Source organism: Triturus cristatus, chromosome 1_2 (genome assembly GCF_964204655.1).
Source record: "Triturus cristatus chromosome 1_2, aTriCri1.1, whole genome shotgun sequence".
NCBI lineage: Eukaryota > Metazoa > Chordata > Amphibia > Caudata > Salamandridae > Triturus > Triturus cristatus.
The window spans coordinates 983,344,569-983,416,657 of record NC_140580.1 but is presented as its reverse complement, the minus strand read 5'-3'; the positions used below and the strand labels follow the sequence as shown (position 1 = coordinate 983,416,657).

The following is a 72,089-nucleotide window of genomic DNA, read 5'->3' as shown; positions in this document are numbered from 1 at the left end:
GCTGTGTTTGACAAGTTTGTACGCTGGGTGAATTTACCCCATAAGCAATTGAGACAGAGCTTGGCTAACTGGCGTCTGGCGTTGTTGACCTCTTAGAACTCTGGTCTCTAGTTTATACCATTGTGAGCGAGGTAATCATTGATGTGCTTAGAGGCCTCATTATTGCACCATTCTGGATATCAGAAGGCCTCCTGCTTGTCTCTGAGGAATAAGTTAATACACTCAGAAAGTATCTGGGGTGTTGTCATTTCAAAGTGCCAAATTTCCAATATTTTACCAAGTCTATATCGTTTCTCTAGGGATGCTTGTACCTCGATGCTACACCAGGTCCCAGCCAGCCCCCTTCGAGTTTTAGTGTGTCTGCACTAGCTAGTCTCTTTACTTTCAGCACATGTTTTACATAGTGGGAACATCAGCTTACCATCAACTCAGTAGGGTAGCATGTGGAAGTAAAGCCTACAGGGTCGATAGATTAGGCATTTAACGAGCCCAAAGTATTCAACTATTGGATTAAAGTCCCTATATATGATGGTAGGATGGCCTAAGGGCTATATCTTCAGTTTGTTCACAAACTGATACAAACTCATGTAATCAAATTGTGTATCTTCTCACCCTCGTCCACGTCCCTGGACAGTTGTATAGCATTTGCAAGACCACCAAATTAGGCGCTGCAGGGCTTCAAAGGTTGGGGTAACTCACAGCTCTTAGGGAAAAAACTGAGTTCAGCATCAGTTGTTAGCATTTCAATCTAATCCTGCTCCCAAAGGGAGAGCAGAACAGAGCCACGTTTTTTTACCATATTGAGACTTCACCAGAGTAAGCACGTGTAAGTGTTCAAACTTGGCATCCAAGAGCCTGTTAAACTCATGGGGTTTGTAACAACGTGGACAACCGTGGTAAAAGCACCAGTTGTATTAAAAGGCCATTGGCACGCCGTTAATTATGGCGTACCCTTCTAGGTAATAGGCCCCAAAAGGTACTCACCACCCTGCAAGGCGTGTTGAATGAAGATGATATTGTTGTCACAGAAGTATATGAGCCATTGGATAGAGGGTGTTGAATAACACTTCTGTTTACCGTTATAGCGGTCAGGTGGTACTAGAGGTATGCTTTCAGATTTTAAAAATATGTGCTTGAGGATAGACATACACATGGAAGCCAGTGTAACATGTTGGTAAAGGGTCTATGTATTCTATGGCTTTTCTCATCTTGGGTGTGTTGGGTTTCAATACCTTCTCTTGTTTTGTCATCTCTACCACAATATCTCTAAAGAGATTTCAGGCATTTCGCAAGATCATTACATCAGCTTGACAGTACGCTTATAGCTCTGTTTGAAAATGGAACTCATTTTCATGGTTTTCACCATACAATTGTAGGAATCTCTCTTTCTTTGCCGACAACATATACTCAACACTGTTGCTGTCGGGCGATGGCATGGGGCCCCCATAAATCTGATTCGCCCAGGTGTTACAAAAGTGGGAAAATAACCTTTACACTCAGGAAAACCAAATGCCTTTGTAACTTTCTCAATTTAATGGGCAGAAAATCAAGGTATCTATGAACCTTATTTGGAAAGGTCCAGTTGTTAACAGCATCCATTTGGAACCCTGGGTGATAAGTTCTATGGGCATCTTTGCACAAATCATGTTTTGCAAAAGAAAGAGTGAGTTATAAGCTTTTGAGTTATGAGCCATGAAGGTATACCCTTTTAATTTTGGCTTAATGAAAGTGCGGAGGAAATCATTCAGGCATGAGCAGCCTTCATACTCCCAGTTGTCCTCGGAAGTTAGATGATGAGTGTAAATATAGTTAGGTTGGTGTACACCTGTCTCTTGTGTACGTTCTATATTAAACACTATGTACTCTTCTGTTTTGGTCTGCGGCCAACCTTTAACCATGTAACACATGTGTTCTGTCCCAGACTGAAAAGATGCCTTACACCTGGGACTTTTCATGCCTTTGCATTTGTGATGTTCGGCCATGTAGTGCCCGCACCCTGCACAATCTTTTTTTAAGAATGCATTGGGCCACCCTGTTGTGTATGCTCAAGCGGTTTTGCGAACGACAAAACAGATTACAGGTGTGACAGCTCACCTTCTGATCAGTGACTATGACACAGCCGTACCTTTGACACATTTTACAGTGCATTTCACAACAGTGATTTGACTGCGTGTTGTAGATGAGGTCGCAATGGGCACACACATACTTGGCTCCTAAAAAACTCTTTAGGTTCAAGATGCCAGAAAATGATTTTCATGATGAAGAACATAAATGGTCTTGTTTCTCACATAGGCTCCGGTTGTGAATTACTTCCAGGAACCATTGTGGTAAAGAACCTTCACCGTAACAGCAAAATATGTATCAAACAGTCCTAAGTCCCCAAAGCCTTCCAATCTGTTGTGCGGTATTTCAAGTGCCGCATGGGCTTCAGCCACTCTAGACATAATGACAGCATTGGGATGCTGCGATCCAACAGTAACCTGGCAATGCTATCCACCAAACTCGTGTTGGATGTTCCGGTGTTACAGTTGAGCAACCAACGCTGTTTCTTTCCAATGATTTTACTGTACATGATACTCTTTAAAGGTCTGGAAACACCCCCCCGCACAACCTGAACAACGAGTACTATACCACTGAAGGTCCCATATGCTACTTTTTCAGCCTTACTCTAGAACAGACTAGTGAGGTTTTCCAGAAATTCCACAGCGTCAAAGGCATCGTGGAGTGTCATTCTGGTGAACAAGGGACTGTCAATGCCCTACCCGTAGAAGCGTAGTTGTAGTTGGAAGGAATCATTAGGCCCCACATCGTGTAATAACCATTCTATGAGCATTTGTATAGCCTGGTGGATAGCTAAAACCCCTTGATGAGAGAGGTTTATGCGATCTAGGTTTACAAACCTGAATTCTTCGTAATGCTCTGTAGCGTTAAATCTCTGTACAGTACGCCTCTACCTTCTAACGCTCCCTTATAAACACAGGCTCTGAATCCTGAGATTGGGGATTGGTGTTGGATGAGGAGCTCTCATGTGAATCATTTTGGGATGGCTGTTTATGGTTTTGACCAGGTGTATTTTAAGCTATTTAGGCCTCCGTGTAGCACATATTCTGGGTTTCTGTAATTTACTTTTTAAAAGCCTGCCCTACTTAGGGCTTTTATTCCACTTTTGTTTCTTTTAAACCCACCTGTTTTTGGGCAAACTCCCGCAGCCTTTTTGAACGGACACAGTTGCAGTTGCAAGGGATGTCCTCGCTGCTTCCCCGACTACAGACCCATCAGCTGGTACTTCTGAGTGTTCAGTGTACTGGAGTCTCCCAACTTTACCCTGTGAGCTTCTCAAACGTATGGAGCTCGTGAGGATCTCTCCTAAATTTATGTTTTGAGGCCTAATTTTGGAACTTTGTGGCCTTGGTTGTGGGATTCTAGCTGCCTTTCCTTCTTGAGAACTCACAAGAACTGAAGGGCTTTAGTAAGTATACCTTGGACCTTCTTTTTATATTTTGACTTCTAGACAACCTTATTAATAAATGTGGAACCGTCACTGTTTAGTGAGCACTGTAGGCCTAGTCATGCTGGTATAACCCCTATGTCTACAGCAGCTGATTCACACGCTCGTAATACCTCTCTTCTACACCTTTTCACCCTCTGAATTATCTCCCTCTGGGCATCCGTCATGGGTCTGTTCTCGCTTTCCGCCTTCCCCAGTTTAAAGGTCTTAGAGTTCAGCTTGGATTTTAGCTGACAGCCTGTTGTATGCCTTTGATATATGTTCCCACTACAGTTTTTTGGTCCAAAACATCATATTTGGGGGCCTTAGCGGAGGCCGTTGGGGTGGGGTGTATATTACCATGAAGCACACCTGGTACTGTCCTCTGATTACCTCCGCTAACACCTTTCTGAAGGTCAGGAATTGGGGGGATAAAAAAAACAGGGTTCCAATGCGAGCACCTAGGTGCTCTGAAGGACGATTCCCCACTAGATGTTGATTCAAAACTTTGATGTTGACACCCACTCCATCCTGGTCTAATATCAGGGAATGTTGTGGTGCAGTGTTTTGTGTGTTGGTGCGGGTGATGGTATATTTGCACTTGAACAGAGGACATGGACTATGAAGAATTTAAATGCTGGTTGTAATAGCTCAGGGCTGCAGATGTGTAGGAAGCTCCAGGCCTGGAAAGAGGTGATTCCTGTACAGTTGATTGCAGCTCCTTGAGGTCTACACCGAAGGAACACTGTGAGCTGCTTTGGCTGGTGCTTCAGAACTCTCCACCACCCCTGTCAGTGCCCTGAGAAGGCCTATGTACACAGAATAAGGGTCCTCTATGGGGGGATTGTTTTCAAGCCTTGAGCCTCAAAGACTATGCGGATAGTTATAGAAAGTTTTGAGGATGGGCCTCTGAGGAGCACATCTTCATTAGACATCTCAGACGTTAGGCATTTGGAGGTCTGCTGATTATGGGGACATGTCTGAGGTGTAACGTATTTATTAAAGGCAGGTCTAAAGGAACTGTTTGTATCTCAGAGACTGCTGGCTTCTTTTTCTAATTATTTAAGGAAATTCGATTCACTTTTGCTTTTTCGCATAGCTCCCGAGCCCCTTCAATGGTTTTAAACAGCCCTTGCTGTAGTGTGTTGGCGGCTGGGAGTACACACCCTTTGGGGCTCTCCAGCCCTAGGCAGAAATGGAGTTCCTATAGATGTGTTCAATGCATTGTAGGCTTCACTTGTAAAGCAGTGTGTGGGTTAAATTCAGTACCTGATCTATGACAGTTCTTTGCAGATCCATTGCATGGTTTGTCCTGACTCACAATGTAGCTCTCACCAGTTGTTCACATCTGGATGTTTTGGAGTCTTTGTTATATCCTTCAGTGGTGTTGATGTCCGCTTGCCTTATGGGGAATTGCTTCAAAGATCTTTTGTACTGGCTCTACGATGTAAACATAAAAATATATTAGAAAATAAAACACAGCCTTTACAACTGTTTATAATCCACCCCAAAGCATGCCCCCACTCATGTCTAACATCTATAGCACATTTTATACCTCTTACAATATGTTTGAGGAACAAGGTGCTTGAGAAAACAGGACATTAGGGTTATTTTGACTATATTTTGTTAAGAAACACATCTAATATGTTCCTTTGTTGCGTACCTTTCTTTGTAGCAGGACCGTCTTTCGAAGCTGAAGTCTTTCTTTTTTGAAAAAACCTTTTTGGATAGCTGTTCTACCTTTTGTGGTGGTATGCTGTCCTTGCACAGCTCAATTGGAACGGTAAAGAAAAAAAGAGAAATAAATATCATATTTACAGTATAATACAAGGCTTCGGCCCGCTCTCTGAGGAACCCCTCCCACAAGACTGCTATGGGGTTTGTGTACTATCAGGGACTAATGATTACACAGCGTTTTACACCAGGGCCCTTTTTATTTACCTGTATTATGTTGTACGCTATTGTACGCTGCGCGTTGCATCTTGAACCTCTAGAATTTGCTGTATTGCGTTGACAGCCATTTGAACCTCTATGTCATAACCTGTAAAAACACACATACATAGGGATACAATTAGAAAAACTGAGGTGTTGAGACACTACTGCTAGCAATGGGTTCAGGACTATAGAATACAAACTATCTATACCTTGCTGAAAGGCAAGGGGTTTCCTTATGACAATGTTATTTCTGGGAGATCCTGTGGTGGGTAGAACAGACAGGTTTGCTTTATAGTCAGCTCTAATAAATAACACATTAGCAATTGTTACATTTTCCAGCAGAAAATACTAATGCACTTTAGCGTAGCTCACTGTCTACAAACACATTAACAGTTTGCAAATAATTGCGCCCTGGGGTACTACATGAGAGACACGGGTACAACCATCCCAGGTATCAAGATAATATCCGTAATACAACTACGCCATATAAAACCATGCAAAATAAAAATGCTTTGTGCAAACTGAACCCTTTTTACAACCTTAGGATAATGAAAGATGAAGGACTGCTTTAAACAGAGCAGATGCCTTGATAACTGAAAAGCGGGTACCTTCTGAACTTGGACTGGCAGTGGCTCTCACAGTAATCAATCAGTGGTTCCCCTGCTCTAAATGCAGCAGGGAAACCACAAGTTTTCTGGGGCATCAGAATTGCTGAATTTCTTTTCGTGAGTGTGTTGCTTTGAGTGTAACACTTTCAGTGACTGATTCATGAAGTTGGTGGAGTCACAAAGGAATCAAATTGGTAACTTGGGAATTGCATGTGTGTCCAGGGTTACAGGTGTTTTTACTAAAATATTTCATATAGGCCAGATGATCCATGTTGCTATTCTCATGAAAACTGATTCTTTGTTATTAATTACTCTTCATACATGTCGGTATGTATTTATTCTGGGTATTACATGCTGGTATTTCACATTCTATTCATATCTGATTTTTGAAGATTAGTCACCATAGTTTACTGATGAAATTATATTGGACGCACTTTAGATGGCATGGCAAGGTTCTAGTTGCAAAAGAGGATCAGTGGCTAAAACAGAAGAAGAATATTTAATCACTGTTAGGTTTACAAAAAGTAACATAATAGCACCACAATTCAACAGCACACCCAATGTGGGTAAAGTCAAGGTTCAAAACCCTCTGCCTGCTTTTCTCAGGTGCTTCTTGCAGGTGTGTAGCTAACAACATGCAGCAAGTGCAGTAGCATGGTGGCACGAGGTCTAATGGGGTCACAAATCCACAAATTAGGTCATTCTTTACCATCAAACAGGCAGCTGTGGTCTCATTTTCCTTGTTTCCATTAGAACCCAAGGCACTCTGCTTATACCACTAGCTTTCAGTACTTACGGAAGCCCTCCGCCCCCACCTAAGTAGAAGTACTTGTTAATACGAGACGCAGAATAGGTAAATTATAGTGAAGTTCAAATACAATCTTGAGCTCAGACGGGGCTCAAGCTTCAGCTCCTTATGTCTGAACACACAATGCACCAGGAGGAGCCTCCTGCACCAGAACCAGGAAGTAACCTACAACCAGCAATAAAGTCTTCTGTACTTTTGTTGTTTTCCAATGTATGCTCTTCCACCTCCTCTTATCTCACAGTGTTGGTATCTGATTGATGGGCCAGGTAAAGGTGTCAACACAAGTTAAACGTCTTGCTCTCTTTATTACATCAGAAGTGGATTATCAGTAGAGATTAGCTGGCCAACCCCACTTGAACATCATATGCCTCCCAGAACATCACATGACGGTTTGTGTGCCAATACCTGAAATTACATCTTTTAAGGCCAAGAGCCATGCCCTGAACCAGACTTTGAACAAGGGAAGGTCTGTTCCCCTTCCAGCAGCTGGCAGTTACCAGATATGGCTAAGAAGAGTTGGATTACAAAGGAGACACCATGACATGAGATAGTCACTGCTTCCTTGTTTCTGGCCCATCCATTAGTGTTTTTTTTTCTTTTTTATGACATTCATTAAAAAAATGTGCGGCCCTGACTTTTTTGATGCTCAGCTGTACAAAGATACCTACCAAAGTCCCTAAAGGCATACCCACATCCACTAAATTCATCTACAAATTTGCAGCATTTTGTGTTTCACTTCTGCTGAACTATGGTTGATCACCCTAAGAATAGAAAAGTCAAGGTAGCGCTCCCTCAAGAGCAGAAAACGTGTTTAGGAATCATTTTGGCCCAACCTCTAAACCTTTAGGGCCAGATGTAATAAAAGACTGGTTGCAAAAAGTGGTAGCAAACTGTAAGTCAACCTTTTCTGAGGAGTCTTTAAATTTGTGAAGGTTATTATTTGCAAACTCTGTGATTGGCTACAAACACTGGGATGGTGGCCTGCAAGGAATAGCTGACACCATCTCTGTATTTTAATTCCCAAATGGGAAATCTTTTTTTCAAAAAGCAGAGGGTGTTCCGTAAAGAAACGGGTCCTGTTTTTTTTTAAAAAAGACAAACATTTTGTTTGGGAACAAATTTTGGGAGCAGTGGGCCAGTTTGTTCTCCGCAGGATTCACCCAACATGAATCCAAAGTTGAAGCAGTCCAACGGTAACAGCTTCCGTTTATAAATGTGCTAGACCCTTTGTTGAGGTGTCAATAACTGTTCAATGGTTTGCAACCACAGAATGCAATGCATTTTGCATTGCATACCAAATCACCATTAGAAGGGAGGAAGTCTTACACGCCCTTTCCTCATTTTGTTTCAAAATTGGTTGGTAAAATCATTTTGCGAGTCTGAAATGCTTTTTCAACATGAACAATGTTACTGAAACATACCAAAAAGCAATTTTGTAATTGAGAAAATGGCTTTGAACATGTGCCCTTGGTTCCAACTATCATAAAAATGTTGCACTGCCTTTTAGGACAGTTATGTAATAAGTCCATAAGGCAATGATAGTTAGACCAGGGACATGTAATGTTGGTCCATAAAGTCTGAAGCCAGGGCAGAGTTTTAGGAAATACAATATGCAATCAATTTCCTGACATTGAATCTAAAAAGCAATCCTTTAAATAGTCTACAGTTTATTTGGAAATCTAGCACTGTTCGGGTCATTGTACCCCTGTGCTTGACATACTTGCCCTACTCAAGTGGCACACCTGCTCAGTGAATGAACAGCTGCGGAGTAGAAGGCTATGTAGTATCACCTAATGAGGGTAAAGCTGTGTAGGATCACATCATGATGTGAAAGCTGTGATGAGTCACCTGATGAGGGATCGGCAGACTGTCCATGGGGCTCCCTATTTTGCTGAAGGGAGGCTTGTGTGGAACCTCACACTGATCATAAGAGTCATGGATGGGCACCACACGTTTATGGTCAGTGTTGTCGGATCGCTGACTGTTGGGGTAAAATTGTGTTGATTCTGAAGGGATGATTTCATAACAGTTTTTGTAGAGGAGCAATATAGGAATATAGTTTGTTGGATATAGTTTAATAGCACAGACTAATGAAGTATGGTGTAAATGCACTACCTGTGAGATGGATGCAAGAACTCACTTAGGGAAGGTATGACTGATAACTGTGAGGAAATGTGCCTAGACCTGCAAACTTCTGCAGCGAGAATTGGTAAGGTGCAGGATGATCGTTGGATAAAGTGTCAGATTGATGACTATAGGGAAAGGAGTACGAATGCTACTGAGAAATGTTGATGTGAATAAAAGCACAGGAGGGCTGACTTTAGAGAATGTGTGCAAGTACAGAAATTGTAGGAGGTTAGAGTTGTTTCAGTGTGCAAGGGAATGTACCTGTTGTGACCATTTCCAGTTTTTTACCTGGCATCTGGGGGCTTGTTTGCTGTTAATGAGCATCTGGCAACACAAAGGGGTTTTAATGCAGCATGGCGGTTAGCTGTTCACTGGAAGGTGCTGTTGAGGTCCTGTAGGTGGGTCTGGACATCTGTGATGAGGTTGATGAGTTAGCTAGGCCTATTAAGTATTTGTGGAGGGTTATTTTGAAATTAATTGAAGGACATGCACATTGTTTTGGTCATATTTTGTTGGCCACAATAAGCTGATGAGGTTATGATAGGTTGATGGTAGTGTGATTGATTCAATGTTTGCAGTGACAGAATGAGAGCCCTTCAAAGCTTTAATCAGGTGGCGATGCATGGCGCTATCCATTGGGGTGAGGCACACGCTACTCATAGATGCTATTCACAGACGTAGAACGGGCTAACCGAGCACTGCGAGAGGTGAAACTTCACCGCCCGAACCACCCAGAACTCCACCAAGAGTTGCTTGAGAAGAAGGAAGAAGTGGTCCTGCAAGAGGAAAGGTTGAGGTGCTTTGATTATAAGACCTACATGGATAGGACACATGCAGAGCGGGATAGGGCCAGAAGACTTCTGGCGTGGCTGGCTAGCCCAACCCGCAGGGGGAATACCATCATAGAGCTCGCGGACTCTGAGGGGCACTCCCTATATCAACAAGATGCCATTAACAATAGGTTCCGCGGCTATTATGAACAGCTCTACAAGAGCTTGGGACCTTGGGGAGAAGTGGAAATAGAGGTCTACTCTGGCGGACCTCCCTCTGCCTACCCTGGCGGTGGAGGATGCGGACCAGTTGGGAGCTGCGATCACTGAAAGCGAAGTAAGAGTGGCCATTAAGGCACTGGCCAGAGGGAAGTCCCCGGGCACAGATGGATCCCCCAAATAATTCTACGTGGATGAACTAACCCCCAAACTTGTGGATATGTATGCAGAGGCAGGAGAGAGGGGGCACTTGCCAGACACCACTAGTGAGGCAGTGGTGATTCCGCTACTGAAGCCCGACAGGTCCCCCGTGGAGTGCGCCGCGTATCTGCCCTTGTCGATGTTGAATCTTGAATTTAAGATTATAAGTAATATGCTGGCATTACGGTTACTACCGCATATAACCTCCTTGGTGCAGCAGGATCAGGAGGGATTTATTCCCCGCAGGAATACGACCCTGAATATACGCCGCCTGCTATCGGTACTGAGCTTGGGGCACTGGGCGATCAGGCAGGAGCAGTGTTTACCATCGACATAGAAAAGGCCTTTGATACCCTTCAGTGGGGGTTCTTGTATGTAGTTTTGAATTTGATCATGATGGGCCTTGGGCCAGGGTTCCTGTGCTGGGTGCAGTTGCTGTATGTGGATCTAGTGGCGAGGGTCGCACAGGGCGCACGATATCAGAGCGGTGGAGAGGGGCACGCGTCAGGAGTATCCTCCCTCCCCCCTGTTGTTCGCCCCGGCTGTGGAGCCATTGGCATGTGTGGCGCGGTCTGACAGGGCTTACTGTGGACTACAGCTGGGGGGGCAGAGGCATAATATAGCATTGTACGCAGATGACCTACTACTGTTCCTACAGCGCACAGGGGAGGATCTATCGGGGGCACGGAGGATAATGGACGAGTTTGGTTCCCTCTCGGGCCTCGGAGTAAATTGGCAGGAGTCTAGTTTGTTCCCCCTTGTAGCAGACATGCCGCCACCTGAGGACCTCGGTGATTTGCGCTGGGAGCCCAAGATGGCTGTCAAAACTTCAACCAGGAAGTGTTGGCAGCCATCTTGGGACTCGACTTGAAGCAGAGTGCCTAAAAAAAGTTTAGAAAAAGAAACGGGGGCAGGGTAGGAATGCCCTGGCTCCCCAGATATGTTGGGGGGTCCCTGAGGGATCCTGTCAGGGCTAAAAAGTTTTTTTTTGTAAATGATGCCAGGGATCCGCGAATCTGCAGCAAAATAAAAAAAAGAAGCATGTGCGGGTTCCCACGCTTGCTTTAAAATAATCCCCAGGCCAGGTCCCGCAGCATATGATACACTTAGGAGGGGGAGCCGGGGGTCCCCCTCCTATGGTTTATCAAAGCCCCAGGGGACCACCACCTCCCCAGTGCACTTCTGATTATGAACCTCCCTGGGGCTACTTTCAACAATAACGGGGGGACTTGCAGACTCCCCTTCCCCGGTGACCACCACCTCCCTTGGGCTACTTTCAATAATAACATGGGGTCTTGCACAGTTTTGTTTTTGATTTAAAGAGGGGGCGTAGGTTCTCCCCCGATGCCCGGGGGACCCCACCTCCTTGGGGCACATACTTTAATAAAAAAAGCGGGGGAGGCCCTATGCCATTCCTCACAGCCCTGGACACCGCCGCCTCTCTGGGGCTCAAATCCTATAACTAATGCGGTCCATTGTGGACCCCCGGGGCCACCACCTCCCCAGAACAAATGTGAACAAAGGATGGGGGCTGTGTGCCCCCCCTCCAGGAGCCCTGCATGGCCCTGGGAACCACCACCCTCCAGGGCTGGCTATAGTAATGTCCCAGGGTGCCCACCCCCAGGATATTGAAGTATGCTATGGCATGGTGGGACCAAACAGTGTTCTCCGCTTTGAGTAGGCCTATGGGTGACTGACAGTGTGAGAGGCTCTATGGGTGTATGAGTGAATATATCAGGGGCTGTATTAGTGAGTGAGATGGTGTATGAGTGGATGTATGGGTGACTGAGTGGATGTGTGTGTACACCTATGAATCAGTAGGTGTGTAAGTACTGGTGTGGGTGTGTCAATGGTAGTTTGAAAGTTGGAGTGTGTGTCTGAAATGTTATATTGGGGTGTGAGTGGGTGTGTCAGAGATCCTGTGAATGATGTCATCAGTGATGTCATTTGAGATGTCATCAGTGATGTCACTGACCATGTAATATGTGAATTCATAAGCAGTGCATTGCGGGGGGGCGAATTGTAGTTAGCGCAGATAACTATAACTGCTGAACTTCTCTGGTTCTGTAAGAGTGATACTGGAGCCCAACTATAACATTTCTGCAAACAAATGCCCTGGAGCTTCGGGAGGGCATCAGCAGCAATCCAGCCATGTGGCTTTCATTCTTGACTCTCCTCTGCAAAACAAAAAAGAAAATTTGTAGCCTGACGCGTTTCGATGCAGAAAGCATCTTCCTCATAGGCTTGCAAAAATTACCACAGGAAAGGCTCTCTTTTATGTTTATTTACGCATGTCTCATCATTTGTTTTCCTTAATAGGCTTTGCATAGTGCAGTTTAGTGGCATGCTGGGACCAGTAGTTCCATCACGAGCAAAAGTCTCCCCCAAGTGGACTCCTGTCGGTAATTAATATTAAAATGCATGTCTTTTCCTTGGTAGGACTTTGAATGCAGGGAAACGTTTCTATGTTTTCCGGATCACTGCGTTGCACAGTCAAGGAATGGTTTCCCATCACAGCCTCTCTGTTGCCTTTATTTGAGCTGGTGCACCTCCCCACGACCGGACCGCCATGTGGATAATTTTGTTCAAACAAATGTCCTGGAGCTTCGGGAGGGCACTCAGCAGCAATCCAGCCATCCGGATTTCATTCTTGACTCTCCTCTGCAAAACAAAAAAGAAAATTTGAAGCCTGATGCGTTTCGATGCAGAAAGCATCTTCCTCATAGGCTTGCATAACTTACCACAGGAAAGGCTTTCTTTTATGTTTATTTACGCATGTCTAATCATTTGTTTTCCTTAATAGGCTTTGCATAGTGCAGTTTAGTGGCATGCTCGGACAAGTAGTTCCAATGGTAGTTTGAAAGTTGGAGTGGGTGTATGAAATGGTATATTGGGGTGTGAGTGGGTGTGTCAGAGATCCTGTGAATGATGTCATCAGTGATGTCATTTGAGATGTCATCAGTAATGTCACTGACCATGTAATATGTGAATTCATAAGCAGTGCATTGCGGGGGGGGGCGAATTATAGTTAGCGCAGATAACTATAACTGCTGAACTTCTCTGGTTCTGTAAGAGTGATACTGGAGCCCAACTATAACATTTCTGCAAACAAATGTCCTGGAGCTTCGGGAGGGCATCAGCAGCAATCCAGCCATGTGGCTTTCATTCTTGACTCTCCTCTGCAAAACAAAAAAGAAAATTTGAAGCCTGACACGTTTCGATGCAGAAAGCATCTTCCTCATAGGCTTGCATAACTTACCACAGGAAAGGCTTTCTTTTATGTTTATTTACGCATGTCTAATCATTTGTTTTCCTTAATAGGCTTTGCATAGTGCAGTTTAGTGGCATGCTCGGACAAGTAGTTCCAATGGTAGTTTGAAAGTTGGAGTGGGTGTATGAAATGTTATATTGGGGTGTGAATGGGTGTGTCAGAGATCCTGTGAAAGATGTCATCAGTGATGTCATTTGAGATGTCATCAGTTATGTCACTGACCATGTAATATGTGAATTCATAAGCAGTGCATTGCGGGGGGGGCGAGTTATAGTTAGCTCAGATAACTATAACTGCTGAACTTCTCTGGTTCTGCAAGAGTGAAACTGGAGCCTAACTATAACATTTCTGTAACCTTTGTTTTGTTCAGTGAACATATATATATATATATATATACAACACACTTCCTTATGGAATTATATGAAAGACACACTCGCAGGTTTCTTCGTTCCCCAAGCTTTATAATGTACAGTTCACATCAGGGTAGAGGAGACAACCGACACGTTTCGCTATACACGATAGCCTGATCACGGAAGTTGAACCGTGATCAAGCTATCGTGTATAGCGAAACGTGTCGGTTGTCTCCTCTACCCTGATGTAAACTGTATATTATAAAGCTTGGGGAACGAAGAAACCTGTGAGTGCGTCTTTCATATAATTCCATAAGGAAGTGTGTTGTATAAAATTACGGCGTGGCTCTGCCAAGAATCTCGCACCGGAATGAGAAGCGCCTGGGGTCCGAGTGACGGTTGAGCCAAACTGTGTGGCTATATATATATATATATATATATATATATTACCTACTGGCGGTCGCCAGTAGGTAGTTATAGTTAGGACCCCTTTTCCATAGGAAATCCGCAACATTCTATTTTGAATAACTTTGGCGCCGGTCGACGAATTCTCGCAAATTTCTCAAAATAGGTGGGGCGCTACGCTCCGCTCCTACCCTGAAAGTCTCGGGGGGATTCGTCAAGCGGGGGCTGAGATAAAAGGGGGGTCCCAAAACGCGTTTTTCCCATGCATTTTTCCATAGGACCTTTAGACAGGGCTACAGCCCGAACGGCTGAACAGAATTACTAGAAATTTGGCAGAGAGGTAGTCCTCAGGTCAAGGAAGTGCCTTTTGTAGGTTTGGTGTAAATCTGTTCAGTAGATTCTGAGAAAATAGCCTTTAAATCAATATATATATCTGAGCCAGCTTACGGTACGCTTACCGTAAGCTTACCATACGCATACGGTGGCGTGCGCGAGCGCGATTCTGATTGGCTCTTAGATCTTAGTAAACATTCGAAACAGCCGAAACCAGGAAGCGGCGGCCGCCATTTTCTCTCTCGCACTGAGAGCTAGGTTGTTAAATACAACCAATAAACATGTAAAGGGGCTGTTTAGACAGCTCCCACACACATAGCCATGTTGAGGGAGTCCCCAAAGACCCCCCAAGGCCAAAAAGGCAATTTTTATTTTTTCGCTAATTTCGCCGATTACGCTTACCGTACGCGTACGGTAAAAAATGTAAAAAAAAAACACTATCCACACTCTCCCCACCCCCTGTGCTTTTGCTGGCCGTAGGCCACCAAATGTGCAGGGCTCATTACTGTTGTTGAAAAACCACAATATTTTAAACCAAAATAATAAAAGAAAAAATTAACAACACTCTCTCCACCCCGTGTGCAAATGGTGCCCGAAGGGCACCATTTGTGCATGGCTTATAAAAATTACGAAAAATTAAAATATTACCTTTCAAAACGAAGTGCATCATATGTCCTCCATGTGCGCACGGTGCGCGAAGCGCATCGTGCGTACATGGCCCATCCTGCGTAAAGTGGGCGCGCGGTGCGCGAAGCGCACCGCGTGCTTACTGTGCGCGCACGGTGCGCGAAGCGCACCGTGCGCGCACGGAACGAACTGCGTTAAGTGGGCGCGCACGCCACGAATGGCGTAAAGTAACTTAGCATTTAAAAAACCGTACAAATTCCCTGAAAAAACCATAGGTTTCACACACGTTATAGTTAGGAATTAGCATTTAAAAAACCTTGCAAATTCACTGAAAAAACCATAGGTTTCACACATGTTATAGTTAGCGGAAATTTTACTGATAAAAAACCAGTGAAATTCCCCCGTTATAGTTAGTGCAGGCAACTATAACTCACGCGACCGCAATCTTCTGCTGATGACATATGTGTCTTTATGAAAAAAAAATATTTGAAATATATGTATAGCTAAAAATGTATGGAAGAAGACATGGGCAAATAAGTGTCTAAATACAGTATTAGCATCAGCAGAGGATTGCGGTCGCGTGAGTTATAGTTGCCTGCACTAACTATAACGGGGGAATTTCACTGGTTTTTTATCAGTAAAATTTCCGCTAACTATAACATGTGTGAAACCTATGGTTTTTTCAGTGAATATATATATATATATATACTTCCACAATGTTTGCAAACAGCCACCGCACTCCTAATCAGCGGGTGCGTCGTCGAGCAGACCTCGCAAACTGGGTCCGTAATATAAATGAACACTCCTCGCTCAGAAAAGGAATGACGACGCCACGTCTTGACAATCTATATCAGATTTTATTCTTCAGCAGTGTCGGACGCGTTTCGCCTGAACCAGCAGGCTTGTTCACCAACAAAGTTTTGTCAAAAACACCATTTTAAAGCTGTGCACATGACAAGTCACATGATAAACTACAAATAAAGTGCAATGAAAAACAGACTCGTAGTTCATTTAAGATTCACCATCAAAGCAAGAACAAGCATAGCGGAATTGGTGTGAGTTAAACTCAAAATAGTGCATATACTTTTCCTGCGTGAATACGCAATGAATGCTCAACTCCTTATTATTTAACACACCAAACCGTAAATGTTGCCCTAGTGGGCATGCACAATGGTTCTTGCTACCGTCTGTCAAATTAAGCCAATGAGAGAGGACAAATCTACACGTTCGCCAAGAAATTTGAAAATGTCCGCAGGCAAAAACTGAATCCTGAACTCGGATTGACAGGCGAAATGCAATCAGGCATTAGTAGTCTTCTACGTTCAGAGGTGGAAACATCAGCAGATGAAGGGGCAAGCAGTAGTATGGGCAATAAAATACCTTCCGTTATAGAAGAGTTTGGTTTTTTACAAGACGAACGGAGGTTCAACCTCCGACCAAGAACCATGACGAATTACGGAGGACCAAGAAGGGGAAGAGGGAGAGGAAACAGAGGCGGAAAGGGGCCAAACAACGTCAGTATAGATGGGAAGAACAAGATAAAATTATTGATGAATCACAAAGTATGAATCAATTAGCAGTGATCAACTTAACGCCTATCCCCCTATCTGAGAAAGAAAAAAAGATTTTACAATTGGGATAGTCTTTTTGCCCACCACAAGAATTTGATTATGTGTCAACAAGAATTGACACATTTAAATATACACGACTGTTAAAGTTAAAAAAATATTTTGCGTCAGACCCTGGGAGATATAAAACAACAGGTGTACACAGAAGTGTGGCTGAGCAAGGAGAACTGTGCAATTTACAAGTACATGATATGGATTTGATGTGTGACTTGGAACAAATGGGATCCAGTAGTACCAACGACGAAATCATGCCATCAGATGATGGGCATTTAACCACAGAAGAAATTGCCAATGAACAAGGGATCAATATTGGTGCAAGTGAGGCCACGCACTTTCGACCACGTTCAAAATTCATTCCCATGTCTGCAAGAGACTTGATAGACGTCTTTAATGAATTGGTAGTGAATGATTTGAAAAACTTGGAGAAATGTACTGGCGCAAGATATAAAAAATGGTCACAACAGCAGAAAGAGTGTATGGATTTGATTAAAAAACTGTCCACGAATGATAATTGTATTGTGCAAAATGCTGATAAAGGTGGGAATATAGTCCTGTGGGGTAGACAGAAATACCTGGACGAAGCATATAAACAACTGAACAACAAAGTTAATTATGTTAGAGTCCCCTCCAATATCATGTTAGAGAGGCATCAGCTGTACAATACACAATTGCAACAATGGTTTGATCAAAATTTGTTAACACGTGAAGAGTTTTTGTATTTAAAGATCAACAATCCAATAGTACCAGTTTTTTATCTTATACCCAAGGTGCATAAAGATCTCAATAATCCGCCGGGGAGGCCAATTATTTCGGCCATTGGAAGTGCCTTGGAAAATACCTCCAAATTCATTGACTCCTTTCTATGCCCAATGGTAAAATTGTTACCCTCTTTTATACAAGACACAGGCGATTTTCTGAAAAGCATTTATGATTTACCATGGGAAAAAGATATGCTTTTATTAACTATCGATGTCACAACACTGTATACAAGTATCAGGCATGAAGATGGCCTGAATGCCATTAAACATTTTTTAGGCACACAGCAAATTTCTTTATGGGCACACACACAAATGCTGATTTCCATGCTAGGTACCTGTTTAAAGAATATTTTTTTTCTTTTCAATGGGGAACGATTTCACCAGTTGTGTGGGACTGCAATGGGCACCTGCTTCGCCCCCAGCTATGCGAATCTGCATATGGGCTGGTGGGAGGAGCAGGTGATCCGGCAAGAGTACCAGGAGGTATGGCACAACAACATACTACATTGGAGTCGGTATATAGACGACTTATTTGTCGTCTGGAAAGGTTCTGAATCATCAGCCAGGCAATTTGTGAAACAGCTGCAAATTAATAATCTAAATCTGAAATTCACAAGTACTATCAGTGATACAGAAGTCAATTTCCTTGATCTTACAGTATATGTAAAAGATGCCAAGCTACATACCAAAATCTATCGGAAACTGACGGCAGGAAACACGTTGCTTCATGCAACTAGTTTTCATCAGCACAATTTGATCAGAAGCATCCCCTATGGGGAATGCTTGAGAACTATGCGGAATTGTAGTGAGCACGAAGTCAGGGAGACTGAATTGACAAATCTTTATTCCCGCTTCAAATTTCGAGGCTATGGGGATGAATGTATTCAAGCTGCTGTCCATAAAGTTAAGGATAAAACAAGGGAAGATATTCTATTTAAAAAAACAGGGTCTAGCAAGAAAGCCAAGAGCAGGGAAGATGGATCAAATGAGTGTAGAATGATAACAACCTATAATAAACAACATGGTCAAGTAAGAAATATTCTGGCAAGACATTGGCATTTGATCCGTAATGACCCTGTGTTAAACAAGTTAGTTTCAGCCAGACCTTTAATAACTTTCCGAAGAGCTAGATCCTTTAAACAAATGCTTGTGAGCAACATGGCACCCAAACCCATAGTTACACGCCCCAAAGCTTCTTGGTTGCAACGTAAGAATGGTTTTATCAAATGCACTAAGTGAAAAGCGTGTCATTATGGTAAAAATACCTCAAAATATGTAACGGGTTGCTCTAAAATTGAAAAGAACATCAAAGGGCAATATGATTGCAAAACTGATTTTGCTGTATATGTACTGAACTGTCCATGCAATCTATCATATGTGGGCAGTACCATTCTACCAGTCCATAAAAGAATCCTGCAGCATCTTTGAGCTATTAAAAATGGGGATAAGACGTACCCTGTTGCTCGTCATTTTGCAAAATACCATGGGAATAATGTTCTAGGTCTCACATATTTTGTCATTGATGCAATTGCTCCCAATATTAGAGGGGGTGATAGGGAAAAAGATCTAAGAAAACTGGAATCCCGCTATATTTTAGAACTAAACAGCAGAGCCCCGTCAGGCCTTAACATGAAAGAGGACCTGTATACACATCTATAAGGGCTTGAGATAGGTTTCCAATTAGGCCATTAGTATTATGCCATTGCTGCTATCTTTCCGTAATCTCTTTTTTAAACATGTTTGTGTAATTGTAATGTTTTGTTAGTTTTACACTGGGTAGCACTGTATTATATAGAATAAGACAAATCCATATTTGCAGAATCATGTGTAGTGCTTGCCCACTAGGGCTTAATTTGACAGACGGTAGCAAGAACCATTGTGCATGCCCACTAGGGCAACATTTACGGTTTGGTGTGTTAAATAATAAGGAGTGGAGCATTCATTGCGTATTCACGCAGGAAAAGTATAAGCACTATTTTGAGTTTAACTCACACCAATTCCGCTATGCTTTTTCTTGCTTTGATGGTGAATCTTAAATGAACTACGAGTCTGTTTTTCATTGCACTTTATTTGTAGTTTATCATGTGACTTGTCATGTGCACAGCTTTAAAATGGTGGTTTTTTTTACAAAACTTTGTTGGTGAACAAGCCTGCTGGTTCAGGCGAAACGCGTCCGACACTGCTGAAGATTAAAATCTGATGTAGATTGTCAAGACGTGGCGTCGTCATTCCTTTTCTGAGCGAGGAGTGAGTGAGTTGTCCCTTTGGGACAGGAGCCTGCAATTTAGTAAATGGACCCACCTCCATTTTAACCGCACCCGTCCTCAAGAGTGCAGCAGTCGCCAAAGGTGGATTTGGAGCGTCGTGTAACACACAAGCGCATTGCACCGCCACGAGGGATTTGGGCACCGAAACCGACGCATGTCGACAGTTATCTACAGCTGTTGGTGACATGGTTATTCAACCGGCTCCTGCTTCGAGTGCTGCATAACCAAAGTGGTTGGACGAGAGGCCTCTGTAATCAGGCACTTCAACAGCGCATTTCACAGAAGGGGACGGTAAATATTTACCATGCAGCAGAATGAACTGTGTATCCTTGGAGCATGCCAATTAAGAGTGCTAATTGGGAAAATGATGAAGCCATACAGGCTGGAGAACTAAGATTACATGCTCTTAAGAAAATAAATGAATTACGAATTTTCGCAGTCCTCTGTCTGTGTTAATGCTGAACATCCAATCAGATGGAAGTTACCTGTTTAAAACATCAACACGACAGGTAACACTGTTCACTGTTCAATTTATAAAGCAAGCAAGAAGAAGGCTAAGCGCCGAAACGCGTCCTTGCAGTAAATATGGTTTGAATACAGAAGCCTCGTGAGTGAGTTGTCCCTTTGGGACAGGAGCCTGCAATTTAGTAAATGGACCCACCTCCATTTTAACCGCACCCGTCCTCAAGAGTGCAGCAGTCGCCAAAGGTGGATTTGGAGCGTCGTGTAACACACAAGCGCATTGCACCGCCACGAGGGATTTGGGCACCGAAACCGACGCATGTCGACAGTTATCTACAGCTGTTGGTGACACGGTTATTCAACCGGCTCCTGCTTCGAGTGCTGCATAACCAAAGTGGTTGGACGAGAGGCCTCTGTAATCAGGCACTTTAACAGCGCATTTCACAGAAGGGGACGGTAAATATTTACCATGCAGCAGAATGAACTGTGTATCCTTGGAGCATGCCAATTAAGAGTGCTAATTGGGAAAATGATGAAGCCATACAGGCTGGAGAACTAAGATTACATGCTCTTAAGAAAATAAATGAATTACGAATTTTCGCAGTCCTCTGTCTGTGTTAATGCTGAACATCCAATCAGATGGAAGTTACCTGTTTAAAACATCAACACGACAGGTAACACTGTTCACTGTTCAATTTATAAAGCAAGCAAGAAGAAGGCTAAGCGCCGAAACGCGTCCTTGCAGTAAATATGGTTTGAATACAGAAGCCTCGTGAGTGAGTTGTCCCTTTGGGACAGGAGCCTGCAATTTAGTAAATGGACCCACCTCCATTTTAACCGCACCCGTCCTCAAGAGTGCAGCAGTCGCCAAAGGTGGATTTGGAGCGTCGTGTAACACACAAGCGCATTGCACCGCCACAAGGGATTTGGGCACCGAAACCGACGCATGTCGACAGTTATCTACAGCTGTTGGTGACACGGTTATTCAACCGGCTCCTGCTTCGAGTGCTGCATAACCAAAGTGGTTGGACGAGAGGCCTCTGTAATCAGGCACTTCAACAGCGCATTTCACAGAAGGGGACGGTAAATATTTACCATGCAGCAGAATGAACTGTGTATCCTTGGAGCATGCCAATTAAGAGTGCTAATTGGGAAAATGATGAAGCCATACAGGCTGGAGAACTAAGATTACATGCTCTTAAGAAAATAAATGAATTACGAATTTTCGCAGTCCTCTGTCTGTGTTAATGCTGAACATCCAATCAGATGGAAGTTACCTGTTTAAAACATCAACACGACAGGTAACACTGTTCACTGTTCAATTTATAAAGCAAGCAAGAAGAAGGCTAAGCGCCGAAACGCGTCCTTGCAGTAAATATGGTTTGAATACAGAAGCCTCGTGAGTGAGTTGTCCCTTTGGGACAGGAGCCTGCAATTTAGTAAATGGACCCACCTCCATTTTAACCGCACCCGTCCTCAAGAGTGCAGCAGTCGCCAAAGGTGGATTTGGAGCGTCGTGTAACACACAAGCGCATTGCACCGCCACGAGGGATTTGGGCACCGAAACCGACGCATGTCGACAGTTATCTACAGCTGTTGGTGACACGGTTATTCAACCGGCTCCTGCTTCGAGTGCTGCATAACCAAAGTGGTTGGACGAGAGGCCTCTGTAATCAGGCACTTCAACAGCGCATTTCACAGAAGGGGACGGTAAATATTTACCATGCAGCAGAATGAACTGTGTATCCTTGGAGCATGCCAATTAAGAGTGCTAATTGGGAAAATGATGAAGCCATACAGGCTGGAGAACTAAGATTACATGCTCTTAAGAAAATAAATGAATTACGAATTTTCGCAGTCCTCTGTCTGTGTTAATGCTGAACATCCAATCAGATGGAAGTTACCTGTTTAAAACATCAACACGACAGGTAACACTGTTCACTGTTCAATTTATAAAGCAAGCAAGAAGAAGGCTAAGCGCCGAAACGCGTCCTTGCAGTAAATATGGTTTGAATACAGAAGCCTCGTGAGTGAGTTGTCCCTTTGGGACAGGAGCCTGCAATTTAGTAAATGGACCCACCTCCATTTTAACCGCACCCGTCCTCAAGAGTGCAGCAGTCGCCAAAGGTGGATTTGGAGCGTCGTGTAACACACAAGCGCATTGCACCGCCACGAGGGATTTGGGCACCGAAACCGACGCATGTCGACAGTTATCTACAGCTGTTGGTGACACGGTTATTCAACCGGCTCCTGCTTCGAGTGCTGCATAACCAAAGTGGTTGGACGAGAGGCCTCTGTAATCAGGCACTTCAACAGCGCATTTCACAGAAGGGGACGGTAAATATTTACCATGCAGCAGAATGAACTGTGTATCCTTGGAGCATGCCAATTAAGAGTGCTAATTGGGAAAATGATGAAGCCATACAGGCTGGAGAACTAAGATTACATGCTCTTAAGAAAATAAATGAATTACGAATTTTCGCAGTCCTCTGTCTGTGTTAATGCTGAACATCCAATCAGATGGAAGTTACCTGTTTAAAACATCAACACGACAGGTAACACTGTTCACTGTTCAATTTATAAAGCAAGCAAGAAGAAGGCTAAGCGCCGAAACGCGTCCTTGCAGTAAATATGGTTTGAATACAGAAGCCTCGTGAGTGAGTTGTCCCTTTGGGACAGGAGCCTGCAATTTAGTAAATGGACCCACCTCCATTTTAACCGCACCCGTCCTCAAGAGTGCAGCAGTCGCCAAAGGTGGATTTGGAGCGTCGTGTAACACACAAGCGCATTGCACCGCCACGAGGGATTTGGGCACCGAAACCGACGCATGTCGACAGTTATCTACAGCTGTTGGTGACACGGTTATTCAACCGGCTCCTGCTTCGAGTGCTGCATAACCAAAGTGGTTGGACGAGAGGCCTCTGTAATCAGGCACTTCAACAGCGCATTTCACAGAAGGGGACGGTAAATATTTACCATGCAGCAGAATGAACTGTGTATCCTTGGAGCATGCCAATTAAGAGTGCTAATTGGGAAAATGATGAAGCCATACAGGCTGGAGAACTAAGATTACATGCTCTTAAGAAAATAAATGAATTACGAATTTTCGCAGTCCTCTGTCTGTGTTAATGCTGAACATCCAATCAGATGGAAGTTACCTGTTTAAAACATCAACACGACAGGTAACACTGTTCACTGTTCAATTTATAAAGCAAGCAAGAAGAAGGCTAAGCGCCGAAACGCGTCCTTGCAGTAAATATGGTTTGAATACAGAAGCCTCGTGAGTGAGTTGTCCCTTTGGGACAGGAGCCTGCAATATATATATATATATATAAGTACCTAGCGCATTCTTCCACTTCCAGGCAGGCGAGGAGGAAAGCACACGGACACCAGTCGTGCTTCACGAGGATTTATTTAGAAGTCAGCATCGGCATGACATGTCATTACGCGTTTCGGCCACCAGGTGGCCTTGATCACATAGGGTAACAACCATACTGAACATCCTTATATACACAGCACTTTGTGATCACGTGATAATTGGTGATGAACGACATAAAAGAAATATAGATGGTCATGGCCAATCTATAGCAAAAATTTCTGCTTTGAGTTAAAATATTTCTTTCTGCTTGTCATAATACATTATTGTGAAGGCGTGCAAATACATGAACATTAATCTTTATAAAGTGCAGATGTTTGTTGTGCAAAAAGCGCAAATTGAAGTGCAAATTGCAATAGTACTGTTGTACAAAATACGCAATAAGGTGCAAAATACAGATATTCACACGGGGTATGTACACAAGGTAGCCATGTATAGGTGCAAAATACATTTGATAAAACCATGTCATGGTTGCCTGAAGGGCAATTAACGATGTAAAATACATATATATATATATATATATATATATATATATATATATATATATCATGCTCCAAGTTGCCCAAAGGTCGGGGATGCACTCAGGCGACAATTAACATCCTGCCCTCCATTACACTTGGACTGCCTTGCCGACGCGTTTCGGAAATGTGTTCCTTCTTCATAGGCTTTCGGCACAAAGTTTGCTGCTGTACATCACGGCTTTATTTAAATCAAGCCTTCTGATAGGCTGTCGTGATCTGTCTCTTGCCTCCTGATAGGCTCTGCCTCCTGATAGGCTAGTGATCTGTCTCTTGCCTCCTGATAGGCACTTTCAAAAGAGTCATAGGCATATTGCCTGCTGGGAAATGTATTTTCCTTTTTGCTGCCATCTCTAAAACTTTATTTGTCCTCCAATGGACTCCAAGGCAAGGAGAGTAACTATCCTCGGTGTTGTGGCCTCACGGCGTCCGTGCTCGCTGTGATTGCGATGGTGCACTCCCCACGGCGTAGGCTGAAGTTAAATATCATGCTCCAAGTTGCCCAAAGGTCGGGGATGCACTCAGGTGACAATTAACATCCTGCCCTCCATTACACTTGGACTGCCTTGCCGACGCGTTTCGGAAATGTGTTCCTTCTTCATAGGCTTTCGGCACAAAGTTTGCTGCTGTACATCACGGCTTTATTTAAATCAAGCCTTCTGATAGGCTGTCGTGATCTGTCTCTTGCCTCCTGATAGGCTCTGCCTCCTGATCGGCTAGTGATCTGTCTCTTGCCTCCTGATAGGCACATTCAAAAGAGTCATAGGCATATTGCCTGCTGGGAAATGTATTTTCCTTTTTGCAGCCATCTCTAAAACTTTATTTGTCCTCCAATGGACTCCAAGGCAAGGAGAGTAACAATCCTCGGTGTTGTGGCCTCACGGCGTCCGTGCTCGCTGTGATTGCGATGGTGCACTCCCCACGGCATAGGCTGCCGTTAAATATCATACTCCAAGTTGCCCAAAGGTCGGGGATGCACTCAGGCGACAATTAACATCATGCCCTCCATTACACTTGGACTGCCTTGCCGACGCGTTTCGGAAATGTGTTCCTTCTTCATAGGCTTTCGGCACAAAGTTTGCTGCTGTACATCACGGCTTTATTTAAATCAAGCCTTCTGATAGGCTGTCGTGATCTGTCTCTTGCCTCCTGATAGGCTCTGCCTCCTGATAGGCTAGTGATCTGTCTCTTGCCTCCTGATAGGCACTTTCAAAAGAGTCATAGGCATATTGCCTGCTGGGAAATGTATTTTCCTTTTTGCAGCCATCTCTAAAACTTTATTTGTCCTCCAATGGACTCCAAGGCAAGGAGAGTAACAATCCTCGGTGTTGTGGCCTCACGGCGTCCGTGCTCGATGTGATTGCGATGGTGCACTGCCCACGGCGTAGGCTGCCGTTAAATATCATGCTCCAAGTTGCCCAAAGGTCGGGGATGCACTCAGGCGACTATTAACATCCTGCCCTTCATTACACTTGGACTGCCTTGCCGACGCGTTTCGGAAATGTGTTCCTTCTTCATAGGCTTTCGGCACAAAGTTTGCTGCTGTACATCACGGCTTTCTTTAAATCAAGCCTTCTGATAGGCTGTCGTGATCTGTCTCTTGCCTCCTGATAGGCTCTGCCTCCTGATAGGCTAGTGATCTGTCTCTTGCTTCCTGATAGGCACTTTCAAAAGAGTCATAGGCATATTGCCTGCTGGGAAATGTATTTTCCTTTTTGCAGCCATCTCTAAAACTTTATTTATCCTCCAATGGACTCCAAGGCAAGGAGAGTAACAATCCTCGGTGTTGTGACCTCACGGCGTCCGTGCTCGCTGTGATTGCGATGGTGCACTCCCCACGGCATAGGCTGCCGTTAAATATCATGCTCCAAGTTGCCCAAAGGTCGGGGATGCACTCAGGCGACAATTAACATCCTGCCCTCCATTACACTTGGACTGCCTTGCCGACGCGTTTCGGAAATGTGTTCCTTCTTCATAGGCTTTCGGCACAAAGTTTGCTGCTGTACATCACGGCTTTATTTAAATCAAGCCTTCTGATAGGCTGTCGTGATCTGTCTCTTGCCTCCTGATAGGCTCTGCCTCCTGATAGGCTAGTGATCTGTCTCTTGCCTCCTGATAGGCACTTTCAAAAGAGTCATAGGCATATTGCCTGCTGCGAAATGTATTTTCCTTTTTGCAGCCATCTCTAAAACTTTATTTGTCCTCCAATGGACTCCAAGGCAAGGAGAGTAACAATCCTCGGTGTTGTGGCCTCACGGCGTCCGTGCTCGATGTGATTGCGATGGTGCACTGCCCACGGCGTAGGCTGCCGTTAAATATCATGCTCCAAGTTGCCCAAAGGTCGGGGATGCACTCAGGCGACTATTAACATCCTGCCCTCCATTACACTTGGACTGCCTTGCCGACGCGTTTCGGAAAAGTGTTCCTTCTTCATAGGCTTTCGGCACAAAGTTTGCTGCTGTACATCACGGCTTTATTTAAATCAAGCCTTCTGATAGGCTGTCGTGATCTGTCTCTTGCCTCCTGATAGGCTCTGCCTCCTGATAGGCTAGTGATCTGTCTCTTGCCTCCTGATAGGCACTTTCAAAAGAGTCATAGGCATATTGCCTGCTGCGAAATGTATTTTCCTTTTTGCAGCCATCTCTAAAACTTTATTTGTCCTCCAATGGACTCCAAGGCAAGGAGAGTAACAATCCTCGGTGTTGTGGCCTCACAGCGTCCGTGCTCGCTGTGATTGCGATGGTGCACTCCCCACGGCGTAGGCTGCCGTTAAATATCATGCTCCAAGTTGCCCAAAGGTCGGGGATGCACTCAGGCAACAATTAACATCCTGCCCTCCATTACACTTGGACTGCCTTGCCGACGCGTTTCGGAAATGTGTTCCTTCTTCATAGGCTTTCGGCACAAAGTTTGCTGCTGTACATCACGGCTTTATTTAAATCAAGCCTTCTGATAGGCTGTTGTGATCTGTCTCTTGCCTCCTGATAGGCTCTGCCTCCTGATAGGCTAGTGATCTGTCTCTTGCCTCCTGATAGGCACTTTCAAAAGAGTCATAGGCATATTGCCTGCTGGGAAATGTATTTTCCTTTTGCAGCCATCTCTAAAACTTTATTTGTCCTCCAATGGACTCCAAGGCAAGGAGAGTAACAATCCTCGGTGTTGTGGCCTCACGGCGTCCGTGCTCGCTGTGATTGCGATGGTGCACTCCCCACGGCATAGGCTGCTGTTAAATATCATGCTCCAAGTTGCCCAAAGGTCGGGGATGCACTCAGGCGACAATTAACATCCTGCCCTCCATTACACTTGGACTGCCTTGCCGACGCGTTTCGGAAATGTGTTCCTTCTTCATAGGCTTTCGGCACAAAGTTTGCTGCTGTACATCACGGCTTTATTTAAATCAAGCCTTCTGATAGGCTGTCGTGATCTGTCTCTTGCCTCCTGATAGGCTCTGCCTCCTGATAGGCTAGTGATCTGTCTCTTGCCTCCTGATAGGCACTTTCAAAAGAGTCATAGGCATATTGCCTGCTGGGAAATGTATTTTCCTTTTTGCAGCCATCTCTAAAACTTTATTTGTCCTCCAATGGACTCCAAGGCAAGGAGAGTAACAATCCTCGGTGTTGTGGCCTCACGGCGTCCGTGCTCGCTGTGATTGCGATGGTGCACTCCCCACGGCGTAGGCTGCCGTTAAATATCATGCTCCAAGTTGCCCAAAGGTCGGGGATGCACTCAGGCGACAATTAACATCCTGCCCTCCATTACACTTGGACTGCCTTGCCGACGCGTTTCGGAAATGTGTTCCTTCTTCATAGGCTTTCGGCACAAAGTTTGCTGCTGTACATCACGGCTTTATTTAACCCCTTCAGCGCTGCGCGGATTCCCCCGCGGTGCTGAAGGGTTCGAGCGCGGGCGGGGCCATGACGGAACGGTTCCGTCATGAGCACAGCTCAACCGATGCTCATGACGGAACCGTTCCGTCATGAGCATGGAAGGGGTTAAATCAAGCCTTCTGATAGGCTGTCGTGATCTGTCTCTTGCCTCCTGATAGGCCCTGCCTCCTGATAGGCTAGTGATCTGTCTCTTGCCTCCTGATAGGCACTTTCAAAAGAGTCATAGGCATATTGCCTGCTGGGAAATGTATTTTCCTTTTTGCAGCCATCTCTAAAACTTTATTTGTCCTCCAATGGACTCCAAGGCAAGGAGAGTAACAATCCTCGGTGTTGTGGCCTCACGGCGTCCTTGCTCGCTGTGATTGCGATGGTGCACTCCCCACGGCGTAGGCTGCCGTTAAATATCATGCTCCAAGTTGCCCAAAGGTCGGGGATGCACTCAGGCGACAATTAACATCCTGCCCTCCATTACACTTGGACTGCCTTGCCGACGCGTTTCGGAAATGTGTTCCTTCTTCATAGGCTTTCGGCACAAAGTTTGCTGCTGTACATCACGGCTTTATTTAAATCAAGCCTTCTGATAGGCTGTTGTGATCTGTCTCTTGCCTCCTGATAGGCCCTGCCTCCTGATAGGCTAGTGATCTGTCTCTTGCCTCCTGATAGGCACTTTCAAAAGAGTCATAGGCATATTGCCTGCTGGGAAATGTATTTTCCTTTTTGCAGCCATCTCTAAAACTTTATTTGTCCTCCAATGGACTCCAAGGCAAGGAGAGTAACAATCCTCGGTGTTGTGGCCTCACGGCGTCCGTGCTCGCTGTGATTGCGATGGTGCACTCCCCACGGCGTAGGCTGCCGTTAAATATCATGCTCCAAGTTGCCCAAAGGTCGGGGATGCACTCAGGCGACAATTAACATCCTGCCCTCCATTACACTTGGACTGCCTTGCCGACACGTTTCGGAAATGTGTTCCTTCTTCATAGGCTTTCGGCACAAAGTTTGCTGCTGTACATCACGGCTTTATTTAAATCAAGCCTTCTGATAGGCTGTCGTGATCTGTCTCTTGCCTCCTGATAGGCTCTGCCTCCTGATAGGCTAGTGATCTGTCTCTTGCCTCCTGATAGGCACTTTCAAAAGAGTCATAGGCATATTGCCTGCTGCGAAATGTATTTTCCTTTTTGCAGCCATCTCTAAAACTTTATTTGTCCTCCAATGGACTCCAAGGCAAGGAGAGTAACAATCCTCGGTGTTGTGGCCTCACGGCGTCCGTGCTCGCTGTGATTGCGATGGTGCACTCCCCACGGCGTAGGCTGCCGTTAAATATCATGCTCCAAGTTGCCCAAAGGTCGGGGATGCACTCAGGCAACAATTAACATCCTGCTCTCCATTACACTTGGACTGCCTTGCCGACGCGTTTCGGAAATGTGTTCCTTCTTCATAGGCTTTCGGCACAAAGTTTGCTGCTGTACATCACGGCTTTATTTAAATCAAGCCTTCTGATAGGCTGTTGTGATCTGTCTCTTGCCTCCTGATAGGCTCTGCCTCCTGATAGGCTAGTGATCTGTCTCTTGCCTCCTGATAGGCACTTTCAAAAGAGTCATAGGCATATTGCCTGCTGGGAAATGTATTTTCCTTTTGCAGCCATCTCTAAAACTTTATTTGTCCTCCAATGGACTCCAAGGCAAGGAGAGTAACAATCCTCGGTGTTGTGGCCTCACGGCGTCCGTGCTCGCTGTGATTGCGATGGTGCACTCCCCACGGCGTAGGCTGCTGTTAAATATCATGCTCCAAGTTGCCCAAAGGTCGGGGATGCACTCAGGCGACAATTAACATCCTGCCCTCCATTACACTTGGACTGCCTTGCCGACGCGTTTCGGAAATGTGTTCCTTCTTCATAGGCTTTGGGCACAAAGTTTGCTGCTGTACATCACGGCTTTATTTAAATCAAGCCTTCTGATAGGCTGTCGTGATCTGTCTCTTGCCTCCTGATAGGCTCTGCCTCCTGATAGGCTAGTGATCTGTCTCTTGCCTCCTGATAGGCACTTTCAAAAGAGTCATAGGCATATTGCCTGCTGGGAAATGTATTTTCCTTTTTGCAGCCATCTCTAAAACTTTATTTGTCCTCCAATGGACTCCAAGGCAAGGAGAGTAACAATCCTCGGTGTTGTGGCCTCACGGCGTCCGTGCTCGCTGTGATTGCGATGGTGCACTCCCCACGGCGTAGGCTGCCGTTAAATATCATGCTCCAAGTTGCCCAAAGGTCGGGGATGCACTCAGGCGACAATTAACATCCTGCCCTCCATTACACTTGGACTGCCTTGCCGACGCGTTTCGGAAATGTGTTCCTTCTTCATAGGCTTTCGGCACAAAGTTTGCTGCTGTACATCACGGCTTTATTTAACCCCTTCAGCGCTGCGCGGATTCCCCCGCGGTGCTGAAGGGTTCGAGCGCGGGCGGGGCCATGACGGAACGGTTCCGTCATGAGCACAGCTCAACCGATGCTCATGACGGAACCGTTCCGTCATGAGCATGGAAGGGGTTAAATCAAGCCTTCTGATAGGCTGTCGTGATCTGTCTCTTGCCTCCTGATAGGCTCTGCCTCCTGATAGGCTAGTGATCTGTCTCTTGCCTCCTGATAGGCACTTTCAAAAGAGTCATAGGCATATTGCCTGCTGGGAAATGTATTTTCCTTTTTGCAGCCATCTCTAAAACTTTATTTGTCCTCCAATGGACTCCAAGGCAAGGAGAGTAACAATCCTCGGTGTTGTGGCCTCACGGCGTCCGTGCTCGCTGTGATTGCGATGGTGCACTCCCCACGGCGTAGGCTGCCGTTAAATATCATGCTCCAAGTTGCCCAAAGGTCGGGGATGCACTCAGGCGACAATTAACATCCTGCCCTCCATTACACTTGGACTGCCTTGCCGACGCGTTTCGGAAATGTGTTCCTTCTTCATAGGCTTTCGACACAAAGTTTGCTGCTGTACATCACGGCTTTATTTAAATCAAGCCTTCTGATAGGCTGTTGTGATCTGTCTCTTGCCTCCTGATAGGCCCTGCCTCCTGATAGGCTAGTGATCTGTCTCTTGCCTCCTGATAGGCACTTTCAAAAGAGTCATAGGCATATTGCCTGCTGGGAAATGTATTTTCCTTTTTGCAGCCATCTCTAAAACTTTATTTGTCTTCCAATGGACTCCAAGGCAAGGAGAGTAACAATCCTCGGTGTTGTGGCCTCACGGCGTCCGTGCTCGCTGTGATTGCGATGGTGCACTCCCCACGGCGTAGGCTGCCGTTAAATATCATGCTCCAAGTTGCCCAAAGGTCGGGGATGCACTCAGGCGACAATTAACATCCTGCCCTCCATTACACTTGGACTGCCTTGCCGACGCGTTTCGGAAATGTGTTCCTTCTTCATAGGCTTTCGGCACAAAGTTTGCTGCTGTACATCACGGCTTTATTTAAATCAAGCCTTCTGATAGGCTGTCGTGATCTGTCTCTTGCCTCCTGATAGGCTCTGCCTCCTGATAGGCTAGTGATCTGTCTCCTGCCTCCTGATAGGCACTTTCAAAAGAGTCATAGGCATATTGCCTGCTGGGAAATGTATTTTTCTTTTTGCAGCCATCTCTAAAACTTTATTTGTCCTCCAATGGACTCCAAGGCAAGGAGAGTAACAATCCTCGGTGTTGTGGCCTCACGGCGTCCGTGCTCGCTGTGATTGCGATGGTGCACTCCCCACGGCGTAGGCTGCCGTTAAATATCATGCTCCAAGTTGCCCAAAGGTCGGGGATGCACTCAGGCGACAATTAACATACTGCCCTCCATTACACTTGGACTGCCTTGCCGACGCGTTTCGGAAATGTGTTCCTTCTTCATAGGCTTTCGGCACAAAGTTTGCTGCTGTACATCACGGCTTTATTTAAATCAAGCCTTCTGATAGGCTGTCGTGATATTTCTCTTGCCTCCTGATAGGCTCTGCCTCCTGATAGGCTAGTGATCTGTCTCTTGCCTCCTGATAGGCACTTTCAAAAGAGTCATAGGCATATTGCCTGCTGGGAAATGTATTTTCCTTTTTGCAGCCATCTCTAAAACTTTATTTGTCCTCCAATGGACTCCAAGGCAAGGAGAGTAACAATCCTCGGTGTTGTGGCCTCACGGCGTCCGTGCTCGCTGTGATTGCGATGGTGCACTCCCCACGGCGTAGGCTGCCGTTAAATATCATGCTCCAAGTTGCCCAAAGGTCGGGGATGCACTCAGGCGACAATTAACATCCTGCCCTCCATTACACTTGGACTGCCTTGCCGACGCGTTTCGGAAATGTGTTCCTTCTTCATAGGCTTTCGGCACAAAGTTTGCTGCTGTACATCACGGCTTTATTTAAATCAAGCCTTCTGATAGGCTGTCGTGATCTGTCTCTTGCCTCCTGATAGGCTCTGCCTCCTGATAGGCTAGTGATCCGTCTCTTGCCTCCTGATAGGCACTTTCAAAAGAGTCATAGGCATATTGCCTGCTGGGAAATGTATTTTCCTTTTTGCAGCCATCTCTAAAACTTTATTTGTCCTCCAATGGACTCCAAGGCAAGGAGAGTAACAATCCTCGGTGTTGTGGCCTCACGGCGTCCGTGCTCGCTGTGATTGCGATGGTGCACTCCCCATTGCGTTCAAGCCCATCTGAGGGCAGTTAATTATTATTAATATGGGCGTGTCGTACAACACAAACTTTTGTCAAGCCTCTGATGAAGAGCAATTAGCTCAGAAACGCGTCAGGCTTTTAATGATCGACACAAGAGCTGCAAATCTTATCGGGAGACGAATCCAGACCTTACCCGAGTGAACGCCTCTGTGCGCGCTGCTGGTCGAGTGCGCCTTTGCCTGTGGGCATCCAGGAGCAGTGAGATTACACGCGGCAGCCCACCCGTGAAAGGCGCACCACCCCGTGATGACTGGGGGTCCCGCGGCCCTGAATTCCTCTGGGTCCCATCGGAAACAGCGGCGGATGGGATCATGTGTTTGGACGTGCTGCCGAGGCCCATTCAGGGCTTTCACAGACAGTATTAATTATTGTGTATCCATTCAAGGAATTATTGGTATGACACAGACTACAAGGCCCAGAGAACATTGCGTTCAAGCCCATCTGAGGGCAGTTAATTATTATTAATATGGGCGTGTCGTACAACACAAACTTTTGTCGAGCCTCTGATGAAGAGCAATTAGTTCAGAAACGCGTCAGGCTTTTAATGATCGACACAAGAGCTGCAAATCTTATCGGGAGACGAATCCAGACCTTACCCGAGTGAACGCCTCTGTGCGCGCTGCTGGTCGAGTGCGCCTTTGCCTGTGGGCATCCAGGAGCAGTGAGATTACACGCGGCAGCCCAGCCGCGATAGGCGCACCACCCCGTGATGACTGGGGGTCCCGGGGCCCTGAATTCCTCTGGGTCCCATCGGAAACAGCGGCGGATGGGATCATGTGTTTGGACGTGCTGCCGAGGCCCATTCAGGGCTTTCACAGACAGTATTAATTATTGTGTATCCATTCAAGGAATTATTGGTATGACACAGACTACAAGGCCCAGAGAACATTGCGTTCAAGCCCATCTGAGGGCAGTTAATTATTATTAATATGGGCGTGTCGTACAACACAAACTTTTGTCGAGCCTCTGATGAAGAGCAATTAGCTCAGAAACGCGTCAGGCTTTTAATGATCGACACAAGAGCTGCAAATCTTATCGGGAGACGAATCCAGACCTTACCCGAGTGAACGCCTCTGTGCGCGCTGCTGGTCGAGTGCGCCTTTGCCTGTGGTCATCCAGGAGCAGTGAGATTACACGCGGCAGCCCAGCCGCGAAAGGCGCACCACCCCGTGATGACTGGGGGTCCCGGGGCCCTGAATTCCTTTGGGTCCCATCGGAAACAGCGGCGGATGGGATCATGTGTTTGGACGTGCTGCCGAGGCCCATTCAGGGCTTTCACAGACAGTATTAATTATTGTGTATCCATTCAAGGAATTATTGGTATGACACAGACTACAAGGCCCAGAGAACATTGCGTTCAAGCCCATCTGAGGGCAGTTAATTATTATTAATATGGGCGTGTCGTACAACACAAACTTTTGTTGAGCCTCTGATGAAGAGCAATTAGCTCAGAAACGCGTCAGGCTTTTAATGATCGACACAAGAGCTGCAAATCTTATCGGGAGACGAATCCAGACCTTACCCGAGTGAACGCCTCTGTGCGCGCTGCTGGTCGAGTGCGCCTTTGCCTGTGGGCATCCAGGAGCAGTGAGAGATATATATATATATATATATATATATATATATATATATATATATATATATAAAATAACAGCTCCCGTAATAACTACAAAGGCCTTTTTCACGATGCCTGCACATGTTTGAGCTTCCTATTTACACAGAAATCCGACACTGAAGGCAGACAAACAACTGAAGCGGCAATGGCGGCCATATTGGAACATACATGTATAATATATCACTGTATTGGTTAAACACTTTTTTTCTACTTATACTCCGGGCTAGGCAATGTTTCAAAACATTAGATTAACAATAATTCAGAAACAATCAAACGGACGCTGGGCTCACAATAATTTGTACATCTCAGCTCCATTGGTTAAACCTATATATGTCAAGTACTAAATATAGTTATATTGAAACAATGAGCACCTTTTTTGGTATAATGGCCCTATTGTGTAAAGCAATCTGTGCAAGTGCTCAATAAAGTTATATTGAGACTATGAATCTGCTCAATGAATACAAATAAAAATTCTCTCCATGCCAATTTAGAGCACTGTGACATTCAGTAAACAATCTTATAGCATTTTGTCATGGAATGAGATGCTGCTTGGACTCTAAAGATGGGTTTTCCCACATGCTGGCTCCCACTAAACTGGTAATCCCGGACAATACGGGTAAGACACATTGCTGGAAAGCCCTACGGTTCCCCTCGCAGCACGCTCATGTGTTAAAACCAGTCTTCCTGGTAATTATGGGGGTGGCATGTCAACAAAACCAATCCAGTAGCTGCTGTGTGTGTAAGACGTGCATCCAGACCGCTAGGGTTTACATACATATTTTGCAGCACATACGGGCGGTAAAAAACATTGATGATACTTATTCAGTTGGTAGGCACTTTAGAGATCAACTCTGATCTTCTAACATACAGCATGCTAGACCAAATACCACAGTCCATGAGGGGAAGAGATAGAGAAGCCAAATTGAGACAACTAGAAGAAAGTACATTTTAAGGATAGGAACTAAAGAACTCCTTGGGTTGAAGATTGATGAGGAAATGTACACATTTTTGTACGTGTAATTATACTTTCTCTGCCTATATGTTTTTATTGATATTTTCGAATATTTAATTGCTGCATGTTCTGAGCATACAGGTACATTAGGGCACTGACTGTTGTTTTATGTTATATTTTTTCTTTTATAGGTTGGAATTGAAAATAATGTACACTGAGCAGTTGGGGAGCTGTAGGGAACGTGGAAGAGCTAAGATATCTATAATTTTGTTTTGTTTCATTTGAATTTTCATAATATTTCGGAATATGCCTAATGGGGCTCAAAATGTGCTATGATGTTAGAAATATGTTTATCTTTGGCCATTAAGTGAGCTCATTTTTTTGGCACTAGCCTGGTGGGGGTGGTCCCAGAGGGAACCTCGCGGGTCTCAAAGCACAAATACTTTTAAATGTATTGAAATCATGCCTGAAAGTAACTATAACTCATGCCTGAAAGTAACTATAACTCATGCCCTCACCGTGAACTGCTAACTACCCCACATATTACATCACTCATGACATGTTCTATGATATCATAGATAACATTACCGAAACATTTGAAATTACATTATTGATGACAAAACTGTACACGGTGGGGGCGTGGGTCATAGATACTTTGGGGCACGAGTTATAGTTACTTGAGAGATCTATCACTGCTGAGTTTCAGTTGTTTTGTTAGTTTGAAACTGTAACATGTTCACCTAACTATAGCGTCCCTTCAAATTATTTTTTTGCAGCGAATTTCTAAGGTTATTTTTAATGCCAAGTAAGAACTTATTACAAAACCTAACTATAACGCCAGTGTAACCATTTGTTTTTTCAGTAATTTATATGTACATATATATTGTGTTCTAAATAGTATTTACAAAGAAATCATCACACTAGGTGTAGATTTTCCATTATTAACTGCAATTAGCACTATTTTGTTAAAGAATAATCTAACAACTATATTCTGGTATCACATCACTCTAAAAAATGACAAAAGACACAATAATAGAGGCTGGGCACTCCTGGACTTGCTGTTGGATTTACGCCTAAAGGCACTCCGTGGAAGAAGAACATCTAATACATAGAGAAAGACAATAGAACCACACATTGAATGTGGGGAACATGTTACTAGATTATATTATTGACATTGTGGAATACCTTTCTTGCATTCATGACATGGCCATTCCGGGCAAAATAGAAAGTAATCTTAATGCTTTGGCTCTTATTTTTAAGATGGGGTAGCAGTGGTCTGGAATACGCACTAAAGCAGTACAAGGGACAGACAGCAACATTACCAATAAATTCCCTAATTTCTAGAGGTTTAGAGGATTAAAAGGGCTGAAGACAAGACCCAAACTTGCATTTGTTCAATTTCAAGACAAAAGGGGAAACACAGTATGACTTGCTTTGTCCAGTACAGATCAGGAAACAGTTTTTTGGAATCTTGCTTGGATTGAGTCTGCCCACTTTACCGATTCTTAAATACCGAATCTTACCGATTCGGTATTTAAGAATTGGTAAAGTGTATGTAGGTAAAAATTCGGTAAATGTTACCGAATCGGAGTAAGTCGGTAATTACCGAATCGGTATTTACCGATTCGGTAATGAGGCATACCTTCCCATTGATTGAATCAATGGGAAGGTATGCCTCATTACCGAATCGGTAAATACCGATTCGGTAATGGGGGGAGCACATTCAAGGGTGGCAGGGTGTCACATTGACACCCTGTTGCACCCCTGATTCTTCCATGTGTGCACATGTGGCGCACATACATGCCCTAGGGGCATGTATGTCTGCCACATTGCACACTTCACAGTGCACAATAATGCATTTTCACACCTATTCGTCATTTACCACCAACTATTAGTTGGTGGTAAATAACGAATCCCCACACCCACCACACAGTCCCCCTACATCTCATTACTGTATTCGGTAGTTACCGAATCAGTAAAATTACCGATTCGGTAATTTTACCGATTACAGAAATGAGCCCCCTACATGTCAACAGCCTAAATACCGGTCGGTAACGGTATAATTACCGAAAATCGGCCGTTACCGACCGGTATTGGGCTACGTACATGAGGCCCTTAGAGAGTAATACATCATTTTCACTGCATATCATCTCATCCCATGTGAATACGCATGAGTTTTAGCAATGACATTAATTGCATACTCTACAGTTGCTTTCTTCTACTCAGTAAAGTTGACCTTTGCACCTCAATAATATGATGAATCTCCCTACTGCCTTGTCATGCCCGGTGATCACTTTAAACTCATGCAACATGTCATTATGTGAAAACCATCACACATTGCTCTCCTATGTTTTGGAGTCTCACATGGATGTCCAGCAATTAAGATTTAGGGATCACCTCATGACCTACAGTTGGCTTGCACTTTATCTTCTTCCCACATTTGGAGCAAGCAAGCTAGAATAGCTATGCCAAGAAACCAATGTAGGAGATTACTTAACCGTAAATTAAGATCTTTTGTTAATCAGTGCATGCAACCAGAAACTAAGCCAGTTTTATCAAGCAGAGTCAAGTATTTGACAGCATAAAAGTGACATTAGATCATCAAGATATCTCTTGTATCTCCAGTGGTGCAATGTGTTACATAACAAAGTCTTGGCAGCAAATAACCTTCCTGCTTTACTTCCTGTAGTGAGATGTATAAATGCTCAGTGTCCGGCGCAGAAAACATCTGAGCCTCAGGAGACAGAGTAGTCCAGCCATAAAAGACCCAGAGTCACAGACAGCTTGAGACCTTGAAGACCATCATGTCTGCGATGTGGATAAGCCTTGGTCTGCTCTTTTCAGGCCTGCTTCAGGTGCAGGCTATGGAGATTCCAGTAATGAGCAACTTTGACCCTCAGAAGGTAACTCTCATAATTGCGTTAATCTGTTGCATATATCTCAAACTTAGAAAATTATCAGGTCTGTGAGGAATAAAAGAGGTGCACAGGACACACTACATAATGCATCATCTCCAATGCATGTTCATTTTAAACTGCATAACTTTGATATTCCAGTGCAGCAAATTAGATCTTTATTAGTCATGCACTGCAACCCTGATTTTAGTCACCGTCATTATTCTACTTTGGGGCCTAACATATATTTTCCAATGTTTTCAGTTCACTCTTCAGTTGTTCCAGACAATCTAGTATGACAGGAAACACACCTCTACTAATGCAACTCAATTCAGTCCTGAATTACTTCAGATATTCCCCTATTGCATTATAGCACACCCCTTCCAAATACATCTCATTTCAATCCAGAATCACGCTATATCTTAAATAGTCTGTTATTAACTACCCATTCCTTTCAATGCACCTCAAATGTATCCCCAGCATTACAGACACATTCCTTCCAATGCAACTCAATCAAATCTTTAATCACCCCAGGTATTCTGATATGGCATTGTAACACACTCCTCCCAATGGACCTAGATCCAATAATCATTGACCTTGGATATTGGGGTATGAGTGTAACACACACTTTTAAGTGCACCTCAATCTTCACCTGACCATTTCAGTTTCTTTCACAAATGGATTTGACACAACACTCCTAAATAACTCTATTCCAGACTTGCACTGTTTTGAATACTGTATTTTGTTGCAGTAAGAGTTGGCAATGCTTCTCTTCTGCCTGCACCACTTCTGAGATTCTGATTCTGCTAGTAGTGATAGCACAGGGAGGTTTTGGTGAGTCATATAAATCTGCATGAAACTTTAAAAACAAAATACCAACCCTGTTATTCGCAGACGATACCCTGCTGATATCTAAGACCCCAGCAGGGTTACAGCATGTTAATAATAGATTTCAACTTTTCTGCAATAACATGGGATTGGTCATAAACATCTCTAAAACCAAATTTATGGCTTTTAATTGCCACAGGTCATACAAAAGCGGCCCTTTGCTAGGTGGTGTCCCCCTCGAAAAGGTGGACACCTTTGATTATCTGGGCGTAAGATTTTCTGACAAGATGTCCTGGAAACCCCACATAGCAAAGATTTTGCTGGGACATAAAATAATAACTGGAGTAATTGGGAAAGAATATCGCCTTTCTCATACTAGGCCCGTAGCCCCAGCACTCCAAATCTACGACCTAAAAGCAGTCAGCTCTGCCCTTTATGGAGCAGAAGTCTGGGGGTTCGAAAAACTTGATGAGCTCTGCAGGTCTGGATACATATTTCTGAGAGACCTGGTCATGGTACCCAAGTACGTCCACCTTGCTCCCCTATTGTTAGATATGTGTAGGTGGTCATTGGGTGACATAGCTAGGTTGCGCCCCCTACTCTTTTTGGCCCACATTAGGCGGACGCCTGAACTCTCTTCCTATGTAGAAGCCATGACTGAGATTATTAGTCTAGACACTGGCGGGAAAATAGGCTGGATTGCTGATATTAAAAGAACGCTGTCAGCTATGGGTCTCCAGGGCTGCTGGGCCGGCTAGGTACCCCCGAGGAGAGAGGAACTCAAACGCCTATACTGGGAATGGGTGGACCTACAAGAGAACCATAATCTCAGCATGGGCAAACTAACACTAGAATTCTATTCCCACAAGCAGACTGGATATTTTTAGCCCTTTCTCGACACAATTAAAGTACCAAGAGATAGAGCACTCTACATCCACTTTAGGCTCGGAACTCTCCCTGTTCGTGAGGCGACAGCAAAGTGGAGCCCAAGCAAGGAGAAAAACTGCCCATGTTGCAAGGCCCCGATTGAAAGCACTGCCCATTTAATGTTTGCTTGCCCGGCGTACCAATCATCGTGGGCAAAATGGCTGAAACCGCTCTGTCGACAACTGAGCACACAAGGCTACTATACAGCAATTCGTATTCTTAGATCTTAGATGCATGCTGTGTAGTAAAAGTTTCTAGGACAAGCTACACATAAGGTGTAAGCTGCTGGCAAGAAAGACAAAGCCTCAATCGAAAGCAGATTAGCGGGGACCTTAAAGCCCTATTATATAAGCTGCTGGACCCACTTTACACAAGGACTTTATTCCTTAAAATTTTTGCTACTAGCCAAGGAAAACTGAATGTCTTTTTTGAACTTTCTTGTTCAATGCAGACCCTGTGTCCAACACCATTGCACAGGCCATATGCAGCGGGTTTGGCTGTCCATGGTGGGTTGGGTGTAGTCAAACTCCTGTGTAAACTTTTCATTGATGAGTGTGTGGAGGGGCACAAAACATATCAGTAAAAGCCTCGAGTGAGGAATGATGTCCCTCCACTCCCTCAACAATATTAGGAATTAACATATTATGCACAAGATACTTAATCAAATCCAAGATGCAAGGGGTTACATTTGTGCAGAATAGAAAATTCACACAGAGGAGACCTCATGACTATTAGTAGATTTGTTTCCCTTATTAAAGTAATTGTTACATGCAACCCATGAGAAGTAAAAGGGTGCTTTTCATGTCAGTTTTGATATGCTGTGGTAATGAACTGAAATTTTACAATGTAGTAATAAATGTGCTAATGTGTATTTCCTTAGTACAGTTGCTCTAAAAACAAGTGTATTATCAGGCCACATATATTTTTATTTTTACTGTCATTATATATATATATATATATATATATATATATATATATATATATATATATATTATCTACTGGCGGTCGCCAGTAGATAGTTATAGTTAGGACCTATTTTTCATAGGAAATTCTCAACATTCTATTCCCAATAACTTTGGCGCCGGTTGACGAATCTTCCTGAACTTTTCTAAACTCGTGGGGCGCTCCAGTCCGCTCCTATCTTGAAAGTTTCGGGGTGATTTTGGCAAGCGGGGGCCGAGAAAAAAGGGGGGTCCCAAAACGTGTTTTCCCTATGCAATTTCCCATAGGAAACTTTAGACACGGCTACAGCCCGAACTGCTGAACGGAATTACACCAAATTTGACAAAGAGGTAGTTCTTGGTTCAGAAAGAACCCTTTTTGTTAAATGGTGTAAATCCGTTCAGTAGTTGCTGAGAAAATCAAAAGTAAAAACACATATATATCTATGGCCGCGCAGGATCACGAGCTTTATGCTAATTGGCTGTCAACACTCCAAACCAGGAAGTGTTGGCAGCCATCTTGTGCCTCGGTAGAACCGAGGCACAAGAAAACAGAAAAAGTCATGCGCAAAAAGGGGGCAGGGTAGAAACACCCTGACCCCCTAGGCCTGCTCAGGGGGTCCCACAAGGACCCCCAGGGCCCAAAAAAGCATTGTTTTTTTTAAATCGTCAAAATTCGCGTACCCAGCATGAATTTCAGCCTAAATTTTTTTTTAAACGAAGCGCGGGCTCCCGCGCTTCATTAATATTTCACTCCTAGGTGGGCCAAATCCCGGAGGCAATATTTGTTTTGGGATGGGGGCCCCCCAGCCCCGCGGACCACCACCCCTGGGGGCTTTTCAAACATAATTGCGGGGGGGGCTCACAGCCCCCCCCAGCCCCGGGGACCGCCACCCCCGGGGCTTTGGAATGAAATGTGTGGGGGGGCTCAAAGGCCCCCCCAAACCCCGGGGACCTCACCCCCGGGGCTTATCTAAATTATTTGCGGTGGGCTCACGGCCCCCCGCAGCCCCGGGGACCGGCACACCCCGGGGCTTGTTTTTCTTGAAACAAAAAAAACCTGTGTGGGGGGTTTGAACCCCCCAACACACCCCGGCGACCGCCACCTCCCTGGGGCTCTAAATATTAAAATTAGGGGGTCTGTGATGGACCCCCAAGCCCCGGGGACCACTACCCCCGGGGCTTTGTAAATGGTGGGAGGGGGGCCACGCGGCCCCCCTCCTGGAGCCTTGTCATGGCCCTGGGGACCGCCACCCCCCAGGGCAGGCTCCTGCAGTGTCCCGGGGTGCCCACCCCCGGGACACTGCTGTTTGCTATGGGAAGGCGGGAGCCTCGCGGCTCCCACCCTGCCATAGCAAACTCTGCTTTGGTATTTGGAAGAGAGAGCAGGAAACCTGCTCTCTCTTCAAAAATACCAAAGCAGATTGCTTTTCCACTCGGGGAGCTGCATCTTAGCAGCTTCCAATGTGGAAAAGCAATGCCGGCTCCCGCAAGAGGCGGGGAGCCGGTGGGACCATGGGGAGATTGGGGACCCACCCACGGTCCCCATCGGATAGGGCTGGCCACGGGGTATGGGGTCCCCGGGGCCATAAGTGGCCATAAGTGGCCCGGGATGGGGGCCACGCCGCCCCCCTCCCGAAATTATACAAACAAATAAAAAATAAAAATAAAAGGAAACGCCGTCCCCGGGGGATGGGGGCCCCGGGGCCATAAATGGCCTGAGGAGGGGGGCCACGCAGCCCCCTCCAATTAAATGAAAATAAAAAAAAAAGGCCATGCCCCGGGCGATGGGGTCCCCCGGGCCGATTATGGCCACGGGAGGGGGCCACGTGGCCCCCTTAAAAAAAAAATTAAAAACCAAACAATAGGAGTCAGGCCCAGGGCCAAAAAAATTAGGAAAAGAAAGGGGGGGGGACACAGCCCTCTTAAAAACACACACAAAAAAAGACCGGCATCGCCCTGGAGGCTCCGCCCCCTCCCTGCAGCACCCTGCAAAAGCGCCCCCTGGGTAGGGTGACCAGGTTCTCAAAACAAAAAACGGGGACAGGTCATAGACATAGAAGTAGGACTCCGGTTTGCCGTAACCATCGACATAATTTGACAGCTGTCATACACATAGAAAAAGGACTACAATGGCAGCTCCCTCCACAGAGATGAAGCATTGCAGACAACAAATTTGCGGTCTTTTATTGGCACCCCTCTCCTTTGCACAGCAGCATTAGTACTTTTATTACATTTACACTTTTAAGGACTATAGCATATATTTGCCAAAAATCAATAGACCATCACAGGCTAGCAGACGCCAGATTTACTAGCTTTATCAAAGCTTATTTCTATAGCTGCTGCGTCAGCACCACGTAAAGTACAACTCACCAATGTTGCTTAGTTGCTCATGACAGAAAAGCATGGGAGGTAAACTGCAGAATGCTAAATTGCCAAATGACAGCCTTGGACCAATGTAAAAAAAAACACTTCTCTCCAGGTATTACTGCCTTAGGGGTCGCAAAGGCTGGCCGACCACACAGTCCTCCCACATTTACGTGGTCACTGCTGAGATGTCATGTTACCTTACTGGGATATGTATAGTGCACTCTAGCCATTGGTATCATCTCATAGTGCAATAGTGTGAAGACCTGAGCAAAAAGGTCGAGCAGCGCTTCTCGCCTCTTCCACAGGCGTTAACCCTGCTCCTTTAATTTCTTTCCAGCTAAACCCTTTGCCGTGATCTGAAAAGTCAGTCAAAAGGTCAAGTCATAGCTTTGATATGGAGAACACAGATGCATCAATTGGTTAGGAATAAAACATGCAATGAGCAATGCATTAATCCTTGCACGGTATGCATAAGGGCTACTGAAAAGTTTTCATGGCTATGAATACAAACTACAGGACGAAGAAATATTGTTTTATTCAAAGTAGAAACTTTGGCTGGCAAAATGACGTAGGTGGCGCTGCGTGTAAAATGTCTCTCTTCAAAGGATTTCCCTTCTTGCTACAGCACTCACCTCACTGACAACACATGCTGTAAACAGTGCAAAGAGAGTATGCGCGCGCATGCTCAGCCGTAACAATGAAAAACAGGGACATTTCTGTGTTTAACCTGGACACTGTGTCGGGACACTTCTCCAAAAACAGGGACCGTTCTGGGAAAACGGGGACATCTGGTCACCCTACCCCTGGGGCCAACTAGCCCACCAGGTGATTCCAGTAAGTGCCACTGCGCTGCGTTGCAGAGAGGTGCTCTAGGCTGTGCCCCTTTTTACACCTCTCTGCAACGCAGCTCTGTGCCGCTTACTGGAGGTACCTAGTGGGCTAGTTGGACCCTAGGGACCCTCAGGATTCAAGGGGTCTTAATCTCCCAACTTAAAACGTCCACAGAGCGTGTATACACAGTGGTGAAGGGAGGGGACGGGGCCTGAGGTGACGTGAGCAAACACGCCCTGTGGCACGTTTTAAGTTGGGGAAATAATTCCCCTTCAATCGTGAGGGCCCCTGGGGGCCAACTAGCCCACCAGGTGCTTCCAGTAGGTGCCACTGCGCTGCGTTGCAGAGAGGTGGTCTAGGCTGTGCCCCTTTTTACACCTCTCTGCAACGCAGCTCTGTGGTGCTTACTGGAGGTACCTAGTGGGCTAGTTGGACCCCAGGGACCCTCAGGATTGAAGGAGACTTAATCTCCCAACTTAAAACGGCCACAGGGCGTGTTTGCACAGTGGTGAAGGGAGGGGACGGGGCCTAAGGTGATGTGTTCAAACACGCCCTGTGACTCTTTTTAAGTTGGGGAAATAATTCCCCTTCAATCCTGAGGGCCCCTGGGGGCTAACTAGCCCACCAGGTGCTTCCAGTAAGCGCCACTGTGCTGCGTTGCAGAGAGGTGGTCCAGGTCGTGCCCCTTTTTACACCTCTCTGCAACATAGCTATGTGGCGCTTACTGGAGGTACCTAGTGGGCTAGTTGTACCCAAGGGACACTCAGGATTCATGGGGACTTTATCCACCAAATTAAAGCGGCCACAGCTCAGCTCGCCCCTCCCTTCACCAGTGTGCAAACGTGCCCTGTGGCGCGTTTTGAGCGGTAGTTTTAATCCCCCTGCCCTATCATGTACTAGGGTCTTACAGAGGAGGCCATGGTAATCACAGGGGTACCCCAACGCATAGTGTTCCCTAGTGTATGTAGGTGTTTTAACGGTATTCTAAGTGTCTTTTAGCATAGCACTGGCTCTAGGACTGGTTAGTCAGTTACCACCAGTACCCATCTGAAAAAGTTGAGGGTACAGGATGATTTTGTAACAAGGCCTCTTTCTGCTCCTCTGTTTGTTCTTTCTGCACGTCTTCCTTCTTCCTGCACTTTTCTTCGTCTTTGAGGACTTCTGTTGCTTCTTTCTGCATTTCTTTTTCTTCTTTCTGTGTGTTTTTTCTTCTTTCTTTACATGTCCTACCACTGTAGGCATAGTTAGAAACTAGCATTTAAAAAACCTTAAAAATTAACTGAAAAAATCATAGGTTTCAGACACGTTATAGTTACAAATTAGCATTTAAAAAACCTTTGAAATTCACTGAAAAAAACCATCAGGTTCGTTATAGTTAGGAATTAGCATTTAAAAAACCTTCGAAATTCACTGAAAAAAACATAGGTTTCAGGGGCGTTATAGTTAGTTGAACATTTCACTCGTACAAAACCATAGAAATTCTCCCGTTATAGTTAGTTCAACGGTTGATCCTCAAAGAAAACGGTAGTTAGGAATCCATTACCCTGCCATACCATGCCTGACGCGTGACGCGTGACGCGTGACGCGTTTCGGGTCACTGCCCTCATCAGAGGCATCATGTGGGGCAAATTACAATCGCACTTACAACAAATGTCCCGCTTTAATTGCCATACTTCGGAAAATCTGTACGGCAACCGCCGTGATTTCTGGGAATTGTAGTGCAAACCAATTCGACCCATATGGGCTGTCATCACCACATTCACCAAAGACAATCAAATAGCGATGCCAATGAGGCACAGGGTCAAGACTGATTTGCATATGGCTGGGTTCAAACTGGAACGGCATGGTGAGCAAAAAAACGATGGATTTAGGCCCAGATCTCTGTACTGGGGTGAATGTATGACATTGTTCTGCATTCTGTCCATCAATTGGTGTTTTTGCATTTGTCACCCCGAGTGGGAAGGGTATGCCCAGACGTGGGTCCCGTGCTCTCCATGCCACTGGAATCAAGCTATCCTGGCTGAAGAGGGGTGAAACCCCGAAACCAGTCCTAGGATGCTTGTTTCCAGTCCAGGGAGGACCTGGCTTGGCAGTTCAGGCTGGACTGTACCCATGAGGCACAGGGTCAAGACTGATTTGCATATGGCTGGGTTCAAACTGGAACGGCATGGTGAGCAAAAAAACGATGGATTTAGGCCCAGATCTCTATACTGGGGTGAATGTATGACATTGTTCTGCATTCTGTCCATCAATTGGTGTTTTTGCATTGAGAAATTTGGAGCGTTGCAAAGATATGTGGAAGAATACGAGTACATTACAAGGGTGGCATTGTACTCTTTATGTTGTTCAGTAAACGTTTTTGGGGCAAGTATGTAGTCGTGAAGCACAGGTTAAATTTGCGGTCAATCCAGCACATGCTTATTCAAATAATAAATTCCCCTTAGTTAGCCGGTAACCAGAGACGTAAGTACTTGAACCCCTAGCGCCACACCCACGAGGGAGTACGCCCGAGCACAAGTGCATGCATGCCCCCCAACCAGAGCAACGTCCCTGTGGGCCAAGCTTACCTCTGGAGTAGCGACCAATATCCTTGGTAGTTTTGTAGTTTTGGAGTCCTCAATCTGGATTCAGCGGCTGGCTAATATTCTTCCCCCAAGCAAAATAAAGCGCACAATCAGGGGGAATATGCATGGCAGTTGAAAATGTATTTCATTACCGCATTTCGACTGCGAATAGTCTTATATTATATACACAGAGAAAATTAAATGTAATGTATTTCCATTTTTTTTGCTTCAGAGTTTTATATAGCACAAACTTGACCCTACGGTATCAGAGCACTCCATACGAGCACTAGTTGCGTTACAGAGGGACACATTCATTTTGTTAGGCACGGGGAGATTAAGTGATTTGCCCAGAATCACAGGATGTTGTGCATCCCCTGCCGAGACTCAAACACGTTTCCCCAGCTTTGCAGTTGACCGCTCTAGCCGTCAGGCTATATCCTCTCCCCTTGTTGTGTGTGGGACGGAGTCTATAACTCACGAGAGGCAATATGGGCATCTGCACATATGGTTTATACTGTGGTATATTTTCCAGTTATATTTGTTTAAAGAAAATGTATTCAACTAAAACCATGATGCCAAGGGTTACATTTGAGCAGATTAAAGATGCCTCTGATCAGAAGGCACAGTATGCCAAGTTTGGAGTTAACTGCTGCTGGCCCAGTGGTCACTTTTGCTCTCTTGTGTACACTGAAAGACACTAGTGATGCCTTTCACTGTACAAAAAGTATAGTGATTGGCCTCCGCCGGTTTTGACAGTCATTCAACGAGGTTTTTACATTTTTTTGTAAGAACCAAACTTCCAAAGCAAGAGATTGTTTCAGGAAAACAAAACAAGCATTTACAATGCAATGGTTTCGGCATTGTTAAAGTTAGAGCTATTGGCATTGCTCATGACATTATTTTTGTTTATGTTTTTGTTTTTAAAATATTTAAAGAAACAGCATTGTTATTTACAATGTCAATAGCTTAATCACTCAAATGCGAGACCTATTGCATTTGCACCCACACAGACCCACCCACCCACACACACAGAGCCACCCACCCCCACACACACAGAGCCACCCACCACCACACACAGAGCCACACCCACACACACAGAGCCACCCACCCCCACACACAGAGCCACCCACCCCCACACACAGAGCCACACACACAGAGCCACACACCCCCACCCACACACACACACAGAGCCACCCACACAGCCACCCACACACACACACACACAGAGCCACCCACACAGCCACCCAAACACACTGAGCCACACACACAGCCACCCACACACACACACAGCCACCCACCCACACAACCACCCACCCACACACACACACACACACACAACCCCACACACACACCCATGGGTGCTGGCGTGCCCTACATGCATTGTCAATAACTGCTGCAACACTCTGACAGGGGCAGTAGCATTGAAAGCTGTATTCTGGTGCCTGGGGTGCCCAGGATTGTGAGAGATCACCAGCGGCCTGTATCATGGCTCTCCTAAAATGGCGGATTGGGATTGCAGTATTTATGTAGCGCTTACTCCCAAAGGCTTGTGGCTTCGAAGCAGTGAAAAGCAGGTGCGGGCATGGAACTCTGTTGCATTCATGAGAGAGTATTATGTCCACCAAACTCTAAATCGGGCCTAAATAACTTGAGATCTACCCTGCTGTTCTTAATCCCAAGCGAAATAGTCATCAATAAAAATACCCATACTAATCCTCCAATTGCTCTGGCAAGGGCAGATTTCAGACAATTTAACTGCTTCAGAAAAAAATGATATACATGACAAGGAAATACAAGCCATGCTAGAAATATCTGAAGTGGATAACAGTGTCATGACACAAGAAGTGGAAATAAATGTGAAAGAAAAAGCTAAACCGAACACAGTTCAGAGCCTAATAAAGAGTTCATTTCACTTCTCCAAGGCAGCAAGGTAAAATAAAAACCGAAAGACAGTTCTTAAAACAAAACAGGATGTTCATACTGCTGCATTTTTCTGAAGTCTCAGCCTATGAGCGCTCCTTACACTGTGACCACAGCTGCTAGACAGTTATCATCAGTTATGTATTTATTTCAGGAAAAAATTAGATGCAGAATCATATGAACTCCTGACACTCAGGTGATTTTTTTCGAAGTATAAAAATCACCCTAAATCTAAAGAATATTCTACCCAACTGTCCACAGACTTTCAGTTCTAGAGAATAAGAGAAGTTTTAACATCTAAACAAAAAGTGCTCAAAGCAGAAGGCAAATGAAATAATGAAGAGACAGCTGACTCTCATGGATACAATGCTGCAGACACTTTACAGAGAAAAACAACTGGGCCATTAACCCCACCCCACCCACTGTCTTTAATAAGATAATGGGGATTAACAATAGATCCATGGTATAGCTGAAATGCCCAATTTCCTGTGGCAGGATATCACTTTCACCTATGAGTTCTCATAAATATTTTTGGGAAATCAATTACATCTGTTAGTTTTGCATATACATCAAAAATAGCATGGAATTAACTGTACATGCAGATGCACAGAGCGTAACATGCTGTTTATTGCCATTGTTGAGGGAAGGTCAGGAATCATGATTTATTTAAAGCTGCCTCTCATGAGTTCTCGTTCCTCCCCATATTCAAATGTGTTAATAATATGATAATACATTATTTGCATCTGCATAAATACTATGCACTGCATGTTTGAGTGTTTTTATTCCGCAAAATGCTGTGGTATCAACAACCATATTTCACAAGGAACCATGAAATATGAAACAAATGTTACCATTCGTAGAGAAAAATGGATCTCATCATCATAATGCCAGTCACAAACCACTCTGCAGAGCTTTACAATTGTCATGGCTAGTATGATGTGTATCATGGATAATCATATTATGTGACAAAGTTATTTAAAATATGTGTTAAAAATGCAGCTTAAGTGACACAATCTCTACCAGTATTACTTTCATCAGTTTCAGTTAGAAACCTAGGGCCAGATTCACAAAGGTTCCTTACACTTTTGAATAATTTACCCCTTTGTGTAGGTTTAATACTTTTTTGGGTATTCACAAAATCTGAGTCTATATTTACTTCAAGAGTGTAACATACATGTCTCCACCAAACTGAAGGGCCTGGGGCTATTCACAAAGGTAACTTAAACTTTTGAGTAATTTACATTTGTTATTTACTCCTACACATTTGAGTAACTTTACAGTCGGATTCGGTGAATAGTCAAAAGTATTAAAGTTACTCAAAAGTTAAGAGAAACTGATATGCTGTCATTAGAACCCCACAACGGGAGTATTGGACCACATTAAATAATTATCCAATATGTATCCTTTCTCTTTATCTCCCTTTCTCTCTCTATATAGACAATACAGTGGCAGCAATAGATAGCCCATCTGTAGTTATTATTATGTCTAACATTCAACACCTTTGATGACAGCTTGACAAATCTGCATTAAACTCTAGAAAAGCAATGTTTATCAATGGGTGAGCATTTACAGGAACTCTGAAAACAATGCAGGTTCTTCTTGTACTAAAATGTTGGGCCAGTCTTTTGAGTACTGCCTCTTCAGAATACTCCCATGCCCTGATTTAGAAGCAGTTTTATACTGTCTTACGGCCACCGGTAGAGGTGGTTCTCATCTGCCAGCTCTGGCGTTGTGGAAAGGGAGAAAAGGGTACTACACCATAATGCCTGCTCTTGTGCAGGTGATTCACATGCCAGTACTGTCACGCGCCATATGATAGCTGGCTCGTGGCAGTAACTCTATATACAACAGGCGTGTCAGCATTCTGGAGTCTTTTGATTGTCCCTTCTCTTCCAGATTCTAGGGAAGTGGTATGCTGTGGCAGTGGCATCAAACTGTCCGGAATTTGTTCAGATGAAGTCAGTGATGAAGATGCCCATCACCATATTCAGCTTACTTGACGACGGATCCCTATATGCTGCCACAGGCGTCGCCGGGTAAGTGTTAGACAAAGCACTCAACAAATCTAGTAGCTTATTGACTAGGCAGTATTCAATGAGCATGAAATATCCAGAAGATACAGCAATGATTTCTATTAGAGCTTATTTTTTTACTTTAAGGTATGTGCATACATTTAGAAAATTATTTCACTCTCCATACTTTGGCCAACATTTCTCACTTTAGGGTCAATTTTTAGACATATTTTGGAAACCCTTTTTACCCCATCACTTGACTAACGATTCAACCTTTTGCTCTGAGCACAGCTTCAGAAATTGTTATTTGTTTAACTTATTGCATCAGGCCATATCCAATCTGGTTTTACTCTTAGTAGTAATCTGCTACTTCCCTCTACCTTAATGGTAAGTATCTTTACCACTTTATTGGAATGATGCATGATTCTTGTGACACAAAAGCGCAGTAGGGGCCATGAGAAAGTGTTCTTAAGACAGAATCACTAGCCTAGCTGGTCTTTACAGACAAACGCCTTGTTACTTTCATTCATCAATGTTGAGCCAATGAAACACATTGAATCCCAGGAAATCCTTGACAGCTCCCAGAATGGTTTTCGTGCCAGTCCCAGCACCGAAACCGCCCTGATAGCAGCCACCGACTGTATCCGCATGCAGGTTGACCAAGGCGGATCTGCAGTGCTGATTTTGCTTGACCTTTCAGGGCCATTCCATACCATTGCCCCAGTGCGCATGATTCAGCGACTGCTGGAAGCAGGAGTTACTGGTAGGGCCCTACAGCTTCTCCACTCTTTTATGACCCGCAGAACTCACATCGTTAGCTATAGTGCTTTAGAGCAAAGGCCTTCTGCCTTCTCTGTTGGGTCCCCCATGGATGTTCGCTTAGCCCTAATCTTTTTAACCTCTTTGTTACCCCACTTGCAGAGTTTCCATAACAAATGGTTTGCAATCAGTTGCCCAAAATTTTAATCAATTTATGTCCAGCATTATATGCTGGATGCATGACAATTTATTAAAGGTCAATGCGGACAAAACTGAGGTGCTAGTCTTTGGATCACCAAACTCCATCTGGTCAGATGAGGGTCTGACCTTTGATGCCCAGGTCAGCTGGACAGTCAGCACCTGTTACTTCATCTTAAAAGCCCTGCGGAAAGTCCTGCCGTATATATAATATGAACTACATTGGCCTACTATCATCGCACTAGTTCCATCCAGGCTGAACTACTGCAACGCTCTGTACCTTAACATCAGCACAGAGGCCCTAAACATGCTTCAGGTGGTACAGAATGCAGCGGCAAGGCTGATTGTTAACATCCTGAAGTATCAGTCAGCCAAGGAGGAATTCAAGCCTTGCACTGGCCCCCATAACAAAGCGCATTTCCTTTAAGGTCCTGAGTATGGTGGACAAGGCTATGCACAGCAATGGCTCCTCACACGTAAAAACGTATTTCAGTGGTACAATCCAGGGAGGACCTTGAGATCCTCCTCACTAAGAAGACTGGTTTCTTCCAGATTTCACAGGTCCAGATGGGATGGTTGCTCCTTCTATGTGGCAACGACCAAGCTATGGAACTCCCTGCCCCATTCTATTTCAAAGGCCGGCTCTCTTCCGGTCTTCAGGAAACTTCTGAAAACTTGGTTATTTGCTTTTTAGCTGGAAGCTGGTCCTTTTTCTCCTCAAACGTTTGCTTAGCGCCTTGACACCCGTGGGTATAAATGCGCTTTATAAATGCTATCCAATCCTATCCATTCCTTACTTTGGCAAATGGAGAAAATACTACACTCTCCATCATCTGCAGGCCTACAAAAGAACACACAATACACTTAAAACTGTAGTAGACACATCTGCATTTTACACTAACCTCATCTACATATTCAGCCTCTGTTCAACCTCATCAACAAAGAACTCTCTCCTGTGCTCTAGTTTCTCGTTTTTAAAATTTGTAAGTATAAAAAAAGTATGAAGTATTTTAATGAACATTCCTAATTTTTTCATAAGTTGTTTGAAAACTGGATTTTTCACAATGGTGTTCTGCAAACATGATATCTTCACAGCTATGCCATTAGCAATAGATATATTGGTACACATAGTAGACCAGAAAGGCAGGGCTTACTATGCTAGATAAAGTTTTAAGATAAAAATATGAAAATAAAGTGGTGTATTTACCTTTAGTTTACAGACCCAGTAGAACAGATCTTTCTCTATTGGTGAGCTATTGCGGGGGTCCTACTATTAGAACAATCTCTGAAGTAGGCATGGGTGGAACTCGTGGAGTTTCACTCCGTGAAATTCACTATGTTACGCAAAAGCTCTGTGAGATTTTGTGGAGTTCTGCCCACCCCTGGTTTGTAGAGAGTACCAAAGGTGAAATATCCTGTACACTACATTGGAAACTAAGAGATTTCTTTGCATGCTACCTTGTTTCGTCCGCAGGTAATCTTAGGTGTTTTTAAGCAGGCAGGGAGAAGAAACAACAAGAAGTTTTCTCCCTTTTGCAATTTCATGACATGAGCATTTGTCACACAAGTGCACGCAACATGAAGGGGAGACATCAACTGCAGATGATAAGAAGCCAAATTTAAGCGGAGCTGAATTTATCTTTGTTATAAAAAATAACAAGCATCAACGCTGTGACACATTATGGAGTCTTTAGAGAGAGAGGCTTTTTTGTTTCTGATACGATTGCAAATGAGAGAAGATGAAAATCATAATTCTGCTCACAGCAGTCAATGTTTTAAAAATGTCACTATGGATGGGTTTGTTTCCCTTCATGGCACGTTCCTGCATGTAAGGCCTCATTTGATGCAAATCTGTCCTTTAAAGGTATAACATTTCCACGACAATGACTTGTTTTTGGACACCTCTGTTGCACACAATGCACATTCAGAGATTTCAAAAACAGCCCTTTGTTCAATTCTTCCAAGAACAGAAGCTTCTGTTTGGCAGAGTCAAACGAGTTGATCCATTTTATGCACTTTGGTGTGGCATGGCGAGGCTTCGTTCCTACACCGCTACACTGGATTTTATTGGAATCTGTGGGGAGGGTCAAGGGCCAATGCCAACCGGATCGGCTGTCTTGTCTACACAGCTGAGCTTACTCCTTTCATCTCAGCTGGTGCCACAGTCTGCCCTACTTCTCTAGTGCCAAATCCACTTACACAAAACCTGCGCACCAACTAAACCAACAGCTGCCGATTGGCTGCGGTGCAAGTGTGGCAGACTTTGGGAATCACTCGAAAGGCTGACTAGGGAAGGAAGAATCTAGACACTTCATTGTTTGCTGTAGGGCTTCCAGTATGAATTTTCTAGCTTCTGATTGTTAACACCAATGTTAATCCCAGCCTTGCTGTTGATGCCTTCTGTCAATAGCTGCACCCTCTCCAATAACTAAGCTGGCTTTGTAGTTGCTGAGCACAACAACTCACTGTGCATGGTTTCGATAGATATGCAAGAATGCCTTCAATCGTAGCGTCCATGGCAGAGTCAGACAAGAAGCCATTGCTCAAGTTGGAAATGGTGCTGGTGCTGATTAATTCACCCGTTAGAATAAGTGGAGGAATTTATTAGTAATCCTCATTACAGGAGTAACAGAGTAATGCGGAATTGCTAAATTCTTCCAATTCCACAGGCAGTATTACAAATTCCACACACCTCTAGTTTTAAGGAGAAGTCCTTTCTCCACACTCATCAGCTGAAGAGATTAGCCTTTGTTGTTTAGACTTGCTCAATTTTTCACCAAAGTGTTTGACCTGTCAGCCTTAGGGTGACCTTCCCCCAAACTTTTTGCATTCACCCCCCCTATTTTCGCTGAATACATTTTTGTTTGTCTTATGACTCTGTGTACTGTATCACTGCTAACCTTTCTAAAGAGCTTGTGCTCTCTCCTTTAAATCTGGTAAAATTGGCTTACACATTACTAGCTTATTTAATTTACTTATAAGTCCCTTATAGAGTGGGGCACCATATTACCAGGGCCTGTATACTAAATGCTACTAGTGGGCCTGCAGCAGGTATTGTGCCACCCACTTAAGTAGCACCTCAAAACATGCCCCAGGCCTGACATTGTAGTCTGAATGCAGTTTCAAACTGCCAAATGGACCTGGTAATATAACCCCTTTGCCGAGCCTTACACTCCCCTTATATTGCATATGTGTAATTCCTAAATTAAGCCCTATGCAGCCCACAGGGCAGGGTGCACTATAATTAGGAGGCTGGACGTGCACGTTTAAGATTTGCATGTTCTGCTAGTGAAAAACTCCTACATTCATTCTTCACTACTGTGAGGCCTACTTCTCCAGTAAGATAGCATTGGGTTGACTTATTAAATGTAATAGATGCTATATTTTATTTGAGAACAAGTAATCATTTCATGTTTGGTGCCGGAGAGATTGTAATAAACAATTCCTCTTTGATGGCACAGCCCAACTTGCAACTGAATAGATTGTGCTCACACAAAAGGATTTGTCATCCTTGCATTGTTTGCATTGTTCATGCAGCCAGCTTGGAGCCAGGGCAGAGGAGTCAGGAAACTTCAAGCACTTCAAAAGTATTACTTTAGAAACTTGTTCTACTTCAAAGAAGACGCCAGGTATAAAGATGGGACCCTCAGAACCACTCTTCAGTTCACCTTTTGGACCTGCGGAAGGGCTCTCAGAGGACTGTCTGCTGCTATGTACTCCAGAAGGCTGTTTCTCTGCACCTGTATGGACTGATTTGCTGCCTGGAGCCTGCCTTCAAGCCTCATAGTCCAGCTCCACTGCTTGAGCCATGCCTCATCACTTGAAGCCAGGCCTACCAGAGTCACTCTAAGGCCTTGGGGGCTGGCCTCCTAATCAGAGCCTCAGGGACAGCAAAGGCTCCAATCATATGGAACCTGTACCTGGACACAGCCTGAGTGAATCCTAAGCCCCCAGGTGGTGCCCCTCCAGGCCCTTCCAATCCTTGCCCCACGGTTGTGCTGCTAAAGGTGCCCAGATTGCCAACATCTAACGATTGGGATTTGGAAAATATTTGGCTAAAAACTGCTCTGGCAACTGAGGGAAGGACAGGCCAACCTGCATGTTTATCTGCCAATGTGCATAGCCGGTCGGCCTGACTTCGCAGTAGGTCCTGCTACCTTCTTCTCAGCACCAGCAAATTCTGTTCAACGGTTTTTGGCTAAAGGGGTATCCAACCTCCTGAACTCTCATCGGCTAGAGCCTCCTGCCTCATCCCGCTGATGATTTTTGACTTCCAAAACAGATACAAAGTCCGCACATAGAAATCTTCACTGCAACTTTGTCCAGCGGCTCTCCCATGAAGACGTCTCCATCTTGGACACAGCCTGCAGCCTTGCCCTCTTAACTTTACTTTCTCAGAACATTCCTTTAAAATGTATTTTAAGTCCAAAGGTGAGCACTTACTTTATGTGATTTGCGCTCCATCGCCGTCGGCCATATTTTTTTACTTTGATCCTGTCTTGCGTGGTTTTATGTCCCCGGTTATCCCTTTAATCTTTGGCGTGCTATTTTTTACCTTAAACTTTAAAAATTCATAACTACGGTTCTACTGATTGGATCCTTGTTGTCTTGGTGTCAATTTATTAAACATCCTCTATGTTTCTAAATTGTCATGAGACTTTTAATGATCTGAGTTTTATGTTAGTACTGTTTGTGAACTGCAGAAATACTTTACTCATTGCCTCTAAGCTAAGCCTGACTGCATTTGTGCCAAGCTACCAGAGGGTTAAACACGGGTTAATTTAGTAACTTTTGTGGTTCACCCTGACAGGGATTGTGGCTTTTGCTTGAGCACGGACAACACCTCACTCAATCAACAGCCCAATTGCTTACACTGAGTGATTTTTTAAACCCTTACGTTGTATTGATCTGAAGCCATTGACCAACACTCAAATATTACAATCTCCTTCTCCTAATAACATCACCTGGAATGCTTATTAGAAACCAATACATTGGACACGATTTCTCCAAAGTTTAATTTTAGGACTGATGAAGCAAGACTCACAGGATACTGCAGTGAGATGAGGGTTGCATAGAAAATGCTGGCAAATTAATCATAGTAAAAGCAGAGAGTGTTGTACTAGATACTTTAAATGAGTAGTGCACAAGAAGAGAAATGCCACCACCCAAGGCTGAAGAATGGTTGCTATGTCTTAATTCAAAACCAGTCTGAATGGCTAATGCTTTGTCAGTGGGCGAGTCTGTTAGGTTTCAGTAAAGTCAATGCAATTCATCTGATAGGTTAACTTAGGTTCCCGTCGCAGAAAGAAAAGATGCTGCAATGTCTATACATGGACTTACCACCTGTTAGTGAGAATGCAGAGGGATTCACTTAGAATAGTGCGCTTGTCTTAGGCAATGGTTAGGACCACAAGAACTGGCAGCATGACCCGTGGAACGCGTTATCCTGGTGTGGATGAGTGCGGACGGGCTGGCCTTTAGCACATTGCCAGTTCAGCCACGGTTCGCATCTGCTGTGCAGCCATTCTGGTAGGAATATTAAGCAGCCTGTAAGTAATGGCACGAGTCAGTTGATCTGTGTCCGGTATAAGTTAGAAAGACAAAGTAATAAGACTGAGGTGTGGGGACTAGATGACAAACCAGGTGAACCATCCAATTCTGTGAAAAATACTAGGTGAGAAAAACAAGTTAAATGAACAGCAACAAACATAAACTAACATGAATAATACAGACTAAAAGAATAATGTGCAAAGCGTGAGCTAACCAAAATAGGAAACAAAAACAATGTAAGAGGCAAGTTGGAACTTTTCTCAACATATAAGACAACATGAGATTCGATTAAAGGTAATTTTAAATGGTCTCAGGTTATGATTACCTGGAAGGGTTTTGTGCTGACGTACCATTAGAAGGCCCTTCTCAGTGTCAGTGCTAATCACGTTTAATCCTTAGGATTTTGTGGTCACGGCCAAGAAATATTTTCGGGACCCCTTTTTGCAACAACTCTGAGTTTTTTAATGCAATTTCTGCTAATTCAAGCTCTATAGTGCCTAGCAATATTGAATAATATGTTGAAGGCTGAGACGCAGAACTACACAGAAGTGAGCTAAAGAGAAAGTTCATTTCCCAAAGGACCTCTTGGCAGGTGGGAACCCTGCCCTATTGCCCACTTTGCGCAAACCTTAAAACGTCTCAGCGCTAATCAGGTAACCCACCATTGCTGCAAGGAAGAAAGAAAAAGAAAAAGGGCTGATTACCAACTAATGCGATTTCCGCTGGTGTTATGAGATAAGCTCAGAAGTGTTTGTGTTTTCTGCAGTGCTCTGTGACCCATTCAGGCACTGTGCTCTGAAGCCCCACATACATAGAAAGATAGTGTTCCACATATATATTTCATCCTCACTACTCCTATATTATATCATCTGATCCCCATATTACAAGTGCCCAAAATGGTCTGTGCCTAAAAACTGTTTTAACAGGCCTGTTATTCTAACATATCTCACCTTTCATTTCACTACTGGCTGATCTCCTCTAAAAACAACCGCACATCCTCTAAGATTGTGTTTCACGGTAGTGTTGTCTGGCTGATCATCGTCTATGTTGTCGTGGTGGGTTCGCAGGAGTTTTGAGCAGCGGCAGCAGCAACAACAAGCCAAGAGGGAAGGGGCTGGATTTTCAAGCTCATGTTTTAGCTTGTTCTGGGCACTATCACCAGAGATGTGTCGGTGGGCCACGACTTTACAGCCCCATTTTTGGGGGGGCTAGGATGATATTGCACTGGCCCGTGTATCTCGCCGTGGTCTATGAGGGTATGACAGGCCGCTGGCTCATGTTTGAGGGGCAACGGATGGCCTCCAGTCTTTATTCTGAGGTTGGGTAGAGCAGAGCAGAACTCCTCAGAATTCCACAGAGTTTTAATGCAACTCTGCAAAATTCCACGTGGTACAACTCCACGAGCTCTGCCCACCCCTAACGAGTACACTGATACCTTTCAGGAGGACTGAAAAAGTACATCATGACTTGTGAACTGGGATATCTGGTATACATTTAATCACCGGGCCTAATTGGTAGTTTGATGCATCTCCACCATGACTATTGAAAACATTGGCATGTTGCTACAGTATCTTATTCATTAAGTCTAGTGAGCTGATGAATACTTATGTGATAAAATAAATATCAAGGTACATATGTGTTCTTTGTCTACAGCACAATGGATTACTAAATAATATGCAAGCTTATTTGTGTTCTTTTCCAGACCTTCAGGATGCATGAAGATGGATATGGTATACCATACCATCAAAGACGGTCAATACACTCTAAGTGGTGAGTATCAACCGTAAGGGGTGTCTATTCCACAATAAGGGTGTGAGAAATTTGTGTAATTTGCTTTTGCATATTGAGGGGTAAAATTGGAAAAATTGCACATAAATATGCAAAGTGTAAAGCCGTCATTTAGCACTATATTTTAGTAAAAAATGCATTTGTGCATGAATTTTTGACATGAGGATGCCTTCTGGACTAAAAAGTGCAACAAACAGAACAGCAACAAACAACAGCCACCCACATTCTGGTTGCTCGAGTTGTCCCTGTACTATATTTGTGCCGCAAGTAGCAGCATAATTTTGCGAAATTGTGAAATGGCATAATTTTGCCAAATTCACATAAAGCATTTGGCAAAATTCAAAATGTTATGCAAATTATGCCAGCCTAATTTAAATTTCACCCAGGCCTACTCCATACACTTTTTTACCCACCTGAATGACCTGTTATCATGTGGAGGTCAAAAAGCAATGGCACAAATATCAATGGAAACTCAAACATAACTGTGGGATCCTGTGCTTCCCTTATCCCTCCATGAGTGAGCTAGTGCTTGGCGGGCCCGATTTAGATCTCGGCAGACGAGTTCATTGTGACAGATAACCCATCTGCCGAAATATAAATCCCCATGGAAATATAATGGGATTTGTATTTTTGCAGACGGGATATTCGTCACCGTTGTGACTGGGTAACCTGCCCGCCGAGGTCTAAATGAGGCCCTTCGTTGAAGCATTTTAAACTAGAGACTGAGCAACATGCCTAGTTTCTGTGGTTCCTTTGCCCATAACCTTATACAGGCTTGTCAAAAGCTTTTGCGCAGCCTGAGTCATAAACATTCAGGGCCCTGGTTTACAGTGCCATCTAGTGGCAGCTAACTTTGCCTACTTTATTAAGCATATATCACAAGAGCAGGCTGGGTATGCTTATGTGATACATATCTTTAGCAATGACCATGCAGAGCCCTGAAAAGAGCAGGTAAAGGTAAAACAGCCTTAGATGCCAGAGGCGGCTGCTGTCAAATTAAAGTGGAGGAGCAGCGCAGGCAGAATATTTTGACCCAGAAGAATACTTTCAATTGTGGTTCATTTCAACCAGTGGTTATAACGGACTACAATTGAGAGTTCTGGAGTTGCGAGTTTCCCACAGTGCCTGTCAGTGAGTCAAAAGATACATTTAATGAAAACAAACAAATTTAAAAGTGTACTTACCAGCTGCCTGGTCCTCTCCTCCGGTGCCTGCAGTCCATGGCTCCAGCACAGGTTCCCAGAGTCTAATAAACTCCCCTAACCAGTGCAGACGCTGCTCTCATGCTGGCAATACTATTAACCAGAATGAGAGAAGTGCCTGGATTGGTTGCAGAGGGCTTCCTTGGCACTCACTCATGACAGGGAGCCTGTGCCTATTCCCCTCCTGTCTGTACAACACGTTTCAAGAAAGTCAGCCAAACCGGCATGCACATGTACAGTGCCCACCACTCCTCCTCCCCGCTGCTGTCCATCACCAATAATGTCACCGCCCGCCAATAAGCTCGGCTCTGCTGGCAGGACAAGAAATAAAATTATAATAAAATTTTTATATTACCATTTTATTTTTCATGTTTTCTCCGCTGCCTGCAGTGAGGCGATGTTCCTCTGCCTTAATGGATGAGCCGCCACTGTCAGCTACTCAACCGTTGTGTCAGCCCTGACCTGAAACATGAAGTAAAGTGAAGAAACCTATGACTGGCTCTGCTGGATTCTTAAAGTGGATAATAACAAAACCAGTATCTGTCCACAATTCTATTGTGGACATCATTTAGGGGTCGCTGCAACACGCCTCCCCAGCACCCCTGCAACTTTGCCTGTGTATACAGCAAAAAGCACTATGGTGTGGAAAGAGCCGCAGATTCCATCTTAAAAAGTGAAATACAAGTACTATTGACTCGAGGCACATTATTTTGCCTAATATATTGTGAAAATCATATGGTTTAATGTTTGGCCTCCCACTTATATACTTTATAAATTGATCTTAAACGTGTTTTTCAGATTGTTCTTCCCATTACATTAGAAACATTTGTAGATTGCACTAAGAACAGTTCAAAAATGAAGGTTGATAGACACTTTCCTGCCCATTACTACCACGCTTAAACATACTCCATGCCAACATCAAAAGCAGATGCCAGCCAAGCATTCAGCCAGCACTGCCTTGTTCATGCTCAGTCATTGTTAGTCAGAGCCAAAAGGCTAATACGTTTCCATAATAAACTCTATCAGTGTCCTTCCAACACAAACTTTGATACCATTATAAGAAATTGTCAGATGCTATTTTGGTTGCAACAGTTAATATATTTCCCACTTTTTAATTCAGATACATGCAGATTAATAAAACAGTTAAATAAGTTATGAGTAAATACTTATTTGAGGCTATTGTTAAAACGCAGCAGTTTCTATGGGGAACATCATTTTAAGACTATACCAAAAGGTGCTGTCAACTGTCTTAATTATCTTTATCTAGTGGAAGAAGAATGGCACTGTTTTTAGCTTGTTTTGAGTTCCGATATAGTGATTATTTTTAGCTAACCTATTTTTCAGATGTTTTTTACAGTACATTTACATTTTGTTTAATACATTTCATGTAATATGTAAACCTTTCCTCCACATTTCCTGCAGTGTGAGTAAGCAGTTGCTGTTGTTTTATTTTCAGATCTCGACACCAGTGACATCCGATTTGTTGACGGGGACTTTGATCACAGTGTCCTGGAATACACCCAAAATGTCTCAGAAAGCGGTGATGCCTGCAAGATGGTGAAACTGTTTGGTATGTATCTATTTGAAGCATCTCAGGAGAGCATCCTTGAACACTCACAGAACAATCAGACAGCTCTAAATGCACACATGATGATGACCAGCCATGATATACAAACAAATGTCAAAGTCCATGCACCCTACAGGCACGTTCATGGTGATGGGCATGTTTTTGCCTTCCTGCAGTTTGTTGTGAAATTCAGGGGGAGATTTACTAAATTGTGGCACTGCGTTGCATTAAAAGGAGAGACAAGAACAACACCGTGGCTAGTCTCCTAGTGGTGGCACACTGTTGGATGCCATGTGCCAATGCACACATCCATGCACCATAGTGCAAGGGTGTGTGCCTAATGTCAAGCCTAGATTTTGTACTAGACTGATATCCTTCCAGCACTACATACTATTTCTTAGTCGTAGATTTATACTTTTAAAATCTTGACCCATTGACCCATTGAAGCAAAGTAGCACAAAGAACTGCTTTGCATACTTAAGGGATACTTTCCAACACAAATCAGTATTTGTATTGGAAAGTAAATTCCAGTACAACACTTTGCATTGGTCTGAGTGCCATTTGTGAAGCGAACTCGGTGTAAAGTGCCAGTAAATCTGCCCCTCAGTTTTCTGTCCATCATACGTTTACACCAACTGATAGCCTCTCTGTCCCCTCCCGCACCGAGGGTTCATTACAATCAACAGTCTTATTTCAACTCGCACATCTAGGCCTGTCAGAAGAATATGTTAGGCCAGGGATGACTCGTAAGTTTAGGAATACCTAGAAATTAGGAACACATGTTTCCTGGGGAAAGAGAAAACACCGCATTTGTCATGGTATGTCCATGTAGGCAAAAGGCAGGTCCGCCTTTCTTTATTTCCCAAATATATTTCTCTTGGGCTCAATCTCCTCTTCATATGTTATAAAAACCCTACAGCAGCTTCAACTGTCTTCTTCCCTCCCATCCTAATCTCTCAGTCTCTCTCTTGCTAATTGCCTGTTTCACAGCACCTATTACTCTTGTCTGGTATCTTTCCTGAATATTACAAGTGTGCCATCTTACTACCTGTACTGATGAAACTTTCTCTGGACGCTTCTTCTCCTAACTGTCATTCTTTGTCTCTTCTTAACATGGTTTTGCTGTATCTCAAATAAGAAGCTCACAATAAGCCCTATCATTACATTGACTCCTATTCTCCTCTCTTTTCACTGAATCTTCCTTTTATCCTCTAGACTCAACCCAATCTGAATACTTTTCTATTACCATGTCCCTTACCTTGAATGGTCATTCCCCACTTTCCTTTCCTCTTATTATGCTCACAAGACCTGTTGTTTCAATCCAGCCCACTTTATTTTTTCATCCGTGTTGTCTATCTCTTTCCTCACCCACGAACAATTAGAGATCACTTTTGATCATTTAAGGTTGCCCTTATGCACATCTTCTCTATGCTTCAAAGGTTTTCATGTCAATAAAATCTTCCCATATCTTCCTTAAACAGAACCCAAATTCTATTTTCTCTCTGCTGGAGTACATGCATCCTTTCCTGTGCCCTCTAGTACCTTTAATCCATTATTAATTCTGCAAGAGATCTCTCTGGCTAACGCATCCCCAGGTTAATGTTTCGTACCTGTTTCGTAATTTTTATAATTTGTAGGTTTATCTGCTTGGAGTGTGCAAAGTTTTTTTCGCTTCAGTGAAGTAGCGTGCAGTTCCTGATTACTATCCTTCACACAGTCCATGGATTTTCCCACATTACTTTTGTCAGTACCATAGCATAGAACTTTATGCTGATACTTTCAGGTATAGTAACAGCAGCCATAGTTTCTCCTCACAGTTAACCAGGGGCCGATCTGTCAAATTACATGTGGATACACAATGGGGACAATGTGATGCTGGAAATCTTAACAGCATCATAAACATAGTACTCATTTTCAAGCATAAGTCAAATCATACTGAATCTCATGACCTTTGTGTATTTTTGAGGTTTTTGTGATTAATATGAGATGGTCACAAGGAAAACACTTTGCAACTTGCTCTTTAGTGCTTCTCCTTTCTTGTTCAAATTTGCACACTGTCTAGGAATCACTTCTCAGCTTAGTCATTCCATGACCTCATCCTTTTTCTGTTCTTTTAGACTATTCCTAAGTCCTTAGTTTGGGAATGCGCCTTCTCTCCACATTCCTTCATACAGATTCTTTATTCTGACCGCTTTGTTTTTAAGAACCTCTCTCTAATCTGGTCGTCACCATTTTCCACAATCACATTGCTACTTCTGTTCTATCCCTATCTCTTTGTTGAGTGATCCAGTATTCAGACTTTGTCATTACTTTGAGGAAAGCATTTTAGATATTAATTTCAGAAGCATAAAATACACCCCGCTCCTACTCAGAGCTACCTTTCATCTTACCCCACATGCCTTCACTGCTGTGATCACATAGTTACTACCACCCTATAATTCATCGCCGTAATATTACAAACATTTCAAATAAATACTTTTTTTTAAACCACAGCATTTCTTAATTTTGCTGGAAACAATCTAAAGAAAGAGACAATCCTAATGATGACTTTTGACTTCTATAAGCAAACAAACAATTCATTTTTACTGCACAAGGCTTTAAGCAATTGATCTCCACCAGGTACCACAGGAGCCAGCTGCTTGTAAGTATCTCTTGCACATGAGGTAATACCTAGTAAATGATACCAAGGTCTGGTACTTAGCAGTGCGGCCTCCTGCATGGCACAGAAGGCAGCACTGCTGAGTGGCAGACTCTTCAATTGGCAGCCAGCCCAACCAATGGCAAAGCCCTCTATCCAATAACACTCAGTAAGACTGGCAGCATGAAGCCTGTTATATAACCAGTCGCCTTCCTGTAACACTACCTGCTCAAACAGGCCCTGGCACTGTCAGTCTCAGAGCAAGAGAGAGAGTGATTTTGTAACAGGTACTATATTTGTTAGTAGCTGAGAATGATTGTCCTTGATTAACAGTAGCTCTCATTACCGAAGAGGTTTAAACAATTTACTCTCTTTAACAATATTAAGGCCCGGTAAAGCAATCCTAGGTTTCATATTTAATTTCCTTGTAAAGGTGTAAGCTCCCAAAGCTGCACTCGACTGGCATGTCCATCATGCCTTAGTTTCTTTCAACAAATTAGTTTTTTTGGTTCTTGCATATTGTCTTCTCACAGCTGCGTCTTTCATAATTTCAAAATTATCAAGCATTTGTAAAATTTAACAAAACCTAAACCTGTAACCCCCACTCCTAGGTATATTCAAGTGGATTTTCCATTTGCTATGAATTCCACTTTGACAATGCATATCCGAAATGTGCATATATAGGGTTTACAATATTCTCGCTCGACCTGAGAATGCATTTAATCCTGAATTTTACAGGAGTAGTTTTGTTTGCTTAGTAGCGTAGTAAACTACCCACAAATTGTTTTTTGATTACTCACCCTCCTCCCAGAATGCTATCCCATTACCGTCCAAGACCCTAAATCCAGGAGTATAGAAAACCCTAAATCTTTGCACATTTTCCACACTATTGGATACAAATATTCTAATTCTAACTGGTAATAAGAATGTAAAATTTAAAACTTCAGATGACTTTCTTTGTGCAGGTAAGTTATACTAATATGCTACGTGACATGTGAAATCGTGACTGAACCCATTATAAAGTTTGTTTTGTTTGTCTTCCTGATTTCTGTTTGCAGCCAGACAGCCAGAAGTCGCTGAAATCCCTGCTTTAGCCATTGGACACTTCAAGATGCTCATACCGGTACTTGGGCTCTCAATGAATGATGTCACACACCTGCCAAGAGACAGTAAGCATAATGCATGCTGGTCATTTCCATACAGCCATTGCATGATTCATAGGAAGCCAATGGCAGCCTCACAATCCAGCATACAAAGGATGCAAGCACTTGTACTAGTTAGGTGACAAAATGCTGTACAATGAGGAAAGATGGCTCTTTTGAGGGCAGCACCACTCATTCTTTTGGATGCGGTGAATTGAGCTCTATTAAATTGATTAATAATAACTTACTGTTTGATATGCTTAGACATAGCAACACTATGAAACATTTAATTAAAATACAGGTTTAAGGCACAGAAAACAACTGCGTTATACAACAAAAAGACTGTTGGGTAAGGCAAACATAGCAAGAAGACCAGACAACAGTTTTATATAAAACAAATTCACTTATGATATAGATAATGCAGCTCAAGTGACCACAAATGCATGTTATCTTACACATGTATTTTAAACCAATAGATGCCAGGTGAGCAGATGTCTGCTGTGGAGGTAGATCACAGATCACAAAGTATCTTCAGCCAAACAATTAGAAAGCTTCCATTTGCAACAAATTAGTTTTACCCCATGTGTGGATCTGAAATATCTGAAGAGTATAACAAAATAAGAACTCTGTATCAAAGATAATCTGCAGATTCTGCAATGGAGAAAATGGTGGGCTATGGTCCTTTGCAGACAATATGTAAAATGGAACAGCCAATGAAAAGAATAGAACAAGAAATAAAACGTCAGTTCTACATGCCTTAAGGCACAGTTAGCTGTCCTGCAAGCACTCTCATCCTTAAGGGACAGCTAGCTGCCTTCCAAGCATCCTCAGTCCTAAGGAAAAGCTAGCTGACCTCTAGGCAGCCTTAAGGCACAGCTAGCTGTCCTCTGTGCAGCCCCAAGGTACAGCCAGCTTACTGCCAGTCATCCTTAAACCAGTTAGGTGACCTCCATGCAACCTTAAGGCATAGATCCCGTTCTCCAGTTAGCCATAAAGGAGAAGTACCTGTCTTTGAGGCAGCGCTGTGTGGTACCTGTGCCGTGCTCTTGGACACTGCCATCAACAAAGTTTGACCCAAGATCAAGAGTTTGGAATTGTTTCCATGTACATAACTCTGCAGACCACTTCCTTACAGTAACTGGGCCAATCAATACTTACATACATGTAACAAATTGGTGTGAGAACGGTCCTCTGTGGAAAGCTATAGCCCAAGGATGTTTTTTGCAAAGGATAGATACTGAGTTTACTCATTCAAAGTCTCTGAGATGAAAGAAGGACTCACATAGCTAAGGTTTGCTTCTGTGATACCAATCAGGCATTACAGATTCACATTCAGAAAATAGTTTATTTAGACCATAGGTCTCTAAAGATAGTACATAAACACTTAACAAGTAATACATAGATAAAATTGCGATTCCCTATTTGCATTCTCAATTTAGGTAATCGCAAGAAATTGAGATTACCTGAATTGTGAATCTCAAAAACTTTCATGCATTACAGAAGGCCATTTTGCTATCGCAAACAGCCAATTTTTGAGAATCGCACTGTTTGCGATCACAAAATACCTTGATGCATGTGCCCCGAAGTGAGTTGCTAAATTCTAGGCATGGGCTTAATTTGTGCAATTTGGGGTATTTTGTATTATGCTAGTTACGTGGCATTTTCAATATCACGGCGTTACATTGCTTCACATAATTACATGCCAGTGGAGGTAAAAAATAGTGCAATTCTCTGTAAAAATCTACTGCGTACGCACAGGAACAACAGAACATGAAAGGTGCTTGTTTGCAGTGCTCTTACTTAAATGCGTTCTAATGCCAAAAATTGATGTGAGGATTCATTTCACAGTAAGATTTAGCCCATAGTGATGGATTTGCATTTCATTTAATATAACTGCCATTTTTTTATAATTTTTTCATAATTACGCAAAAGCAAAATAAGTGAATTTTGCACAGCCCTGCTAAATATTGAGTGGTCTCCACATAACCTCTTACTCTCATAATCTGTTTTCTTCTACCCTGATCCTATTTTAGTTCGCAATTTAAATCCTCATTATTGCAATTATTAGCATTATTTATTGGCCACAAACAAGTAGCTCTTTCCCATATCTCAATGGTAGAAGCATGGCTCTGTGTTACCAGGAAGTTAATTTTAATTCCATTACTACAGCTTGTCCAATAGAGAATTTAGGAAGAGACAACATAGATTTAAGGAAGCATTCCTCTATTTGTTTCAAGGATTTTTGCCATTTAGACAGGAGACTTCTGATTATATACATTTTGAGATTGAGCCTTCGCGTCATACACCTTTAAAATATGTGCGAAAGAAAGTCCAGTGGCATTTCCATTAAACATCTTAAGTGCGGATAATATGAAAACAGGGCCCAGCTTTTTCAACCTGAGTATTCCAGTTGAAAGTTTTCTGGTATTTCATACCCAATTATTTGTATGTGGCTACTTCATGAACTTTTAATTTACAGATGTACCACTAAATGGCTTATCTTTAGACCCAAATGCTAAGATTTTATTTTTATTTTCATATTTCATATTTATTGGTTGGACTCACAGTAGTTATTAAACATATCTAGGGGCATATTTGCAAGCCCCTATCTCCACCACAAGAGACACCTTTCTGCACATAAACAACCTTCCCTCAACGCAGGCACCCCTGCACTATGGTGCAAGGGTGTCTTTGTGGGCACCAGGTGGCTAAATTAGTCCCGGCACTGGGAAAGACACAGGGCTGCACCGTATCCTTGTAAATACGGTGCAGCCCTGCTTTTCAGAAGTGGCGGAGTGCAGCATTAAGCCAAGGATGCTAACGCCGTGCTCCACCACACCCTCGCAATATGCCCCCTAAGCATATTCCTCTGCAAGCTGATTTGTGTATGGTCCATTATCTCCAAATCAACTGCATAGAGAAGAATGCACTTATTTTCATTGGGAACAATACAGTCTTCAAGAGAGTCTGAGGTAAATCTGCTATGAAGAAGGCAAGTAGGGTAGGGGCTGGTTCACAGAATTGTCTTGGCCCATTATTCAATTGAGTATTTTATGACTCCTCTCTATATATTTCTACCCTTTCCCAATTAGATCTATATTTTTTCATTAGAATACACAAAACGCCTTCAAGGTGGGACACGGACACTACAGAGCAGCTCCTTATGCAGGTTTTGGTGCTTGATGCAGTGCTATATTTCATTAAAATGGAAAAGAGTCTGTGCTCATAAAGTTTGTTTACCAGTAGGTGGAGCTGTCATTGTGACACAGGCACCATTATTGATTACTTTGCCAGATAATAGTAGATCACAGGTACACAAGCCATACCATAGTGTGTGGAAGGACCTTCGCGAGTGCCTGCTCCAGCCCACACTCTGCCAACCTAGATTCTGCATGCTGGTACCCTTGGTTCACGTTCTCTATTCCCCTCGGTGGCTGGCACCTTAGTGTGGGTGCTTGAACTTCCCCACTTTCTGCAGTTATGAAGGGAGGTTCCAAAAGATTGCCTCTTCGAATCCATACTCCTTATGTGTACCCCAGAGGGGGGAGGGTTGCATGTCAATATATTGAGTTCCCCTACATTGTAGCCAACCATATTGTCACTTTAACATTGTGAGACATTACATCTTTTTTGTGGGGGGTAGACCAACACCACACCCGCTTTTAAAAAACAAGTGAATTTACTGGAGATGGTCTTCCCTTATTTTATCATTATTTACCCCTTATGTATGTTACTTGCTTTTAACTATATAACGTCCGATGATGTAGTGTTCCATGATGTAGTAATATTGGTGTAGTAGTGGAGTACTATTTGCCTCATATTCTATGCTTGATTTGCAACACATGACTGCACGTGCCTCACACTCGGCCCCTCCCATGCTGAGGAGACTTCCCAGTCCTGCTCCCACACACACAGCCATCCTCTTGGTGGAATTATCTAATGTGTTAAATGTTTGTTTGAGCCAAGAGCAGGGTGGTTGAGACAGAACATTCCTAACACTACTTGTCTTTTTTCTTTCAGTCGACTGTGTCCCTGGAGAGTTTTAGGTAAGTTCAAGTCGTATGGCAGATGGCACTAGACTCGACTGCCCCCATGAAGCACAAATGGATAAGAAACAGCGTGAAAAGCTCAGACATTTGCTCTACTAATTAATAAACTATGAGTGATGCATGTAACTGACATTAAAAAAAACTACAGCAGGCATTGAAAAGAAAGAACTGGAATCTTAAAGTAGAGCTCGCTCTGTCTACCAGTAACAGCTGGGTAAGCAAACTTATAGATATGAACAACAAGGAGGAATACACAGATCCAGGATGGGTGGGCACAGCAGCTATGATCAGGTAGAAATTGCACAGGTGGGCAGAACTGTCACTGGTAGAACTCGCATATATGTGCAGACCTGGAATCAGTAAAAAAAAGCCCGGCATGAGTAGGAAGGGCTGGCAGGGGCATTCCCGTAGGCAGGCAGAACTGGCAAGAATGACACGTGCATCTTTCACATGAGTGAAAGACTTTTCATTTGTAGGACTTGCATGCCAACATGACATTGGGCCATGCAGGTTTTCCTCTGAATTAAGACAGATGTTTCTGTCATGGATTGTACCTAGACATAAGCACAAGCATGCATGGCAGCCTGCAAAACAGCAACACAAGGGAAGTGCTGCTTTGTGTCAAAAGGGCATGCAGGAATGGATCAATGTAAGTTAAATAGTGCACCCTCAGAGCTGGAGCCCCACAGCACCTCTCATACACCTCAGTCCTAACCTGCAGCTCCCCCATCCCCTCCATTGCTATTATGAGATCTGGATGCACCAGCCCAAGAGGGACTTCCTTGTGACTGCTTCGAGCTGGGTCCATTTGCCTGTGAACTGGATTTTAGAGTAGACTCATGAGGTACTGTCGTGGAGAATAGTTCAATTTACTTCTCAGAACTGGTTGTTTGTGGCTCTTGGCTCTTTTAGTCTGTTTAAACAGTAGAAGGCCCTTTACGACTTTTGACATTTGTAAGCTAATGAATGCCAAACAAGCAGTGGTAAAGCCAATTGTTCCGGATTGCTTTTTTAGTCCAGATTGAAACATTGAAACACACTTCTACAGTGGAAAACAACCCACACAAAAATTGCATTCTGTGTAGAATGCATACACGAGAGAATTAATTTAATGTGTGACGATTCAGTATATTTTTTAGATGGAAAATAGTGCAATGATACACCAAACAGCCACTAGCATGAGACAGAAATACTCCTCTGGGGGCAGTCTAAGCCCACTCCAGGTATGTGTTAAAGAACTGGGAACAGTAGGTCAGCAGACAGCAGCACTGTCAAGGAAGATTTAACAACCAGCATGCTGCAATTCGATTCACTAGAAACCATTTCTAACCAGTCCACTGGAATTTCTCTAGCAGAGTGACAGGGACATAGTGAGAAGAGGGGCTCAGCTCTCCTGATCCTGCTAATATCAATGTATTTCTCTTGCAGGGGATTTACAAGAGCCAAGACCTCCTTTGCGCGCTGAAAATGGTGGTCTGGTGGCCACAAAAGCCCCTTTAGAAAAAAACCTGGCTTGCTTTACCTGTTGTGATAACTTCCACGATACATGCTTTATTTTAGTATATCTCTGACTTCCTGAGGTGGTATGTCTACTCTGTATTCCCATTAAATGCACTAAAATCAAATCTGCTTGTCTGTGTATGATTAAAAAAATGAGTCGTGCTCCAAAGTTGCAGGTGTGAATTCACGCCCAGCACAAAACATCTTAGATAGATACAGTGTACTGACATGTGGACAGACATACAGAAACATTGCTGAGCATGTGAAATGTTCCATTTTTCTTTCTAAATTTCACTCTCAACTCAGCCCTGCTAAGTTTCCCAGATCCGCTTCAGTCCAGGTGGCTTCTTTGAATTCTGGGACTTGTAGTTTATTAAAATTTTAATACAGGAGTAGAAGCTCCAAATGCAAAGAAAAAACCTGGACGAGAGCAGCTCATCATGGAAAACTTGGCAACTACGTCAACTGCAAAGTACTATCAGTTCCTAGATGAAATATGTATTGATGCTCACTTGTACAGTAAGATGGCTGCCATCGCCTAAACGGCTTTACTGCTTGTTTTGTTGGGGACAGTCAATTATATAACAATAACCATAACACTTTAAGCTATAATTCTTTACTTTTGCAAATAACTTTGAAGTTTGGTTGCAGCGTACGGCTTTGGTGATCAAACAGCCACAGAGAGTTAATTGTTTTACTATCAATTCTCTAATCAAACATATTGCCTGCTTCAGCATAGCACATATTGCTGACTGAGTCTGCTTTCAGTGCAGGCAAATAACTACTCACTTCAGGGAATACTGTCTGTGTTTGTCTGTCCTGTCCTCCGCTTCTACTTCTAATGCCATCGGAAACCCAAGACAAACAATGTCTCTGACTAAACTATGAGACTAGAACTGGACGCAACTGGTTCTATGAAGATTTCTTTTCTTATAACAAAATGCATAACTCCAAGGGCTAAGAAAGACAAAAGAAGTCCTTCTTTTCTGTCTTTGCCTCTATGGACTTAAATAGAAACTATGCCATGACAGGTCGGAGTTTTGGTCCTACTAATCACAGCAATCAAACCCTTTTGATAAAAGCATTTTTTTTTTAAATGTCTTTATTGATTCTCAATCACAG

General features: G+C 43.8%; 1 protein-coding gene across 1 annotated transcript; it reads left to right on the top strand.

Moving 5' to 3' along the window:
- The first annotated feature begins 38,091 nt into the window (after positions 1-38,091).
- Positions 38,092-69,464, top strand: LOC146868513 (olfactory protein-like). Its single transcript, XM_085615637.1, has 6 exons — positions 38,092-38,190; positions 50,459-50,598; positions 58,784-58,851; positions 61,528-61,641; positions 65,335-65,445; positions 69,439-69,464. The coding sequence occupies exons 1-6, from the start codon at positions 38,092-38,094 to the stop codon at positions 69,462-69,464; spliced, it is 558 nt and encodes a 185-aa protein (XP_085471763.1).
- The last annotated feature ends 2,625 nt before the right edge of the window (positions 69,465-72,089 follow it).

Bases quoted from the DNA above. Each gene is read 5' to 3' on its own strand.
- LOC146868513 (XM_085615637.1), top strand. From the start codon at position 38,092: ATGTCTGCGATGTGGATAAGCCTTGGTCTGCTCTTTTCAGGCCTGCTT. The intron at 61,642-65,334 runs GTATGTATCTAT...TTCTGTTTGCAG, and splicing joins CAAGATGGTGAAACTGTTTG to CCAGACAGCCAGAAGTCGCT. The intron at 65,446-69,438 runs GTAAGCATAATG...TTTTTCTTTCAG, and splicing joins CACACACCTGCCAAGAGACA to TCGACTGTGTCCCTGGAGAG.